Below are 60,948 nucleotides of genomic sequence, written 5' to 3' on the forward strand. Positions count from 1 at the left end.
AACATGTCTTACTTAAGTGTCTTAATCTGGATTGGAATATAACGGCTTTCCCCAGTCAAGATCAATCTGTCCATCTTTCTGTCTGTCTGTCTGACTTTCTGTCCTGTGTCTGAGCCCTGTGTTTCATGGTCTGAGTAGGAATAAACACTTCATTTACAAAGCAGAAGGTGGATGTGAAATTGTTTCCCTTTTATTACATGGGTTGTCATAGCACTCACTCATGATGTGGGAAGATGAGTCAGTGAGCCCTTTTCTGCCTACACAGAAGAGACTGGTTTGATTAGGAGAGAAGAGGGTGTTTTGGGACACAGTGTTTTCAGTGCATATTTGAGCTGCACCACCGCATGGACTAAACTAAATTGTCCTTCCTGCAGCTTGCATGATGACTTTGCCTTCTCAGACATTTAATTTGCCCCTAAGTCAGCTTTCTGCTCCTTTTTTCTCCAGGTTTGGGGTGCATGAGTTGTGTGGCATACAATCCCCTTTATCTGTAGGGCACTGTGATCTTTTTGGTCATGTGGCTTTTTAATATATGGATAAACTGTTGGTGATGTCCATCCTGCCATGAGAGCACATTCAGTCTTGTGAAAAGACCACTTGCATATGCTCCACATGTGCATGGGAGCAATCTGCTCATCTGCATTTTCATATCTGTCCCTTGTGTGACGCAACAAGTATTTTGGTCACAAAGGTGGCAAAGTTCTCATTAAGCACATTAGGCAGGATTAGGACCTGCAGCCCATTCCTCTTCACCAGGCTGAATGGATATCCTAAAGCAAGAGCTTTGTAACACTGGGCTGCTGCAGAAGGTGAATCTTTGCTGGGCTGTGAACTGGAGACCTTGTGATAAGAAATTCCATTGACTGCTGTGGCCTGGGAGAAGTATGAGCAGTAGTAACAGGGAAGTCTTAATCCACCACAACTGTTGTGACTCAGGTAGGTGTTTCTATACCTTTTTGCTTTCTAGAGGAGGTCCCCTTGCCAAACTTTATCCTCTTAGGAGAAGCTGGAGCTTTAGGACAATTGCAATAACGTTTCTGACAAATATGAAGCATACATACTGGAATAGCAATGTATAATAACTTATTCTCTGCCTTTGTCACATATTGGAGGAAGTTTTTTTGCAATGGTGGCTATGCACTTTGAATAGTTATGTCCAGGAATGATTAACAGGTTTGCTTATTACACATAGTAGCTGCTGCAACAATGCATTGAATGAAAACCAGAGAAGGAGGAGTCTGTGCTACCTGCAGGTATTTTTATTCTCTGTTGTTGAATTGAATTATGACAATATGGGAAGAAGGTTAATGAATTGAGAATGAAATGGCAGTTACCTGAGGTACACATGCTGGAGCATGTTGTTGTGTCTTATATAACTGAGAAAATTCAGCTACAAAGTGCAGTGTTGCTGCAACACTTTCTTAAGGGCTGGGGAGCACACCATGTTTTAAAACTGCAACAGGAAATCAGTTAATAAGAGATGTTTTTTGGGAACTACAGAAAGGCACAAAAATATTTTTAAAAGAGGAAAAATTAAAGGGCATAGGGTATAAAACACCCCTCCACTCTTCTCCCTTGGAGATGACTCAGACTTTCCTGATCATGTTAAACCTTCAAATCTGGTCACACAGGGGGTAAATTAGGTATGAACATGAGCCTTGATGGGATGCATCCACTCACCTCCTCAGCGAGTTCACTGATGACACAAAGCTAGGAGGAGTGGCTGATATCCCAGAGTGCTATGCAGCCCTTCAGAAGGACATGTTGGAAAGATGGGCAGAGAGGAACTGTCTGAAATTCAACAAAGGCAAGTACAGGGTCTTGCACCTGGGAAGGAACACCACCAAGCACCTGTACAGGCTGGGGGCTGACCTGCTGGAAAGCAGCTCAGTGGAGAAAGACCTAGTGGATGCTGGTGGACAACAAGCTGTCCCTGAGCCAGCACTGTATCCTTGTGACCAAGAAGGCCAATGGTATCCTGTGATGCATTAGGAAAAGCATTCCTAGCAGGTCAAGGGAGGTGATCCTGCCCCTCTAGTGAGGCCAGATCTGAAGTCCTGTGTCCAGTTTGGGGCTCCTCAGTCTGGGAGAGACATGGAGCTTCTGGAGCTGGTCCAGTGGAGGGTGACAAAGATAATTAAGGGATTGGACCATCTCTCTTACAAGGAAAGGCTGAGGGAGCTGAAACTGTTCAGCCTCTAGAAGAGATGACTGAGAAAGGACCTCATCAATGTCTATAAGTATCTGAAGGGAGGGTGTCAAGAGGATGGATCCAAGCTCTGCTCATGGTGCCAAGCAAAGGGACAAGAGGCAATCGGCAGAAAACTGATGCACAGAAAGTTCCACCTGAATATGAGGAAGAACTTCTTTATCGTGCACTGGAACAGATTGCCCAGAGAGGTCGTGGAGTCTCTCTCACTGGAGATATTCAAAAACCAGCTGGACACAATCCTGTACCATGTGCTCTAGAATGGCTCTGCTTGAGCAGGGAGGTTGGACCAGGTGACCCACTGTTGTCCCTTCCAGTCTGACCCTTTCTGTGATTCTGTGATTCTGTGAACACAGGACTGCAGTGACCACTTGCCACTTTTGAGGCAGTGAGTGATGTGGGAGCTTCTCTTGTTGGGATTCAGGGTTCCCAGGGAGGGTAAAACAAGGTGAGATAGAAAGGGCACTGTCAGGAAGTGCAGGCTTCCAGAAATCTCCTCATGGAAACTGAGTCACTGGTAAATTATGGTACCCTCAGGGTTATCAAATCTGAGGAATTATCCTGAAAAAAATTCCAAATTTGTGATCTTAAATTGTTAAAGAAAAGGCTTTTCCTAGCTTCCATGATGCCCTCAGGATCCAGTCCTTGAATTTTGCCTCTATTTACTGGCACGTGAGTATCTTAGGAAATCTGTCTGTAAGATCTCACTTCAATCAGATGCATGGCCTGCTTGTGATGGCATGGACTCCCTGTCCATGTGAAGCCAGGGGCATGCACTATAAATCCAGTTATGTGGTTGTGTACATTGGGCTACAGATGGCAATCATTTTCTCCACTTTTCACTCCCATACATTGCAGTGAAGTCTTGGTCTGTGATTGTACCTTTAAGAGATAATCAGTACCCAATAAACATGAGCACTTTAAAAGTGCTCAAAAAACACAGTCAAATGCTAATTGCATAGGTGTCATTTTTTCACCTTTTTAAAATTGTATTTTAAAAGCTGTACATGAAGGGGTTTTGTAATAATGTGCTGTTGTATCTAATTTCATACTGGTAACATTTTTGCAGAATGATTTATGATGTAACGTGCCATCTGCTATGAATTTTGATAAAATGATTTTATCCTGGCTAGTTATGGTTAACATTTTCAGTATGAAGTTGGTTTCTGGAGTTTTTTCTTTTAGTAAGAGGCAGGTGGTGCTTCAAATAGGGGATGATTTCAGACAGTTTGGATTTGTCATTTTAGAGGATTTGGGGACCTAGTTGTAAAATACAGCATTAGATCACTATTTTGTGAGCAAATAGTTCTCCAGACACAAATCCTATTCCCTTGTTTATGATTTTCTTTGAAGCATCACAAATTCTTTAGCTTAAAGATATCAAATAGAGTGATTGCAGCTTTATGGGAAAATAGGCAATGTTTGACCTCAGGGCAAGTGTGCAGGATAGAAGGGAGAATTAAATGTTGTATGGACATTATAGCCATACAGGCAGTAGGGAAGCACACGTGTGCAGCAAGCAGAGTGTCTCCAGAAGCAGTGCTGCTGCAGGGGCTCAGCAGAGGCAGCAGAACAACTCCTCGTGGAGTGTGACATGCCCTGAAGCTGGTCCCAAATCATCAGATGACAACAGCAAAGGGGAAATAACGTGCACATTGGGCTGAGAAACCACTGTGCACAGTAGTAGGTTGCTAACAGTGTGTTGAGGTCTTATGTTGGTGGTTGTGTTTTTTTTGTCATTCCTATTAGTTCTTCTCAAAACAACTGTTAGAAGGCATCAGATAAGTTGCTAAAGTAAATGTTTTTTTCTCAATATAAACATTTTTTTCCCTCAAGTTTTATTGAATGTTCTTTTGGCCATATGTCTCTTTCAGCCTGTTAGCAAGACTAAGCTCTGCTTGTTGGGATTTGTCATTAGTGTTGCTCTATAAATAAAAAGCAGAGAGAAACATCCATTTCACAAAACACCCATTACACAAAATGAATGTATAATACAAATTTTGTTTTCTATATGGTTTGCCCTTTCTTTTTTCTTTTTAAACAAATCTTCCTTTTCATATTGCTCTTCAGGTATGCATGCCCAGAAGAAACTCACTTTTGAGAGTAGGATCTGCCTTGATTAAATTATCTGAACCCTCTTTACCAGCAGCTCTCAAATTTGAGAGGGGATGTGAAATTTCTCTGGAGAAGTGAAGAGGTAAAATAAAAAAACCCTAAACATCTTGTTATATAAACCCTCAAATTCTACTACAGTTGGAAATTGCTCTTTAGCAATTTAAGATAAGTAAATAAATAGCTTTAAACCCCCCACTTTTTAAAAGTAATCAAAATTATATAGAATTTTTAACCCCCCCACTTTTTAAAAGTAATCAAAATTATATAGAATTCCTGTCATTACTTTTGCTTGGATAAATGATTGGAGGAAGTTAGAAAAGACAATGTGGAAGTAAAAGGTTGGTTTTCACATCGAAGTCATGAGTGAAGTATAACATATTCTAAGTGACTGGAAAGGAGAAAAAGCTTGTTGATGTAAATAAATCAGGATAGTAAATAGTAAATCCAAACAGTCTGTAAGAACTGCAGAAGGACTCCATGGGATTCAGTGACTGGCTGTTAAAATGGCAGATGAAAATTATGCACACAGGGAACAACACTGCTAACTTCACATATAAAATTGTGGGTTGTGTTGCCCGCTGTCACTCAGGAATGAGATCTGAAAGTTCTAATAAATGGTATTAGGTGTAATAGAGAAAAGGATAATGAGCAATCAGAAAATAACACTATGCTATTATACAAATCTAAGTGTGCACTCAGACTTTAAAGGCTCCTCTAGTACACCCATCTGAAGATTTCTGTAGTAAAATATTAAAAGATTCATGGCAAGGCAACAAATGTGATCAAAGATTCTTAAATGGCTTCTCTAAAGGGAGTGTAGGTTGCACAGTAACTAGGAATTCTGTTTTATTTTTAATTCTTACCATTTATACAGCATCAGAAGACTGATGACTCAAGGAAGATGCATTTCTTTATTAAAATATCTAGAGAAAATATAAAGGCATGATAAAAGCCATGAGTGGCATGAAAAGGCAGAGGTGGAATGATTTTTTTAATGTCTATCCCAGTAAAGCAACCTCGGGGGGCACCAAAATAATTTAAAAGAAAATGTAAAATAATAAGTTCAAAACAAAAATAAATGGTTCTTTGCACCACGTGTGAGTAAACTAAGGAACTCTGCTGCAGGATGAGTAGTTGATGAATACTTCAAAAAGCCCCCAAAAAATTCTTGTAAGAGAAATTCATCAAGGGATACTAAATACAATTACACCTGATTTTTGATTTAAGACCCTTCTGAGGAAGCTCAAGTTCCTGGAAGTGAGTTATGGGGGAGAGCTCATGGCAATGCTTGCCCCACTTTCTGCTCTTCAGAGTTGGGCTACAGGTTTCTCAGTTCTGGTTTCAGCTGGTGTGATCCCTCTGATCTTCAGTGTTCTGTTATCTTGAAACCAACAAAATACACATCACCAGATGGTTTTATGGCCACGTAGCATGCAATTTCCTAGAATTACATCCTAGCAGTTGTTCCTTCAATATCATCTCTATGTCGCAGACATGTACAGACATAGTTCTTTGTCTCAGTTACTGCCTGCTACTTCATAAAGTCAGAGTTTGCTTGGCTTCTGTGCACTAATCTTGGCAGTTACTGTCCTGGTGGTAAATATTTTTGTGCTCATCTAGAGCTAGAATGTTGCGTACTATAGCATCTAAAATTTAGACTTCCTATCTGGTCTATTCATCTAGGTTTCCTCTGTAGTGAATAGAGAAAAAGAGGTATTTCCTATTATCAATATTATGAGATGGAAGAGATATAATTACCCAATATATTTTCTTCAGTGACAAGTAGGGAATAGGATGCTCCTACTGACAAACCAAGAAACCACAGTGCTTTCTATGGGAAAGGTGAGAGAATGGTTTTATGCTGCTTTGCTGGCTGAATGAGAAACCTGTTAAAGCTGGGGTGGGAATAAAGACTGGCAAGGCAGAGGGGAGAAGGGTGGAGGAGGAGAATGAGAAAATTATTCTACTGTCTTCTCTGGAAAAAAAAAATATTGTGTCAGTAACGATTACATAAATGAGGTGAATCATTATTCACCTCTAAAGGAGATAATTATTCCCTCCATAAGCTGCAGAGAGATGTTAGCCGCAATTAATTGCAGCTTCACTGACACCGACCTCTGAAAAAATGTCAGATGTTCTGACTGACTTCTGAGTCACTTCAGCCGCTTCAACAGTTAGTCTTTAAGTCAGAAAAATCTGTCAAATCTTCATCTGATTTGACAGTAGGGACTATTCTCTTTTTTGCTCCTATTTTTTCTCCAGCTTTGAAGATTGTCAGTGTTCGACTCCTGGCTTACAGAGCAAATTTACTTCAAGATTGCATTCATCACCTTAGTAAGTCAGATCAGTATTACACCTAAGTAGCTGAGCTGAATAATTTGATAAAGGCAAGATGACTGCTTCTAAAACATGCTTTGGAGGTGTATTAATTGAAATGCAGACAGCTGCTGAGGGTTCATTAATTCAGCAAAAAATCTGGTTGGAAACTTTTGTATTTCATGAAAATCACTTGCATTTCGATTAGAGTCAATGACTTAATTCTCACATCCTCCTTCCATTCAGATTTAAAATAATCATCCTAGAATTAGCCAAGGACAAAGAGAAGAAACACCAGCCACACCAGCCTCAATGGATGACTTCTTTAGAGATGTCAGGAGATTATTTGAAGCAATCAACATAGATTTTGATAAAATGTGGGTTTTTTTCTTACTTAGCTTTAAAGTATTTGACTTTAAATTTGGTAAACAGTTATGTAGTCGCATCAGACAATTCAGGATGAGCAGAGGTCTCCTCTTACCTACCCTTCTTGGCCCAGGATTGTAACCCTTATCAGAGTAAGTGGATTTCTAACAGAAGTGGAGAATTAGGGCTGTTGTTAAGCACCATACTCAGAAGAGGAAAACTGAATAGGAGATTTGGCCATTAACAGACAGTGAAGGCTGTCAGAGCCTGGGCTTTACCACTGGAGCTTGCTCAAGGTAGGACTGTTTTATCATCCTGGCTGCTTTCCTCTGGCCTCTCTTCCAAACACGGGTGCCAGTTTTCTGAGGCTTCCTTTATTTGTCAAGCTTGTGCTTTTTGGGGGTATTGCCTTCTCACAGGCCCTTCAGAGGGGAAGCTGCCTGAGAATATAAGCTGTGGTGTACAAAATGTAGCCCCTACTTTGTTTTCCCTGATGAAAAAAACAAAAAACCCCTTTAAAATATCTTCATACTTCAGATAAAGATCAAAGCCTTGATTAGAGTTTGCAGAGAAAGAAGAAAAAATTATAGTATCTAGAGAGGGAGAAATAAAATCCCTCTAAAGCTAATCCATAGATATACCTGGATCTAATGATCCAGGGCTGTGTTGGGGTGTCCCTCTGAGGAAGGCAGTGCCAGGCCACGGTACAGACTATTATCTTTGAGAAAATCACAGCTACCAGGGAAACCCAGTTTGATGGCTATCCTTGACAAGTCCCCTCCAAAGGCAGAGCAGCTGCTGCAGTGTGAGATTCGTGACTTGCATCCATTTGTTACTGCACCTGGTTCATATGGCTCCCTTCCACAAGGCATGGAGATGTGTTCATCTTTCCTTCACTTCGCTGTGGATGATACACTTGCCTAATGGTGCCTTGGGTTATTTTTTTCATCAGCACATGTATAATCTTCAGCAGCAGCAACAGCAGGTGCACTGTGATCAGACCCTGGCTGTGTGCAGTCCACTAACCATATGAAGCAATATTTACATTAATCCTAGAATTATTATCCAGGTAAGAATATTGCTTCTATTGCTGTAATCCTATTGCTATTTGCCATTCGTAGCACCACATAACCCCGTGTTATTGCACACGTTAAATGGAGTTCAGTTTTCCAGATTGTCCAGTCACTGTAAAATGTGCGCAGATATGCTAAATGAGTGCTGTGTATATCTCTGTGTGCAGTTTTTTAACGCTAGCAGAAAAGCAGCCTGCAGCAGTGACACCGGAACGAGCCGCTAAAGGTGCCATGAGCATCATTTTACACTAGGCGTCTCCCTTAGCTTATTTATTCAACTGCGAGCTGCACCGTGGCACTGCCCACTGAATGTAGTCAAGTGTAGGTAAGGACACACAGATATATTCATAAAACGGAGCAGTAAACGTGATATAGTGCAACACAGAACAGTGGAGACAAATATTGCTTCAGAAGGTCTAGTCAGCACTTAAACTCAAGTCTGAGTTAATTGATGCTTAAACCCCCTTCAAGTAAGCAGTCAAGTTTATGTTTTCCTTTAGGGGTACTAAGGCAGAAGAGTAAACAGTTTAATTTCTTTCTTGACAGAAAGAAATTGAAACTACAGACAAGATAAGTACAACGCGCACAAAGCCGAGGCTTGAAAGGTGGTGCTGGTGGAAGTTCTGCACCTGAAGCATGAAGTTAGTACAGAAATTAATAGTTCGCTGTGTGTTTGATCCCCAGGAGTTTAAAAAAGGTTCTTGCTTTTTCATTTCTTACTGTTGAAAACTTACTTTGAAACAGAATTTCAAAACAAATGAAACATTGGTTCCTGGATGTCTTTTAATAATACAAACACTTTCAGACTGGGTGGCTGAAGGCTCTGACTCAATGTTAGGATGTTGCCAGAAATTGATTCCACATTTCCACCCCTGAAATTCCAGAGAGACATGGGTCTGCATGCCAGAATGCTGGATTTTCATCACCTGTAAAACTCAGGTGTCTGCGTAGTGACACTGACCTACTCCACATGTGTGAATTCATGGTGTAATGCCTTCAAGCAGGCATTGATGTCCATCGGTTCCAGACAAGGAGCTACTGTTTCAGCAAGAGGAGGGTGTTTGGCCATTCCACAGGTCCATGTCATTGCACAGTGCTTTATCGGGAGAGAGGTGAACATCATCTGCTGAAAAGGAGCTGACTCAGGAAAGAGGAGTCATTACTGGTATATCCTGAAAAAAGTTTTTCAAGATTTATCTACCATTTTTCTACCCCTCAACGTATTTTTTTCCCTGCGTTCCTCAGGGCTAGCAAAACTATTTTGTGTAGGGCAACTAAGACAGTTGGCAATGGTGGCCATGAGAGGGCAGCTACTGGATGGGGAGTGCAAGAGAAGAGCAGAGCACTCCAGCAGGTAGATATGGCAAGGTCTAAATGCCACAGCTGGCTGAGGAGATTGCAAGGGATCAAAATTTTGCATGGAAAGAAAGGTAGGGGAATACTGAAAGTTGGAATAGCTTCAGGCTTAACACAGACTTTTCCTTGAAATAAACATGAATTTGTGTGTTTATAACATGCTCACTTTGAGGAAACACACTGAGAATTGCTAGTGGGGAGAAACTGTAATATGACTAATGAAGAAATTCTGTGTAGGGCTGGGATGTGTTTAGGTATCACCTTTTTGGAGCAGACAGCTTCACACAAGTCTCAGAGAGAGGAAGGAAAGGAAAAGGTATTCCTCTACCCTATCAGCTCTCTATGGTTTTGACAAAAATAAGTGCAGTTGCTGAATCATAAGCTTCGCTTGTGGTTGATGAGTTGGTAAGAGTGAAACTAACTATAAGAAAGGAAATTAAAAGCTGGTCAGAGGTTAAGCCCCTATGGCATTTTTTTCCTCTTTGATTTTGGCTGTTCCAAAACATCTTCTGCTTTTAATCTGTTAATCCCAGATAACTGCAGATTTTAGATTTCAGAACTGGTCAAGTTTTGCTATGACTTGTTACAGCAAATTCCTATGTTGCAAGTTTGATGGCTTTCATTTTTGTGCATCTGTTTGTAACCAAAAATCAAAAGCAGCAGTTCATCTTTTTGGCTATTGTAAAATGTGCCCAATGTTGGGGGTAGCAGTACAGACTTCTGCTGTCTGATGAATCTTGTTACAGTCTTTTCCTGTATGCACTGCAACCAAAGCTTTTTGTTAACAATACCTGTGCTGAGCTCTTACATTTCTTAGAATGTTTCAGAACAGACATCTGTAAAAACTGGAACCTCCTTACAAACCAGAACACATGCAAGGCCTCTTACTCATCTGAGCTATGAATGCAGAGGTTTTACACTAGGGAATTCAAACACTGGGGACTTGATATTTATTTGGAAGCTGTGTATGAGTGTAGCAGTAACCCCTCTTCCACCCCCCAAAAGACATTACTCACTCCAAGCTAGTAGTTTAGGCTGTTTCGTCAGTGGCTCTGCTTATAAACTTTTTTACAGGATGCCTTATCCTATTTAAAGATATATGTCAGAGACAGATTGAATCTCATTCGATGGATCCCTCTAACTCTCTGTTGACTTTGGAAACAATCAGTGTAAGCTCTGCAGCTTTATTTTAGACAGCTGAAGGTAGAGGCACTGCATTCACTTCACAGACAAGCAGGGTGAGCATGGGTCTGCTTGCAAGACTGTTTGAGCACATCCCCAATTCATCCTGACCTTCTCGTGGGCAAGCACAATGGGTATTTCTCATCAGACATGTATTGCAGCAGACAGCACATTTCTTCAAACTGACCCAGAATACTGTCTTGGTTTGAAACTCGTTTCATTTTATTGAATGCTGGATATGGAAATGGTCTCACTAATACTAATGCAAGGACAGTATGACTTCTAGATAATAATCCACTGCTTACACATGGAAGGGTCTCCTTAGCACTTGTAGAACACAATTCTGCATCAGGAGATTGGTTGGTTTTCTTTTGCAGAATTATTCAGACAGAATTCCTACTTTCTGAAACAGGTGCTCATCCTGTAATAAAATACATCTTCTGTGAGCATAATAAATTCTAGTTTATGCTTAAAATCCTGTTTTATTTCAAACACAGGCAAAACCACTCCCTTTCTTGTTTAGGTGGTTTTTTTTTTTTTTTGTTTTTTTTTTGGTTTTTTTTTTTTAATTCTAGGAACTTTTTCTTATTCTAGGAACTTTGCTCATGAGATCTTAATTTCACTTAGAACTCTAAAATCCCTAAAGTTAGTACATGAATAAACAGTTTCTTCTAGTGCAAATGAGGCATATAATTTTGAGCCTTCTGCAAGAGATCCCAAAGGTTCCTAAGTCATCCTGGGAGCTTGGCTGTGATAAATACATACACAAGGTACAACGTATAGGACTATGAGATCTGTAGTATTATTCACCAGGGAACTGCAGGTAGATTTTTACATCATTTCTCTCACTCATGGGCATTCATTGACCTTCCATCTATGATTTGTCACTGTAGAAGGAAAAGATGAAAATACAAGCTGTTGAGCTTTTCACTTATCAAGGACTACAGAACCCTTCAATGCCCTATAAAGTGCCAGTCAGATCAAGTGACACAAACAAAAAAAAACCAGGGCTAGCACAGCAGAGCCATCAACTTCTCAAAGTAAATGCCACCAACCCTGCATTCTCTATTATTATTAGATCTTGCATCTGGATTTCTGGCATAAGGGAACCTGACGCAAGAGTGCGTAAATACCCCTTTGGTTACTGTAATAAAGAGACAGAAAAGGCTTCTTGGATCTCCTACCTCAGTCTGCTGCCAGTGCCGGGAAACATGAAAGAGCCCCAACAGTAAATATGGGTGATATAAGTCACTAAATTCACTGAAAGAATATTAATTCAGTGTAGTGGAACAGCAAATGCCAGTTAAAACACAATCCACAAACATCTGCAGGCCTGAATGTGAATAGTGTTGTCCTCCCTGCATTGAATTGGGTACTAATTCAGTCTGGATGCCTTACTGCATCCAGACTGAAGACATTTAAATCACAAATTAAAATACTGTCTACGAACAAATGCATGTGATAGGCTTAGGGACAGAGATTATTCCATGATTAAATGGCTATGTTTTATTGAGCAGTAAGGGGCATGAAAAGTGATAGAAAGTTATTTTTTCTTATTTCCACTTCAAATTCGTTGACAGTTGGATTTTACTTATATTTTTCTTTTATCTTATTGTTAAATGTTGGCAAAGACTAGAATATTAATTTTAGTGTGTATAAATAATTTATTGAATAATAATATATGAAAATTAATTTGGTATGCTTCTCTAGATGAATGACAGTCTATTATTGAAACTTATTAATCAGCACATTCCACTCAAATTTTTTGAGGAAGAGGAGGGGAAGAGGTGGAGAGGCAGTTTGGAAAAATGCAGTACAGTGGGCTAACTAAGTCTGAATACTTGGTCTCTGAAAATGCAGCTATCAGTGTAATTCAAATCATACTCATGAGATACAGAACAGTTATATGCAGTCATAATAACAATTTATGTATTGTCAATATTAATAGCAATGTCTGTTTGAGAATACAGTTTTAAAATAGGTACGTACAATTTTATTAAGTATAAAAAGACACCGTGCAGAGCACAATACAATATATTTCATCTTCAGTTCTGATACTTCTCAAACTCCACTGTCTTAATTGATATTGTCACTGATGACTAGTAGATAGAATTACTTCTTGGTATAAAATGAGGCTTCTCAAGATGAATCCATGCTGTTTGGTTTTAAAAATACAGTAACTTCCTTTTAATGACTACTTACATTAATCAAACACTGTCAAGACTTTTGGCTAGCCTGCATTTGGTTTCTAACATATGCTATGATACTGCCAATTTCCCGTTTTCCTTTGTCTCTCTCTCCCTTTGAGAATAGATCCTTCAAAATATTGTTTCTGACTTTGTTCCAAGTTCTCAACCAGAATACTGGTTTTAACTATTTCTACATTCCTCTCATTACTGAACTTTCACTGACATCAGCTGGAGTTTTCAACATGCAAATGACTGTAGGGTTCTTCTCTAAGTTCCTTTTCTCCCCCATCTTTTTTAATGAAGCATAGAAGGCATGTGAAAATTATTATTTTAATTTTTCTTAGGATTTGGGGTCCATTTTCTTATTTTCTAAAAGCAGGTGACATCTGTAGCCTTCCAGCTTTGACTATCTTCTTTGGAAAAGCAGACATGTAAACTTAAGAACTTAGTTATAGATTTTCTTTGCACATTCCAATTTGGTTTAATTTAAAAAAAAAGGAACTCTAATTTCAAATTGATTTAAATGATAATGTGTGAGTCTTAAAAGAAACAACTTACACTTCCTCCTCTCTAAAATATATTAACATTAGACAGGAAAATAAATTAAACAATACAGAAATGCAGAGATTATGCAATCACAGTAATATCTGCCTAACAAAGCTTGGTCTTTTGCTAACATTAGCTTACCACATTTGCAATACATGCTAAGCAAAGACCCTACTTCTCTAAAAGGTACATTCAGACAATATATATTTTATGGAATAAATATATAATATATCCAGTTATAGATTTCTGAATAGTAACTATAATAGATACAAGCAATACCTACGTTTAAAAATACAGTTCTAGGCTTCCCTAACTTTACTACTAATAAAATTAAAGCTGACCTAAAACTTTCTCACTCTGTTGATGCATAATAAAATATATGGAAACACCAAGAGTAAAAAGCCAATTGCTTCTACAAATGGAATACTTTATAAATATAGTAAATTGCTATTTCCAGAGGGAAATTTGAAAATTATAAACAGGAATTTAAGTTAAAACAGCTCTACAATATATAGTACAAAGTGGTTATGAAGCGTGATATATAAGTCTGATGTCTGTGGCAAAATTTTGAACTGATGTAGATGTAGTACATTTCTGGAGATAACTGTAGAGAAAGATCCTGTCCTCAAAAGCAGCCAATCTTAACCTCCTTAAATAAAATTTTCAGTGACTAAAAGAAAGCCAACTGGCAAATTTGTCAGAGTAAGGAGTGCAAGATTAGATCAAACACAATTATTTGGAAGCCCTGGACTTCTCTGTTTCATAGGGTTTACCAATCATGCTTTCTCACTAGGAACAGAGTCACAACAGTAGCAGGTATCTGTGACCGCTGTGTTGCTGAAAAGCCTTATCATGAAGGTACCCTCTCTATGGCTCACTTAACTACATTAGTCTTGTATTGTATATTCTCCAGATGAATTCTATTTCATGTAGTTGTTTCGTTTTGCTGGAATACTGAAGTACAGCTCTGGTTGCTTGATTACTGAACTCTTGATTGAGGCTTTTTCTTCCTTGAGAATATCCTAGAATTAAAGAAACACATTAATCAGAGCAAGCACAAAGAATTGAGGAATTAAGCTGCTGCCTGTCTCTGCCTTGCCTTCCTTCCCTTTATAAATATTTAAAAAAAATAAAATCAGTAAAAATACGTTACTTGATGATGAAAAGAGTTAGGTAACTGAACAAAATTAAAAACTTCACGTGTATGTCCATGTCCTGCAATGGCCTTGTTTTACACAGAATCCTGACTGTATATATACTACTGCTTGTATCTCCTGTCTGAGCGGAGGCCCTAAGGTGGGATTCAGAACCCACTCAGAGCATTTGTTTGCATCCACAAATCTGGAATTCTGGTGATCACAGTACAGGGGGTTTACAAGGTGGGTGTTTTCCCCTAACTATCAACAGAGGTCAGTGTTAACATTAATAACGATGAAACCATCATGATAAGCTTCAGTTTTTGACCATTTGGGACTTTCTGAGTTACCTGTGGACTCATATTACTATAAATGTCCTCTTTTGGGAACCAACAGATATGAGATATAGAGGCAGATGCAGAGGGTTGGAATGTAAGTCATTGGGACACGCTTCCTACTAGATTTCATTTAGGCAAACAGAGCAAAGCTATAAATGTATTAATGGCAAAAACTCTCACTGATTTCAGAGAAACTGAATCTCTTAACTTTACATGCCAGATGTTTTGATTACACTGGGAAACTTGCAAGCCTCTTGGAAGCTATTACAATATTGAATGCCAGTCAAGAGCAAACTAAATACTTCCTACCAAAACTGTACCTGAGCAGTAAGCACTTGTAGGTGTCCTGCAGAGTAACCATAGAGTGAAGTTTGGGTTCCCTGTAGCAAGGAAGGGACTAGGAAGACTTTTCTTCACCTAACACCAGCAAATCTAGATGTTCTGTTGCAGAGGGGTAACCAGTTAGTTGAAAATGCATTGAACTGTGTCTAAATCTGGTGGCATATTTTTACTTGTCATAAATGCTCTAGTTTTTAATGCAAAAAAAGTTCCCAGGAACTACAGACTTTTTTGCTTGCAGATAAGCCAGAGCTGCACAGTGGCTATTGATCTCAGGGTTATTAGTTGGAAATTGGCTCCACGATTTGCTAGTGCCTTTAATCTATTTTCAGAATACAATTTTACTGGGACAAACCATGTGGCAATGTACCAAATAATAAGCTCTCCTCATCCTGACTGCAGTAAGTGCTTGCTGGGTCCCCAAGCACTTACCTCCAGCTCCCTGACTGTCCTGCCTTGGAGCTTCTTCCACCCTGTCCACAGCCCAGGACCTTATGTCAGCCCCCAGGGCCATCATCCCCTGCTCCAGCAATGCCCCAGCAGGGCCAGTTTCCAGCTCCCCACAGCCCTACCCTGCCCAGCCACAGGGTCCCACTGAGCTGGGACCACCTGTGGGGTCATGGCCCAGCCTGTCCCCATCCCCATCCCCATCCCCATCCCCATCCCCATCCCCATCCCCATCCCCATCCCCATCCCCATCCCCATCCCCAGGCAGTCTGGGCCTACTGTTGCCCTGCTCCTGTCTGGGCCCTGGCATCAGATGCTGCCCTGACAGACCCCTGGACCCCTGGGAGCAGCTAGCCCAGGCAGGGTGCTGTCAGTGGACTTTAAGGAAGACCAATGAATCCTCTCACCTACGACATATGGTTTTGCTGTGTAGTTTGCTGCTGTTGCTGCTGCTGAATGAGCAATTGCTGCTGTTGCCGGCGCCGGGCTGTTCTCAGTTTTTCGAAGCGAGCCTCCATCTCCTCCAGCACCTTGGGAGTGTAGCGTACCACCAGCTTGACGCTGTCCTTAGCTGCCTTCAGCAGCTCCACCGCCTTCTCGTGGTGTTCTCCTTCCACACTCTGGGAGCAGGGAGATTTAATAATGAAAATGGTGCTTTGACCTAAAACTGTGTCTTCTTCATACAGAAAGGCTGTTAAGTAAACTTATGCATTGCTGCGGATGTATTAATTTTTATATTTAAAATAACTTAAATCTGTTTTAGGTTACAATTACAAATCTAATTTCTGATCTGTGTGAGATTGAGATGAGATATTCAACCAGCTTTTTGCAAACAAAAATAATGTTGAAAAACCCAAACAAATTGTTTGCAAGGTACAAAAATAAAATCCTATTTAAATGTTGGTAAGAAATGAAGAAATTGCAAGTTTGTAACAGCAGTTCCTTTCTTATGCCCTGTCCCTGCTTGATTATACAGGAAAGGACATGCGATGATTAAATAGTCATCATCATCATCATCAAATGGTTTGGGTTGGAAGGGACCTTTAAGATCATTTTGTTCCAACCCCCCGCCATAGGGGATGCCTTCCACTAGACCAGGTTGCTCAGGGCTTCATCCAACCTGGCATTGAGCACTTCCAGGGATGGGGCATCCACAAGTTCTCTGGGCAACCTATTCCAGTGCCTCACCACCCTCACAGTAAAGAATTTCTTCCTAATATTTAATCTAAATCTACCCTCTTTCCATTTGAAGCCATTCCCCCTTGTCCTATCACTACATGCCCTTGTAAAAGTCCCTCTCCAGCTCCTCAGTAGGCCCCTTTAGGTACTGAAAGGCTGCCCAAAAGTCTCTCTGGAGCCTTCTCTTTCCAAGTTGCTAAGCTGTAGGTGGAGGAGGATGCCTGCTGCTCCCCAGGACAATATGTGTCTTAGAAGGTTAATGGTGTTGCTCAGATGTTTAACATTTACATGATATGGGTTTTCTGTTGGAAATAAACTAGTCTTTATCTGGTTAATTGTAAGCAATGAAACTGAAAAACAACTGAAACATTACAAACTCTTGCTGAAGGAATATATATTTTTCCTCCCTTTCTGGAAAATGTTTTATAGTAAAATGATTATCTGCTGTGAAAACAAAAGTATTCCCAAAGGGGCTTATGCTCTGATTTCTATGCTAATGTTGTTTGAAACAGTAAATTTCCAAAACAGGGACATGACTCAGCTGTGAAGAGTATTCAATTTCTACTATTAAGTGGACTAAATGGAGTGCTTTTCAGGCATAAGGATTGTTCCACACATTAAATAAAAAGGGGGAAAAATTTTAATGGTGTATGATTGTCCACATGTGTTGTAGGAGATATTCCAAAAAACAAAAGTATCTCTGCACACAAAAAAATCCCAACAGCCTGCACATCTGAGATCCTCACATGGATTTTAGACCACCTCAAAAAAAGTAATTTTCTTTCCACTTAAAATAAATTAAAGTTTTACCACCTGCTGTGTTTTAAAACTCTTATGTATACCATGCTATTTGAAATGGACCTATACCCAGAGGTTTCTAGACTTCCAAAGAGAAGCAGCAGCATTGAAAATATTTTAAGTTCAAATATTTTTATTTGCAAAAAGAATAACTTAACAGTGTTATAGCAACTGCCAGAAGAAAACTATTTCTATTTTCATCTCTCCTATTTGACTCAGTAGTATTGTGCAAGAACAGTGAATAAGAACCACTTCTGCTGTGGCACAATAAGAGCTAAAATTAATGATTCAAAAGTTTCAAAAAGCAGACTCAAACACTTCTACATAGATAATATAAACAATTTCAGTTTATTGTCTTGCTAGTTATCTTCCCTCTCCTGTTAAATATCTTTCACTATATTAATACAAATAATTATTTTATGTCTGAGTCAACTGACTGGATTTGAGTTTCTACAGAAATTTTAAGATGCTTTGAAAACATCAATGCAACTCAGAGAAATAACGAATGTCATTTCAGGCGTTGAAACAATTACCAGAAACAGAGAAAACCTTCAAAAAAACCCTTCAAAATACAATTTTTGAACTGTATGTTCATTAAATTCCTCCAGTAGGTCCAAAGATCTTAAAGAAAATTCATGATCTGTGATGATCAGATTTCTTAGAAATTGGGATAAATCTGCTGGACAAGCACTGCTACTGAAAAACTAATTTGGAGAAGGAAATTGTTTCCTTACAAATATTTGGGAAAAAAAGGAAACTGTTGTTGTATAAGAAACAGTGAATGTGTCTAGTGCTTTAAAGAGAGCTAAAATAAAAAGATATAGAAGAACACAGTGTTTTGTGAAATTGCTGTAATGAACAAGCCACAGATGCAAATGAAAACTTCTTCCCCACATCCCCTAGCCCAGGTCATGCTCCCTGGTTGCACACCAATACCAGCCAGTCATAGTCAGCTTTCATGCTCTGATATTGTAACATCCTTTTCTTCCTTTTACCTCCAGAGACCGCAGAATAACCACCTACAGGTCTGGGCTGGGACAAGCCTCTGCCTTGACCCTGATACATGCTTTGCTTCCAGAGGCAGTACCTAAGCTGCTCCATTTCTTCATGGCCTGCTGCCTCCTCTCCCTTCACATTTAAAGGACCCCTGTGAGAAGCCCCATCCACCCTCCCCCAGCCCTGCTGCTACAGCTGCAGGCAGAGCTCCCCATTTTCCCCACGGGGAAGGACACAAGCCCTGACATCACCCCCTTTCTGCCCTCTGCCATCTATTGCTTTGGTTCCCCCCCTTCCCACAGCGATCCTTCTGCAGCTCAGGGCACAGGTTATTGATGCTACTGCAGGATCCTGTGGAACGGCAGCTCCCAGGCAGCAGCGCTGCAATGCCATGGACATGTACCATACGAGGACAGAGCAGAACTGGAAAATAACTGTTCGATGTTAGTTAGAAGAGGTGATCATAACTAACACATGTTGTAACCAGCTCTCTTTTATATTAAGCACATTCTTTGTGACTGGCTTTGATACTGGCTTTTGTAAATACAGGTCTTGCCTTAAGAGAAACTGCACAAAATTTGGCTTTGTTCTATATTTCATTTTTGCTTGTAAATCATGGTCAGTATGGCACAGCATGGACATTCAGCAGAAACAACAGTGTATTCAGTGGTGTTGTGATTGGTTTTGCTGTGCAACAGTAGGAACTTAGAACAGGCTATGAACAAACATTGTAAGCTCCCAAGCTACACGACGGTTCTGACATCAATAAGTAATTGTGATTGTTCTGTAGGGGAATAACAATGTATTTTAATATTTTTAATATTTTGTTCAAGCTAGTAAACTGCATTTAATTAATGATTGTCTGTTTTCTCTCCTGTTTGCCTCCGGCCTTGTTCTTCCAGTTTACAGACAGTATTTTCTAATTGAAAATGAAGGGTTTGACTTTGTTGCCATCCAGGTCAATGGAAAACTCCCATTGACTTGGATAGTAATGATACAGAATTAAGCCTAATGCCCTGAACCATAAGCAAAGAGGGTAAAATAACAAAGATAGTGCTGCTAAAACAAATACTACTCTCCGAACGCACCTCGCTCAGGTCTTGACAGCCACAGCTTTCAGTTACTATTTCTGTGATTGCTATACTTACTCTTAATGTCTTCACTGATGCTTGCACTCCTATTTTGAAGGCATTAAAAATGCTTCACCTGCGTAACAGCAGCTGCACAAGTGACATAGCAGAGCCCCTTGGAGTGTGGGAAAGGAAAGGGCAAAGGAAGTTGTTCTGCTGTTTGAGTTCTTCCACCTCTGTAAACCTCTGAGATTGTGCTGGCAAAGGACTCATACTGGTATTGGTCATTCCTGTATAAGGTACTTTGCTGACTACATTATGCTGGTTGGGGGACATTGCAAGGATTTGACACTTATGTTACTTTAGAACTGCCCACCAAACATGGGATTGAATAAAATTGTTTTGGAACGCACATATTTACTTAAAATGTAATTTTTTATTGTATATATTTACTTCTTTATTCTCAGTATTGCATTGGCAGACTGCATCAGAGGGAGGAATGCAAAATACTGGAGAGACGAGAACAGCTGAGAGAACTGTAGATATGGTGCAGGCAAACACCAACAATTACTGTATCCTGGTTCACAGATTCGTTATAAATCTAGAAAAAGTCCCACTTTATTGCAGTCAAAAAAAAAAATCTGTTAGCCCACAAGCTGAGAAACTAAGAAGAATATTTCTATTAGGTATCTATACTTGGGTGACAAATTAGCCATTATAAATCTATTTTGCATCCTTCCTCTGACTCACACACAGTATCTTTGCCAGATATGAAGAGGTATCAGCAAGTGCTGAGCCATCTGCAAGGCTTACTGCTTTTAATTTCCTTTACTTTTAAGGGGTGTGGGACAAAAGTATGTAACAAAATCCCCAGCATAATGAGAAAACACTATTTTTTAACATACATTGAAACAGCTCAAGGAACAGTCATCCCAGTCATGTTAGGATAACAAATCTGGATTCTGAACACACAGTTCTAATTTTATGTTGATAATTACGAAGTTGGATAACCATCAATGCCTCAGCACAAACAAGTTACAGATATTCATGTTCCACTGCAGAGCCGTCTGCTCTATTGTACCTACTGTATATTATTTGCTTTTCTCCAGCTAAATTAAGAGAAGCATAGAGTGAATCAGTCCCAGAGAACAATGCTAATTTAGATCTTTTCTGTCCTGTCTCAAGCTGTCTGCAAACAAATAATCACTTCTATAATTTCTGCCTTTTTAGGAATTATATTGTATGGGTTTAATTCAGCCCAAAATTGGTTTATGAAAAGTTGCTTATTACTGTGAGGATGGTGAGGCAATGGAATAACTTTCCCAGAGAAGTTGTAGATGTCCTATCCCTGGAAGTGCTCAAAGCCAGGCTGAATAGGGCTCTGAGCAATTGGGTCTAGTGAAAGGTGTCCCTGCCCATGGCAGGGATGTCAGAACTAGACAATCTTTAAGGTCCATTCCACCCTAAACCATTCTATGATTCTTTGATTCTATGATTATTTCAAATATGCAACTGCAATTCAAACTTCAAATTCTGTTGTTCAGACTCTGAACACAAAAACATTTCTCTTGTGTCTCTAAATCAACTTTCTCACACGTGTACATACAATTGGGAACTTTGAATTGTGGTTTTTTTGCTGCATACCTTAATATATATTCTAGAGCACATGTATGAAATTTTTGAACAAAGAATCATAAAATAGAGGTGACAAGAGGGTCATATTCAATATATCTTAACATCTGAAGGTTCACCACTTTTCTTTCTGTTATTTGCCTAGATGCTTTGACAGTAAAAGGATTTTTCAAGAACCATCCATCAATTAGTGAATTAAAACTCTTTTTGTCTGCCTTTTTATTCACCTGTTGGAAGAAATGCTGAACAACAACAACAAAATTCTTTGATCTACTTCCAATCAGTGAAGTTCAGGCAATTTACTTCATGAAATATTCAGTTTATTTATTTTACTCTGAGACTAAATAATCTTTTCAGTGGCTTTTTTTTGGTATCTTTTCTTTCTCACTGTTTATTGGTGCAGGAAAGTTTCCAGAAGTAGTATTTCTCTTTTGAGAACATAATAGTTGATTTAAGAAATGGTAAAAAGTCTGTCTGAAGTGTTGCACACATACTTTTTCAAGAGAAAGAGGGTATTTTTGAGAGAAACAGACGAAAACACAAAAGCATTTAGAAGAAGGCATTTTTTTAATTGTTTATGGGCTTGCAACAAAGAAGAAATTCAAGTTGTAAAGTTTTATATTTATGACTGGATTCAGAAATTGCTCCTACATGCCTTTGGTGCACTTAACTGTGAGGTTTAGATGGTGGTTTGCATGAAAAGGATTACATTTTCTTCAAGGGAAGTGTAGGGTTATATGAACAAGTACATTTACCTTTTCGCTACTTTACATTCCCTTGTAAAAGGAACAAAAGCAATGAAATGCAGACTTTGACCATATCGTGGAATCAGAACCTTGCCCTGTCAATTCCAACAACCCTTTTATTTTTTCCTCCGCATTGACATTCACAATGAAACTACTGCAAAATACTCCACTTTGTCTTACACAAAAAATGAATAAGTAAAAAATGTACCTGTTTACTGAGAATACATGCTCCCTGTATACGTACATTTGTAGAGCTGATTTCTCTAACAAAGATATCATCAGGTAGCTCGATGAATTCCACTGAAAGAAATCTAGAATGAACCTTCCATTGCAAATCAGCCCCAAATGCGCTTACTAAATGTCTTTTGATTTTATGTGTTCAAAGTCTCTGAAGGTCACAAGACTGCACAAGTGCCACTGTGCTTGGAAAGGGCTGTGTGCCTCAGAGACTATGAAATGAAAGAAAAACAGTCTGTTATTAGGCTTTTACTGCAAAAGGGATTTACAGAATTATCAATTTAGGACATAGCTTCTTTGTAAATTAGGCAGGTGGTATGGATCTGAAATGAAGCTCTTCAAGCACTCTCCTGCGCCAGGAATTGTAGTGACACAAAGTTCTCAATGGAGCTTTGCCTCACTGCACCGAAAATGCACACTTAAGGTCTCTCACAAAGCCAATTCTTTTTGTTTCGTGTGGCTGCATTTTAAATCATGGTATTAGAAATATGTGAAAAGTGAAAATCCAGATGAAAATGAAAGCGTTATCAAATTTCCACATACCACTCCATTAACTGAAAGCAGCTGGTCCCCACGTTTGAGCCCACCATGCCTTTCTGCCACTCCTCCGGGAATGATGCGAGAAATATAAATAGGTGAATTTTGTTCTTTTCCTCCCATGACATTAAAGCCCAGGCCTTCCTCAGTCTTTGGCAGCTCCACCACTCGCGGGTGTGAATGGCCCTCACTTGCAGCAAATGCAGCAACTGTTGCCTGGAAGAAAAATAATGAGTGACTTGGCTATTTAGGGAGAACAATGATAGACACTGTTGCTCATTTGCAGGAAGAATTCCTTCCTGTGAAAACATTTCAATATCTTACTCTGACATTTTCTGATTATCTGAAAGCATTTTAAAAACATTAAGTCCTATGACAATATTTTTGAAATAAAGGAATAAACAGAGGAACACAGAGTTCAGGTGACTTGTCAAAGATAACACAGAAAGTTAGCAGCAGAGCCAGAAGGCACCGGGAAGCCTTACTCTGTGGTGGTGAACGCTTATGATCACTATTCCATTACTTCTTTGCCTTTCCACAGGAAGAAAATCTATTCCTGTGGGATAAGATAATGTGATCTCTAATTGAAATAAAGTGGATGAACTGAATTGTTGACTTTCTGCTTTGCTTTCAGAATTATGGAAATTATTTTAAATCCTAAAATTATATACTTCTATTAAAAAGTTTAATTCATAATCTTTTTGAAATCTCACAAACTAAGTAACTCCTGAACAGGAATTGGAGGTTTTATTACATAACTGGATCAAAATTTTTATTGAAAAAGTAAATCTTAAGACAACAGATGTATAAATCAATTAGAAAAATCCTAGATTGCTAATATTATTCTAGGAAAAAAAGAAGTAATATACTGTAAAGCTTGCATCCAGAAAAATGTTACATTTTTACTTCATTTTTCATTACAAGCATTTTCTTACTTGTAGATCTTAGTAAATCAGTAAAGAAACATTAAGAAAATCTTTTATACTTTTCAACATGCGCTTGTAGATCAAATTGCTTGAACAATTCTACATTACACCAATATTTTTGAGCGTCCTAAAATGTTTATGCTTAATAGAAGCTATTGGATGACATGACATGACATAATGGAACATTCTCAATTACATGTTTTTGCACATGCAGAACTTGTCATCATGCATACATTTTATGTCAGACATGAATGCACTAGGAGAATGAAATGCAGACAGCCCAGAAATAACCAGGAAATATTGTGATATTGAAATATTGCTCTGTAACCTGCTGTTCTATATGAATAAGAAATGAGAATGGGAAACACTAATTGGACTTCTCCCCATTTACTAAATAACATAGCAATAATTTCTATGTTTATCTGCAGTGTAAACAAATCAGGATTTCATATAAACATTTCTTTATATAGAACCACAGAACTTACCAAATTTACATTGACCATTAACTTTCACTTAGAAGGTTAAAATCAGAAGAACATCCTACGGAAAAGAATGTCCTATTTAATAAGGAAAATACACTGTAATTTAAGGTATATTAGGTTATTTCCTGACTATTATAGAGCTTGCATCTCTGAAGTACTCTAAAATAATTTTGTAACATGCTCCCAACCTTCATCTTCTGATACAGCTTTAAATTAAAATCTCTGAACATAAATACATAATGGTAAGATCTCAGTTCCATTAGGATTTCAGGGAGTTTATCTTCACAGGAATGGACCATAAACAAGTACCTCTAAATAAAGTTTTATCAGTTTTGCAAGTTTACTTATTTTGCATAGAATCTGCTATGTCACAAAGAAGATAGTGTTTCATACAAAATGATAATGGGAAAAAGAAATCCATTTGGATCCCCTTGTTTGGAAGCATCTATCTTTGGGCATCTTATGACAATACAGAGCATATTTCATACTGGCACATAGAATGGGTTCTTTCATGGTTGTGTGAATTCCCCTAGAAATTATCATCTCAGTAATAGCAGTAATGTAGCTGTCATAGTCTAAGGATAAGAAAGTTGGGTCCACATGGACAAAGAGACAATGTATTTTATCAAAACAGGCAATGTGTCAGAAAAATACAGGCTTGCATTTGGCTATAGAGTCAACAAAACGTTGACTAGGCCATTTCTCTCACTGCTCAACCTTACCACTTGCTCAGTACCTACATTTTCCATTACTTAAAAGGGGAATTTTGACTCTCTAGTTTCTATCTCCCAAATAATTGTGTCCTCTCTGGATGAGATGTATGGGAAAAAAGTCCCTTAAAATATTAGTTGTTGCAGGCAGAATTCTACAAAATGAACCAGTTTTGCTTTTGCAAAGCAACTTTTCAGAAAGCACTATATTCCATAAAATCATTCTCTTTTCTTAAGCTACAGAAGCAGCATAAAGGTTGAAATTTTCCATTATGATTGTTACCTGGGAAGTAGCACTGGTTCTAGACTCTGGGCTGCCACTGATGTCTAAATTTTCTTACAGTGTACACACGAATACCTGAAACACACACGCGCACAGTCAATTACTAGATCACTTTGGTAACACATATTTCAACAGTTGCACGTATCCTACCTTTGCAGTGGCCCTGGCTCGGAATTCGGGACAGCCATTAACAGTTATGGTTTCATGCATGTATTGATACACCTAAAACATTTATGGAAATAAAACAAAATTAATTATAGAAGCAAAACAAGGATTTTACATTAACCCAGACAGGAGAGTCCCTTTCCCTTGTAAGACTTTCATTAATGCTATATTCATGCAATCACACAGTCAAGTGTCTGCTAAACTTGAGCATGCTTAGGTTTATAAAGAACATCAATCTGTGTTTCTCGTGACACTTTGCAAACTTAACTGTACATCTTCCAACGCAATTCCCTTCCCATTTCTAGTGAGCAGTTTCCCAAAACCAGAACAGTTAAGTTCTGTAATATCAAAAACTGGTGTCTCCAGGCAACTGACTTGAATGCAAATGATCTGAACTGATCTGAGTGGTACCTCAGCCTCCAACAATGGCTTCTTTGTTCTCTGAACTTTACAGTGAACTAAAGACTTGGGAGACTGATGTTAGAAAAATATTAAGTTTCTCAGCATTCAGAAGAAGAATGCTACTCAGCTGAAGACTGCAAGTGAAAATAAAGTTTTGGAGAAAGGTCACAGTACTAGCTTCCATCAACTATAACTAGGAATAGTGAAAAGGGCTGGATGTCTGATAGGTCAGACATGATCAGTGGGTAAGATTATCCTTTAGAAAATAATTGTACATTCCCATAAATTACATTAAAACAACACTGCCAACATATATAACTTTCTGTCGCTTTTTTCTGAGATACACTCTTGGCCCACTTCCCCCAGTCCTTTACTCTCCCTTTTAAACATCTCCAGTAAGGAGAAGCAAAAAGGCTCTATCTTACATGCCTTTGTTTCCTAGATTTGTCATACTCTTAGATTAGAAATAACAACCAATGCCTTGATACTAGCTAGTTATTTTGATAGCAAACTTAAAAAAATAAAAATATTTATATATAACATAAAGTTTTTTGAAAGCCAAAGGTGAATGCAAACAAACCAAACATTTACATTTAACTTTCTTATAAAATCAACAAGCACAAAAAAATGTTCCTATATGCCATTGATTTGTGGTGGGCATTTTCTTGACCTACTTTATGAGAAATTTTGTCTTTTCATGTGCTTTATGTCTCAGGCTGCATTCCTCAGAGAGAACTTTTGCTGGTAAAGTATGTTAGCTCTTACAACAATCTCCTTAGGTACCTCGAGGAGTGCAGATTCAATTGTACTTTCAAAAATATATTTACCTTTCACCCATTTGCTGATACTTTAGCAGGAGTGCCATAACTTTCCTCTTTGGTAATGTAAATGTTACTTTGGTAGAGAAGGTGTCAAATCCTGCACTTAACTGACCTACAAACAATGGCTTCTCCCACTGATAGGTAAAACCTCCTCATCCCCCTGTACTGAGGAATTATTTTGCTTGTTATAAAACTGAACACACTGACACGCATATGCTACAAACATCTAAACAGAATTAAGATTTGTGAAAAAAAATGAGACAAGGGGAGCATGCTGAAAAGTTTCCTGCTTTCTCCATTGGAAATGAAATCTTGCTACCATTGGTAATAATGACCCCAATATAAGCCAGGATTTTGCCCTTGATTTAAAAAACATGGGAAAAGAAAGCTCTTTCATAGCCTCTAAAGGATCTCTGGTTTGGTTTGTTTTTTGTACTGGATGATGCCATAAAAATGAACCCATAAAAGAACCCATGAACCCATAAAAATGGGTTCAAGCCTATTTACTCATCAATATACTGCACAGCAAGTTCAAAGTTTATTGTATTATATTGTAGGGTGTATTATTATATAAGAACAGCGACTACATTATATAAGAATACTGTGTAATTGCAGTAATGAATCATTAAATACTTGTTTCTTTAAAACCCATACTATACTGAAACAGTGATAATGCTGTATTTTCTTCAGGTTCCCCTTTATCTTAAAGCATGAGAGCAGATTGTACCTATTGTTTTTGTTTGCACAGTTATAAATGCTGTGGGTTTTTATAATGTCTAAAAGCATGTATTTGAATATGGAACTGTTATTACATTAAATTTCTTTGAAAACAGGTCACAGTATTTCATATAGAGGAACAGGGACTAAAAAATTCTTTAAACCATTCATGATTAAGGTGAAATATCACAAAGCTGTTTACTTTCATGTGATTACTTGCTAGGTTTGATGTTATATAACTTTCTATTGACTGCATCCTACCATCCTACCAGTATCTAGCTGGTAGACTTTGTAATACCCAGCATCCTGGTAACTAACTTGCATACTGGTGAAAGAACAGACTCACCAGTGTGATTGAACTAGTATGTTAGAAAAGAATCCAGCTACTCAAACACTTGTGAAAAAATGTGATCAATGATGTCATACAATCCTTGGGTTAATTTGTAAATTCTCCACGCTAACAGATTTAAAATGCTGTCCTGCAAAGAGTTATCCATGAACATGTATCTACAGTACAGCTCTCTGGAAAAAGTCTTGCACGTCAAATCTCACTCTCTGTAAGCAGCAGATGCAACCAGTCTTGAATATTTGCTTTACGTATTTGTAAATCTAATTATCCTATTTGACTGTTCATAATGCTTAATGTAATTTGAGTTTAAGAATCATAAAGTATATACCCACAAAACTATCTTATTACTAAATCAGTTTAACAACCAAATACAGATTAATCATACCTGTTCCACCAAGCCCCTTGAACTCTTTGTAGAGTTCAGATCTAATCACTGCTCATTCTCACAAGGTACAAAAAGTACACCAAAGTCCATAAACAAATATTGTTTTCCTGTAGCCACACTACTTCCTTTATCTCTGCTGTTTTCAGCACCACCTTAGCCATGATTTGTGCACAATGAATCCATTCTGCTGCCTCTCTTATGTATACAGAACACATAAACTGAAAATCTCTTTGTTCTCAAACTGAATAAGGTGGCATTTAAATCCTCCTATTGTGGAATTAGCTTCATATTAAATCCACTGTACATGGCAAGTAATTGAAATGGTCTTATAAAATCTTTTCTTTTGATGTTATTATTACGTTATGCATTATCTATTACATATATATACACACAGAGATAATTATCTATTATCTGTACAACTGATTATATTTTTAAGATTTAGCAGTTCTCCTGAATATAACAATGTCATCCTCAAGATGCCTGTATAAGACCTCCTCTAGGTTTCATTACTCGGACAAAATATCACTCAGTAAGGAGAAAACAAAGGTGCAGAATTTAATTATAAGTATTTGAAAATCTCCCCTTTTACAACAGGGACCTTTGTTGACCATGACAGATGAACCATTTTGAAAGACATCATTGTGTAATATGATTGAGTTGAAGAAAGAAAATTAATGTATCACAGAATCACAGACTGTCTGAGGTTGGAAGGGACCTCTGCCGGTCATCTTGTCCAACCCCCTTGCTCAAGAAGGGCCACATAGAGTCAGTTGCCCATGACAGTATCTAGATGGTTACTATGGTAGTAACTTGAAAAAGAGCTGCACATCTATTTTTGTATGTACAGTTATGTCTTTTTTGAGTATCTATAAGACTACATGGGTGTTTAGTAACATTATTTGCTGACAGACTCCATGCACAGTCTGATGGTCTAGTGCCTAGGGAAAAGAGTTTCCATGATTCATTAATAATAGAGATTAAATTACAGGTGAAATGTCAGTGTTTCAAGACGCAAAGCTGCAGCTGTAAGGTAAATGGTAATGTTTCAGATCATTTTCCCCCCAGCGATTTCAAGACTGCCAGTATCTGTGTGCTGAATGTTCATCGGGTAAAGGCATATTGCAGACAAGGGTTTGTTCACACAGATCTCATTTGTGCTGTGGAGCAAGACCTACTTTGTTTGCACTTTCCTGTGGTGCAGAGAATACAACACTCCCACCAAGAAATACTCCTGAAAGCATGAATACAGATCTCAGACTTTTTTCAGCTTCTGCAGGTAGTCTCCTCAAACACCATAAACTAAAGTTATTCTCCCACAGTACACAAAGGTTACGAAAAGAACAAGGGAGGTAAACTACAACTAAAAAATCTGAACTTGGCAGTGAATCCTCCTTGCACTGTGGCAGCTCTCAGACGCACAGAGAAATGCACTTCTCCCAGCAGGAGCTGGAGTGAGTCAGAGGCAGCAGGTATTACTGTAATGATGATGGTCCTCATCCCCACACATTCAGCTGGGAGGCAAAGCAGCTGGTTTAGGATTACTGAAGCTCAGGAAGGGGGACTGCCTTACAGATACTTTAGGAGCTAGTTTCTTACCAAAAATTACTCCTTACAGACTCATAACAAAGTAGCACATTATTTAGGGCTGGGCTATTTAAGTCCATGCAAAGCCTTAGGAGAAGGTCCAGGAATAACAGTGCACTTAGCAGCCTGTTTTATAAAGGTGGCTAGAAGTGGCATTCTGTTTACAGCCTGAATGATGCAGCATCTTTTCTGACGAATTCTCAAAGTTAGAATTTAATTAAACAATTTTATTCCATTAACTTCTCTAAGAGGCATTCAGTGCTTCATTCCCTGATGAAATATGTAATTCTAAGTACAACTGTACCTACAATAATGATGCTCAACTTAAGGACAACTTGGTCTGAACACCAGAAGGGAAGAGGCATGAGGCAGAAATCATTTTACAGCAATGAACTAGAGCTCAAAACGCTCCACAAACACAACCCAAGACAGAGTATATTGCAATTCAGACCTGTGAAGTAGCAGGTCCAGATAAAGTTTTCTGAAATTTTTAGGTGGGGAAGTAACCTTTTTGAAAATGTTAGGGGTTTCTTAGCATATGAGATAACATATGTAAGTAGTAGCAATGTGTTTCCACAGTGCATGCAGTATAATAATAATAAAAAGACATTAAAACACTTCCTGCAAGAAGTCACAACGTAAGTGACTTAGGTAAATCAGAGGTAAGCAGGTAAAAAGGTGAAATGAAGAAGAAACTTGCAAAAAGACTGATAAATTATGTTTAGCATATATATTAGCATGATCTAGCATCATATTAGTTCATCTGCCATATTTTTGTTGCTTCAGTGTAGAAAAAAATTGTGTATCTAATTTTGGAAGAAACTTTGAAGGAAGGGAAGACGAGTCTGACAGACAGTAGAGAGGGGAGAGTTACCATGAGAATAACCAATGCAAGGAAGACATAATTGGTTTCATTGTGCTTCTGCAGTCATGTCAGTGGAACAGTATACACGTGTCATCCTTGCAGAACTCAGGCTAAGCTATAAAAGAGAGATGGTTATTTACTTACACATAAATACAATGCTTCTGCCATCAACTAGCTGAATCCTTGTCTTCCTAACTGCCTTCGTATGTTGAAAATGATGAAGAAAATATTTCTCCTTTCTAAGATGTCAAGTGAAAAGGAGTATCTCAATCAGCCTCTAGCTAAGATACGGTACTAAACACTGTCATACACCATATCCAGAAGATAGTAGTTCCAGTTCCACAGGGTAGTTGAAAGCAGGCTGATTTTCTATCAGTCAAGGTGACTCGAAAGATATTAACATTGTTTTTAAATTGTGTTAATAGCTACTTTTATCTTTGGTAGTTAATTAAAAAAATTGTGGAAGAGACTATTCTGCATAACTGAAAAGCAAGAGAATTTGAGAAGACTTTCTAAATAGCAGTCCTTGTGAGGGACAGAACCCCAGAAAACCACTGGTTGTGGAAGAACACCATGGATGCCATGTACACCCACCACAGCTTCATGGTTGCAACAGACTTAGATTCTTCTTAAACAAGGTTGCTTGAGCAAATGAATCACAAAGGCCCATTTTGTTACAGGACTATGACAGGTGTTTGAGCAATCCCGACAGAAGCAGAATTAGGCAATCTCACACCCATGTTCACAGGGTATATAGAGCACATAATCTTCAGCCTGGCCCTGAGTGCAAGCTGACAAAAGTTCTTCTTTTGTCAATGTCAAAAGGAGAAGTCGAGAGACACCTGTGAGTACAGGGAGGTTGAAATGGTTGAGAAGTACCTTTTAGAGGAAGGCATTGTTCTTACTGGAAGCACCAACAAGTCTGTATTACATAAGTTGTTGCCTGCAGCTACTGAATTTGGACAACTGAATTTGAAAAAGCTGCTTTGTGACAACTAGTCTGTATTAATGAGCTATTTATATCTGACAGAATGTGGTCATTCAAGGTTGCTGGCATTCTGAATATTTTTACATGATAAGCTCTCATTAGCCTTTGAGCACTTACATGTTTGCACTGGGAAACTCATTGGTGTTTATTTTCAAAACCAAACTTCTGCATCATTTTCACAATTGTTGCAACAGTCCCCTTTCATGAAGTACCACTGCATGAATATTGCCACATGATGCAGAAGGGATGCTAACACATTAAGAAGCTCAAACTTGTAAATGAAATTCAGTCTCATTTAACAATCTGAGGAGATGAGACAGTTTTAAATTCAGACCATGTGGAAGAAATATTATGAATGTTGGCTTTAACATTTTCACTGAAGATATTTTATTTAACAGTTTCCTTCTTTGGGAGTGGGGATTATGGAGGAAACTAGGTCAGTTTTACCAAAGTGAAAAAAATTATCCGAATCTTGATGCATTATTAAGCTGTCCTTAGGCAGTAGGAGAAAAACCACAAGGGCCTGAAACACTGTTAAAAATAAATTAAGCATAATCACTTCAAGGGTATAATATTTTAATTTAGGGTGTTATACTTTATGAAAGCTCAAGTTAAAATGGCATTTTTCATTTTTTTTGTGTGGAAAAGGGTGGAACGTACTCTGCTCTGACAGTGTCTGTGGTGTATCTGAAAGCTCACACAGGTTTTGGTCCCTGAGTTCTTGCCATATGAACCTAGGTCTGTCCAAGAAACAACCCAACAGGGGTTACGAGCTGGGGCCAGAACCTCTTTCCTCCCTTATGCGCAAGCAGAAGAACATAGCAGATGTACCAGAAAATGCATGCTGTCACATCCTCTGCACATATTGGGTTAGTCAATTGAAACACTCCTGGTGTTGCTGTTAGGATACACAAGACCTCTGTGTACCTCCTCTTCTTCCCTCCAACATCAATTCCATCTGGAATTATCACTGACACTGTAAAGGGAATAGGAAGTTGCTTTGCACGCTTTTAAGTATAAGGAAAATAGACTTTTATTTGTAAATAAAAACTACTCATATAAGGAATAAGAAAAATCTAATTGGCTCATTCAGTTTATTTCATATTCCTTACACACTGTTCTATATGCTGCTCTGGAGCCCCTGGTGGTCTAGTGGTAAAGGCGCCGCGCTATCACCGCGGAGACCCGGGTTCGATTCCCGGTCAGGGCCACTCCCGGGCAGGTGGGGCTCGTTAGCCCTTAAAGGCAACCCACCTACGTCCTAAGGACCTCACTGCCACCGTCCAAGCTCGCTTGGCCCCGGCAGATGAACCTTAGGATTAAAGGGTGGGCTCAGTTCCGCGCACACTGTGTCTCACCTAAAAAATCCAATGCGCAGGCTGGAAGGTGGAAAGACCTTCCCCGGATCTTCGCTCGCGAAGACTGGCCATTATTATATGCTGCTCTAAGTCAATGGCAACTGTGATACAGTGTCTTTGAAGACAGTGCTACAGTTGTTTCAGAAATTGTATGCTTTGCAATCACTAAACCTTTGCAAAATACTGTCCTAAAAGTTTCTTTTACTGCTTCTACTGCAATATACTGGGATAAAAAGAAATACCAACATGTGTGATTAGATAATTCCCATAAGACCGCTTGGAATTCATAGCTTGTAATTTAAAATTCCCTCTCACACCTCACTGCCAGTTACTTTTGAGTTCAAAAATATGCCAAGCATTAATAAGCACTCGTTTCCTCCACTTTATCAGTAAGACTATGTAAGCTGTTGGGGCTGACAACAGCCATATTCCAAACTTTAACAGATTTTTCAAAACCTTGCCAAAATGAGCACCTGGATGAAACATGACATCATCATGCAAGCTCATCTCAAGTCTTGCTATCAAGCTGAGAAGGCAGGGAAAAAAAGGAAATCACTGATGTTTCTTGTTTTAAATGCCAAAAAAATTTAGCTGAAGTGGAGGTTAAAAACAGTTTTACATTTTCTTTTTTTTTCTGAGGGTACAATTAAAAAATGGAGATTGAGCAGCATTTCTCAGGAGTCCCCTCAGTGACATCAGTTAAGTGGCAGCAGAGGGATACCGAGGCTCCATCAAAGCAGAAAAAATGGTGCAGTGGCTTCCAACAACCTGTCAGCATAAATATTACTTGGTAGTTCACTTTGCTGCTGATTTCTCTCAAGAGGAAGAAGGAGGCTTGAGATGAACTGCAGCAAAGGTTATTCTGTTTGTTCCTAAGAGTTTTACATAATCAAATAGAATACTGCAACAATAAACTAAAATGATAATGCGAGGAAACAATGCTGACATGCTGAGATGCATCACACATGTTCCACTGAAGTCACCTTCTGTAGCACAAACAACTGCAGCTGTATGCCGAAATAAGATCACCTGAGCACCACTCATCAGAGTTTTATTAAGTACAACACAACTACCCATATGAACAAGACATGTCATTGTTTTGATTCTATACATTGTAGGACTCCTGCAACACTAAAATATTTATTTATCTGTTGTGAAAGCCACAATTACACAAGCAGAGCACAAATATGATTAGATATATAGCCATCAGCCAACTCTGAAAATTGATCTTTAATCAAACCCAATGGGAGAAAGCACAGATAAAGACCAATGATATGGTCTGGACCCAGATTCTGGGGTGCTATATCTGTGAAATCGATGTATTTAGCTCTAGGCAGCTAAAAAAAAAAAAAATGGCAGCAGCAGCTGCTTTAAATCTCCTGCAGTGAAGTTATGAAAGTGGTAGGGACTTTGTAATTGCACAGAGACTAAATAATGCCTTTTCTCAGATAATACTTGGGCAGCTTGGTAAATTCATCTAATTGCCATTAATGAAGGCCATCTGCTGAGTGACAAGGTTATAATTTCCAAAAGTTCTCATTTATGCCATCCAGGGCTTGCGAGCAACAGAGCAATACTTTAATCGCTTATTGCAAAGTGGCAAATGAAACTTCACTGTTTTTCAAAATTTGAGTAATTCCTGATTACATTCACCCTATAAAAAAATAGCATATATCTTAACACAGTAATTAAAAAAAAAATAAAAATCTGTGTTCACTGTTAACTTAAGCTTTTCTGTTGAACTTTCTCAATGCCTAGTCCAGCATGGCGGCAGGACAAAGAGCAGCCAGCTCATCTTTAGAAATCTGATGGGGTTTTATGATCTCATTTACGTACATTAAAAATCCTTCTCTCAACTCATCATTACAGATACACTACTCGCAACCAGAAGGCAGAAAGCAAAACCCTGTAAAACAAGAAAATATTACTACTCTGCTGTACCATTGTATTGTAATGAAGCTAAGTAACACCCTTTCCAAAAAGCGATGGAGGTACTCATTTAGTGGAAACTTATATCATTATTTTATGTGGCTTTTCATTGCTGGGACAATGGCAATGAACAAAGGATGGAAAGGTACAGTAAAAGATTCTTGCTAATGCTATACAGTCCCAGAACTAAACTGGTTCGTCCGACATTATAATCCACTCCAATATCTAAAAAAAGGATAAAATGCTGAAACTTTACAATTAGCATCCGGGAATGCAAATTTTTATGAAAAGTTACAAATCAATCAATGCATAAGCACGCAAAAATCTGAATGAAACTGGTCAATTTGAAAAATTCCTTATTTGCTACTGCATGAGTGCTACTACTAAATTAATGGTGCAGTAATTCTGAACAAGCTATCTGGAATACCAGAGGAAGTTATAACAAGGTATCAGTTTAGCTTTGCTTCCCAGCCAGTCTAATGAGGCTTCATGCCAATACAGGCATACTGCTTTTTTTACAAATCCTGAGCTGATAGATCTCCCTCACTTTACTCCTGTGCATTGTCCTATTGCCCTTTTGTTTACTAATTGCCTTATTAGTAAGTCCAACATATCACTTCTGCTCAGTTGGGACCAACACTTTGGTTTGCATGGGTAAATGTGACAGTAGGGGACTTCAGATGTCAGGCTTCCGACTGAGCCTTAATCACAGTTCTGTGCTGTGAATTATAGCAGAAAGTCTTCTCAATACATTTTTTTCCCAAGCTTGGCATCTTATAATTTAAAAACTTCAAAAACTGGGCTTGCCCTGTGGAGATGAGATTGACTGGAACTGCATTTCTCCTCCTGTAACAAATATTCAGCTCCCAGTGAAAATAAAGTGTAACACAGGGTAAGATTTGGGCTCGGGAGCTTACCTTGGTGGCAACTGAGTGAGTTTGGCCTGGTGAACCTCTATTTTTACAAGGATTCATGAGGGAGAAAACAATGAAATTCTGCTTTCAGAGGCTAGGTCTGGGAGGCGGAAGAACAGGACAATATTCCAAAATGAATAACCAAATTTTGAGATTCTTGAAACACAATGAAAGCAGGTCTTTAAATTACTCCTACATTAAAATCCTAAATTAATAATTTAAGAAAAGAATTAATGAGAATTTTTGCCTGAGTCCAGCTAATACCCAGATTCTTATATTTAGTACAGACTTTTAAAAATGGAGTACAACACAATACTGGGATATCTGAAGTGAATGAACATCTAAGGGTTCCAGCCAGCCTTCTGCTATCACTCAGTACCTTACAGTAAAATAATGAGTACAGTACCATCAGACTCAGTCTTCACCACCCAGAAGCCTTCTTCTGGTCCCTTATTATTTGCAAAGACTTATATCAGGGTTAATAATAAAAAGCACAAGTGGGTGGCTTAAGGAAATGACCAGATAATAACACACTGCATATCAGCAGCACTGGGATTCCAGGCATTCAGACTGCTAAGGCATTGAAATGAAAATTATTAATCAAAGGAAATCATTCCAATATACCAACTAGGCTTATTAGAATATTCTACCTAAGTTATAGTGAAATTATGATTTTAATACTATACAACATACTGAAATCTCTAAAGTAGCTGAGGAGGATCTAGACCTCATAAAAAATGGGTCAGTGTTCTCCCATTACCATTTTTATCCCTGTAAGTCAACAGTAGTCTTTAAATGTCCAGAATACTCTGTCTATAAGCTAATTTTATAGCAAGCTTAAAAGTTTTAAACTACTGAGGTAGGAACTGAACTATTTTCAAAGACAACATGCTTTTCCACTGATTAATTTCACAAAATATGCAACATTAAGAGTACTTTGTGTTGACTGCTCCTCCTTTTTTAGTCACTCAGTCCTACAAAAGTGCTCTCTGTGATGACCTGATATTTTGTGGGAGTCATAAGACAACAAAATAAAACAGTGGTTCCTTTTGTGTGTCTGGATGCCACACCACATTTTTATAGAAACATTTTGATCTGATTAATTTTGTTATTGATAAATGTTTCAGCATAGATATTTAATAATCCAATTTTCTTCCAAATAATATCCACATGGAAAATATATTAGATTTAATCTTGAAATGGAAAACTGAGTACCAAAGGCAGGCTGGAAGGAAAGTGAGTTACACCTGACTATTACATATTTAACACACAGAAAGAGAAACTGGGGCATCAACATGAAAGAACATTGTAGTCTACAACTTCTTCATGAGAGGAAGAGGAGGGGCAGGCACTGACCTGTTCTCTGTGGTGACCAGTGACAGGGAGTGGCCTGAAGTTGTGTCAGGGGAGATTTAGGTTGGATACTAGAAAGAGGTTCTTCACTGAGAGGGTGGCTGGGCACTGGAACAGGCTCCCCAGGGCAGTGGTCACAGCACCAAGCCTGACAGAGTTCAAGAAGCATTTGGATGATACTCTCAGGTACATGGTGTGACTCTTGGGGATGGTCCTATGCAGGACAAGTTGGACTTGATGACCCTTGTTGGTCCCTTCCAACTCAGCATATTCTGTGATTCTGGGAAAACTTTGGTCATCAGGAGATGCATGTGTTTATCAAGCTGTATTGTTACTCTTCTGGTGCTTGAGCACCAATTATCAGATGTTAGCAGTAAATGAAAATCCCATAAGCTGCTAAGGCATGTCACCTTCTCTTGTTGGTTCCACTGTGTTCTGCCAAATTGTTTATTCTATCTTCTTTGTCTTTAAAGTTTCTTGCCAGACCAAGATATCCACCTTATCTTAGAATTCTTATAACTTCTTTTTACTGACTTACAACAATTAAATTAACTTTATCAATTCAGGTTGTCTAGTTTTATGTTGCATGTGAATATAACTTCTCAACAGCTCAGTTGTGCATTCAGTTTCACAGCCTAGTCCTTCATTTATTCCAATAACCCCCTGGAAATCACACGACTATAACATAGCAGCAGCTTTGAATACACAGCAAGAACACTTGGACGGGTAAAGGACTTACTGGTATAATTTCCATGTTTTGCCATGTGACAAGGCTATAGAAGGCTAATTATCTTCATGTAGCTAGGGAGCCTTTGAAATAAGTAATTTTAAACCACAATTAAATTTTTTTTTCCAAATTGACTTTTAGTGTGACCAGACTTTGGTTAACTTGTTGTCTGGTCTTGGGATCTTCACGTGAAAAGGAAATACCGAGGTCATTACATAATTTAGTTATTTCCCTTATTTTCAGACCTAATACATATTCCTACCTAGTGCCAGACAGAGTATTTCAGTTGGTGGTACTTATATTTAGCTAAGTGAGAAGCATTAATCACCATTTCCTGACATAGCACCCTTGAAAAACGCTAAAGTACTTCTATTTAAATTTCATTCACTCAATCACTTTAAAAAAAATTTATTTCTATGGAATATTAGTGTGGAGATTTGAACTGGTGGTTTGCTTTACTAAATAGGTTTCCATAAATACAATTAATTACAGCCATCAGATAGATTCCTACACATTAGATTGGAATGTATGTCATCTAGTAACATACCTCATACTTTTAAAGGCTAATCGGTCATTAAAGTGACCTCCTGCTTCCATAATTCCATAGCCAAAGAATTCCTACTTGTAGAAGGGACAAGTCACATTCAATCAATACAATGCAGATTATGTTTCATCTTTGACCTTTTCACCTACACTCAGCCCAATATTGAGTTTCTCTGGGACATATTTTTGACAATCAAACTCACTGGACAGTTAAGTTTCCATAATTTCATAGACTGGAAAAGAAAATTTTTATTTTCCAAAGCTCCTCCATTATGGAATTAAAAGGACTACAGGAGTCAGCCTTAATCTCTTTTATGAGGTTTTCTGATGAAAGGAAGTTCGGCTCAGATCTTGCATTATAGAATTGAGCACACCACACTGAAAATCTGAATCTCTGCATACATATAATAAGCAGTCTCTTCCAGAATTTGCATACTAACACAAAGCCTGCCTCCTCATCCCATTTTGATTACACCTACCTACAGCTCACACCCGGTCTGCTTCACACCCACTTTTCTCATTACTTCCAACTGACTGCCGTGCATTCTCTTGTAATGTCAACAACTTCTCTCCTCTAGTCTATGTAGGTGCTAATAAAGAAAATTGAAATCCAGTCACCACACTCTCACATCTTGCATTCAGGATAAAAGAAGATAAACAATGTGAGGGAGCCCTAGCAGAGAAATTTCTGTCTAGCCTCAGCTATCTCAAGCTCAAATACACTCAGAAAAAAATGTGCTGTTCAATAAAGCAGGCTTTCATAAACTCCAGTGTATATGAAGGACATACAAGAAGGGCATCCCTGATTAATGGCACCACAGAGCTCAGATATCCAACAAGCCCTTGCTGCAATGCTTGGAGATGTCTAATAATCTAATATGACCAAAACATCCCATGCTTTTCTAATCTTTTTTTTTTTTAACATAGAAGTAATTATTTTTGGAATTTTCCAACAGCTTTTTAACTAGTGGAAAAAAGAGTTATAGTCTAAGTATTTGCCAAGGGCTTAATGTAACTGACTAAAAAGAGAAGCCACATTGTTGAACAACCATAAGTACTCGCAATGTAAATATATCAATCTTCCCACTCTTCCTAAATGAAAAGATTTGTTTCTGGGCCTTTTATATTTGAAGATTTTTTTCTAAGAAAAGGTTTACATGCATAGTGGTGAATGGTATTATTTTTGGGGGGGGGCGTAGAAATTTGGTTCTCTGATAGTGATATATTAGACAGGTTACTATTATATATATATATAATATTTAAAAAGAAATAAATGTTTTTGTTTTATTAAGTTGGTAGAACTGCTCATTCATCATCACTCAATTCTTTTGTAACAACTAGTTCCAGGCTCCTTAAAGTGTCTATTTTTTGGCTGTAGGAATCTAACACTAATTGGACAGTCTGTCATGTGCAGGTTGTCTTTACACAACACTCTGTAAAGACCTTTTTTGCCACTGAGATGACTTTGTCAAAATCTACTTTCAGTTCACTGAACTGAGAGTGTATTTTTCTAAGCTGCTTTCCTAATTCTTAGGCTCTGTACTCGTTTCAAGAAGCTTTGGGTTTGTCTCTGCTAAGACTGTTTTCCAGAGATTAATATAAATTTGTTAGGATTTCACTGATGACACTGCAAAGATTCAAAGTTGCCTGTAACAATTGGAGTACCAGGCTTTGCTATCTGAAAAAAACCCAAAACTAACAACCCCACAACTTTTCAATGCTCTGTGGTTACTCAAAGAAGCATTTAATTGGTTAAATGAAAGGACCAGTCAGAATATAGCTTTTGAGGCTACACAGTGGCATTATTTACTGTCAGGGAACACTATTCCCTTTAAAAAGCCTTGAAAACTGCAATTTAATTAAGTGGAAGCCTCTCTCTGATTCTCACATTGTAGAATATATTCTATAAAACAAAGACTGTGTTCCATTTTGCTTACTAAACTAACGTCTGCTCATCTCTCTTCCTTCCAACCACTCAGCAGTCCACTCAATCAATTTGTTGCTGTTGCCTAGTTATCAGGAGATCAATTCTGCTACCATTGAGAGAACATTAGATTCCCCATTGATTTCAGTAAGGGAGGATTAGTTCCAGACTGTCTACTAACAAGATGTTACCTTCATTACGGCATTTGGAGGTGCTTCTGTTTGGCAGGCTAACAGGAGTTGGTTTAGTAGGTAAGATGGCAACACGCTGTTGTATCAAATCCACAGTTTCTTGTCTAAGGAAGTTCTAACAGAAGTGTTCATAATTTAACTGTTATGCTTGTATGCATGTAGGAAGTTGGTTGCACCTTCTCTAGCTTGACTAGAAGAAAACAATTATCATTTATCTACTGTTGGGCAGAGCTTACAAAGGCCCTGACCACAGCTGGTAGGGTAATGATCACAGTTCTTAGCAATCTGACAAGAATTTCTGACATGTGGAGCAAAGCTCACTGGGATCTGACTGCTGACTTCAAAGGCAAGATTCCTGTCAGCTTCAGTTAACTTCAGCATCTGCAACTTTTGGCTCTCACTGCGTTCTGATTTTATCAGCACATCCCTAGCACACACCTGAGCTCAAGGGAGAGGCATTAAGCTTGCACTGACCTGACTTGGCATGTCCCCATGTCCCAGCACAGTGCTGTACAGGTTACCACCGACCCTGAAACAGCGCGAGCAGAATACTAAAGTAGTAATTAATCAACCCTTCCCCTTAACAAGGCTAATTGCCTCAGAGTTGATGCCTTGCTGACGCAACTGTTCTGTGTCTGCTTTTCAGTAACTTCAGCATTCTCCAGAGTAGCAGGCAGCCACAGACACATTCATCATCCTTTATACAAAGTACTCATGATTCTCTAGCACTCCATCATCATGGCTAGGCTTCGCGAACAAAGATATGAGAAGGGCTCTACCCATGAAAGGCAAATACACTTTTCAGGAAAGGGATGCTAGTCTGAGAAATAACTAAAAATCTCAAATTCATACCTCTCTGATAGCTGTACAAAACTCACTCTGCAGCACCTTCTTTAGAGACTGTAGCTTGTGTACTGGTACTTCTCCAGATTCTTGCAGTTTCTCCAGTAACTCAATTGCTCTTGCAACATCTGAGTTGGGAAAACAAAACACAGATCAGTATAAACAGTGACTTATAAGTGACTAAAAAGGGCACACTGGTGGTCATTTTAGATTTAAAATCAGCTTTACCAACACATACTGTACTACTCTTCTGTTATACCAGAGTCTGCTAGGAAACAACACTGCTGTTGAGAGATCCAAATCCCTAAGTATGGACAAACCATGTACACGTACAGCAAACACAGAGAGGTTCAGTCTTAGCAGCAGACACTGTTTGCAACAATGCTATCAGTTCAAACTGGCTAATCCATATTAGGACCAAATATTTCTTACTTTCTGCATAAGAGAAATAGCACAGGAAAAGAATGGGGTTTACTTTCAGAAAGTCTGAAAAAATGAAGCTGAGTCTTTATGTAAGCACTGCCACAGTGATAACACCCAAGAAAAGTATTTGATTTTTTTCTTCCCATAAATCTAAATCTAAATATCAACTAATAAAGTTTTCCAGAGACAGGTAAAGTCTGCTCTGGAAGACCAGGAAGTCTGCTAGAGAAGAGTAAATGTAAGGTTCTTGTCTAGGTCTCCAAAGACCTCATCTACCACACAAAACCTATATGACCCATAGAAATACATGGAATAGTGGTTTTGGTGGCCTGAATTCTCCTTAAGCACCTGTGTATTGTCAAGGGAAAGATCTAAGTGTTTCTGAAGAAAAGTCCAGAAGGCTTAAGTGAGCAGCCCTACTGATTGGTCAGCAGGAATCTGATCCAGTTGAACAGTGCCCATACCCTCACTCATATTTTTTCTCTTTAACACTGGTTCCTAATTTACATACCCATTACTAAAATAAATTAAAAAAAAAAATCAACCCAACCCATGAGATGACCAACAACCCTTATGGCTGAGGACACAGGGGCACAAGAAATAGTGGCTGGAGTCATGGAGGCTAGCCTAGTCAAGTAAGGGACCCGCTGACCTGCATGTAGGAGTGAACTGAGCAAAACATTCTGGTCAGCCTTCAGGACGATACGAACTTAAACAGAGGGATTTTTCCTCCTCTGCCACCTAAGCCTTGCAGCTTTTCCCCTCAGTTTACTTGTATAGTTGAACCTGATAATGCTGTTATCTCGATTGTGTGGTCATTCTCAAGTCTTCTAATGTCTTTTGCATAGCAACCAGAGCCACTACTGGCCAGTTTCACCACTCTACTAAATATAGGTCTGTATTCCAGTGATGAAATGAATGCATAGTACTAAATGATAAAACAGTATTTGGGACATTTTAATTCTGCACTTGAAGTGCAAAAGAAAAAAAAGAAATAAATATTCCTATCCACAACTCCAGAATTACTACAAGGTCTAGAAGCAACCTTATATAATTCTCCTTTCCGATGAAAAAGATTACACTGTTTGTGACTGGGAAATTATGCTAATTGAAACAGTTCTTACAATCCTTGGCTTGTAGCTGAGCTATACTGACCAGATGTCTGATACAACAAAGACATGAGAAGTTTTCTGAAAATAGAAAAGACATGACAGTAGATGATGCAATAGGAATTAAATCATAATCTTATATTTTCACTTAGAAGAAAATAATTATTATCCAGCTGCATCGGTGTTAGGAAAAGAGAAGATGACATCTTAAAAAATTTGCAATTTAATTAAAAGAGGCAGGCAACTAGTCAGCATAGTCAATTCTGCCTTAGTAGATTAACAGCCAAATAATTTTTTAGAGGCATTTGCCAAATGCAGTTCAAAGCATAAGAGGAAGCATGGCAGAAAGTACACAGTGTTTCTTTCAGGAGGATGTTTCCACTTACAGTCTTGGAGTTCATGAACTTTCACATGAAACTAACCCTAACCTTGTGTTAAAAGACTGCATCTGAGCTTCTGCTCCAAACAGTGCTTCAACTGCTATTGGGCATCCAGTCCTTGTTACTACATCACAGGTATATCAACAACAACTCCTCTAAAGCTCTTACTGAGATGATGATGAGAAAGCTAAAAGGATATCTAGGAAATAATAAGGCCATGGAAATCAAGAAAAAATTAGATTCTAGAGAGAAGAATACAACTGATGGGAGATAACAAATCAAAGAGGATAGTTTTAAGATTTAAGAAGAGATAAGCACACTTTTCAGCAAGAACCATTTCAGTGGATTGCAAAAGAACAGTAAAACAGTAAATGAAATATAGAATCACAGAATTGTTTAGGTTGGAAACTCGGTATGAAAACCTAACACGATTTTTTATGTTCTCAGTAATAATACGGTTAAGGGATTTTTTAACAAAGCTATTGAATCATTTGCCTTGGAATTTTTCTTTTTAAGTCCGTATCTGTCACACAAGACTTTCATTTAGTTAAATACTAAACTCACACTCCCTAGTTATTAGTACCAGTTGGTGCAAATTGGTATGTCAGACAGCACAAAGCAATTGGGTTATTTATTCCAAAAGAGCTTCAACAGCCTTCCATAATAGATCAGAAAAGGTCTCTGTAATTCATGTGATACATGATGATAAATCTGGGGTCTTATCCAGTGCCAGTTGAGGTAAATTTTGAACTGCTTTTGCCTCTCACCAGCTATCCTTATCAAAAATAGTGCCAGAAATGTCAGATTGGTTCTTATTTTGCAGTTGTTTTGAAGTTTCATCACCACATCTGAAAATTCTGTGAATCACCCCAAATTTGCTATGTTCCTGAACTAAACTGTATTAAATGAAAAATCTGTACTGATTAGAGTGAAACATAAAAAGCTTTATCTTCATTAATCAATCTAGAATAGTTAACTACAGGTCTAAGTATTTCACTAGGACGTGGGCCAGACTCTAGATGATAATTAATCACTTCTAACGTGATGATTGTTACAATACAGATGATAAATCCATATTCTGGTTGAAAAGTCTAGCATGGGTGCTTAGTATGTAGTCTCATAGGCAAAATTGGGCACTAAGTTGTCATTAGCCAATACCAGATTACTTAACTTTCTGACTAAGAAGTGATTGGAGATTAAAAAAAAGCAGAATATCCCAAGAGCACTCTGATTTCACACTTCTGGATTCATCCACCATGCTAAAATACATGAATGCTGATGACCAACACTCTGCTTTTTATTCACCTATCATATCTGTTTACAGTAAGCAGTCATCTTTCTCTTGTCACCATTAGGCCCAGGGCTTGCTCAGTTTGGCAATGACCTGTGGGATATTGCTCAGAGTAGAAAGACTGTGGAATAATATATAAATTACAGAAAGAAAATGAGGCATGTGTTCAGGGCCAAAGATGTTTGTTATCAGCTGATACTCTGTCAGAAACAAAATACAACAGTTGGCATGAAACAGAAGACTTTGAGCAGGCCAAAAATGCATAAACATGAGTGTATAAAATAGGGCCTCATGAAATAGGCTGTATGTCCTTCCATTAATAACTCTGAAGGGGAGACTTAAATGAACAATTGCTTTTGGACAGGTTAAAAAGTGAAATTTATCAGTGCACAAGAACTTAAGTGATGCATAGGCTTTTTGCTTATGGTTCTCTCAAGTTGAGCTCCAGCTAAAACTAAAGTCTTTGCTTGAAGAAGTGATATGACTGGCAACGAGGAAGACTTCCAAGTTACATTATTCCCAAGCACATAGCAGGGAATCCACCCCTGTTGAAGTCAATTAGAATTATCATATGTTCGATATATACTGCTAGGATAATTCTTGTCTCCAATCGTCCTCTGATTATAAATCTAACCAACTTTGATTGTAAGGAGTTTTGCTTAGATATGATTTTCTTACATACTTGTGGAATGGGCAAATTGCTGAAAAGAGGGTGTGTGCATTTATATAGATATATGTTAAAAAAATTCCTGGAATGATGTTAAAATTAGTTAAGTTCTACACAAAGGAAATCCCCCCTTGCTTTTTATTTCTGTGTATTTCTTTTGTCCTTTCTTTAAGCAAAGATATTGAACTGAACTTTTGAAAAGGATTGTTTTGCCTACTCTCAAACATTTTCCAAAATATGAACTCCATTATACTAAAATGAAACTCGTGCTAATGCCATTGAAATTTATCTTCATTTCCTCCATTCATATCCCACAAATTGATAGGAACTGAGCTGATGTGGGTAGAACTATTTCTCTGTATTCTATGATGCATACATTTTAAAAGGAATATATACTTATTTCCCCCCTTATTACAGCCAACTCTCACTTCACCTTTTTTCTTTAATTATCTCCTTTTTTTCTGATTTCTTCATAGATATGCACAATTCCTCTCTCTCCCATTCTGTTTACCATTCATTTCTCTTTTCTCATCATCATGCTTGCCTACAGCCTTTCACGAAATAATACTGTTTCAGTGTGGTGGGTCACATTATCAGCGGAACACAGAGAAGGCTGGAGGCTGCAGGTGGGTGGAACATATTTTATCAAGTGCACTCATCAGAAGAAAAGCATGACTCTCAGAAAAAAAAATCTTCATTTCAAGTGTTCTTTCTGTATTTTCACTTGAATGATGCTTCATTTGCACTGCTAGCAGGACACAAGCAGAAGGTTACTAAACAAACCCTGAGAAGAACCACTAGAACACAGTAGTAGCAGGATAACATACTGCAGTACAAGTGGAACACTGTATACGTGTATGTATACATAGATATATAGTGTAGGGCAGTTGAAAAAAAAAAAAGGTCAATTGGCTTAGTTATCAGTTCATTCTTTTATATATTGTTTTCACTTGCTGGCTCTTGTTCAAATAGCTAGCAATGAACACTGCAGACTGATCTGTTTTATTTGCTAGATCTTTTAAAAAGCAAATGCTTTTTCCAATACAGCTTTTACAACTTGACAGCAAATTATGAATTCACAGAATGAATCTGGGCTGGTCTGAATTTGGTGCTCCTTCATATTACCATTAAAATTGGCTAGATCAGGCTCCAGAATTCTCTGAAAAATTTTTCAGCCTGAGGTTTCACTCTGGTAGATTTTGTACAGGTTTTATGTTTGTCTCAGTTTAGTCAAGTTGAAAGTTATTAGGAAAAATGTAACAAATTATTTTAGCATGCTAAATGTGTCCCATTTAATATCAGAGTGACTACTGAAAAAGAATGCACATGCATGATTTATACTGCAAAATATGAAAACTATTCTATGTATACCATGATAAGTGTTTAACCATCCCTTTTTGTGCTAGTCTGTGAGTGAAATGGTCTGCAGTCCTTAAAATAAATATATTATTCTCTGACTTAAAGAGACTACTAAATAGTTAAATAGTAAGCTACAATGCCGTGCAATATCAGTTTGGGTTCAAACAGTAACACAATGTTTCTTTACTCTGGTAAGTACTCTAGAATTAAGTTGTTGAGTTGTTCGCAAAGCCAAAATATGGTGACCACTTGTTTACTATACAGATATCAGAGAAGAGGTTTCTTATCTTCTGAAGGTCCTTCTATGCTTCATTCCTGTTAATTCTGGAGAGTTTCTCTGCATTAGTACGTGGGTTACTAAGAAAAGTAAATGTGATGCATAAACACCACCCTTTGATACCTCAAAGAGGTAAAACACCACTACAGATTGACAGCAAGGACACTCAGTAAGTCTCTAAAATATTCTCTAGCTTCACCATGGCATTACAGAATAATAATCCTGGAAATTTTCAAGCTCTGTTCTGTTGCACTTGAAGATATTTAATCAGACTGAGAGTGAAGAATCTGTATGACATAAAAGGTTCTTATAATTGTCAGTAGTTTTTCATTCCTCCAATACCTGCAACTCAGGTTTAGTTATTCCTTTAAACTCCTGAGAATACATTCCAGAATTCTTAATGTTATTCTGTCAACTTTTTATCATAATTCCACAAGCCTACACAGGATGCTTTATTATATTTAGCAATCGTCTCCAAACACTATCAAATGACAGCAGGTAATCAATGGTTGACAAATCAAAATTCTTTGGTGATTAGCAAAACTCATTCATAATTCATAGCCAGCATCCCCACTGTATTGTATCAAACTATTTATATGGTTTCATGGTTAAAGTACCAGCTTTGGAAAAATTTTAGTGTATATCTCTGGAAAATGTTCTGTATTAGTAGAGCTCTGCTGTCAGCCATTGCTTTGTACAACGTGGGAAGTTTTACTCTGGGGTCAACTACCAGATTGTCCAATATGCTTCCATTCATCTCTTTGGTTCCTTACTATCAGCATAGTGTTCTCTCAAAATTCAGAAGTCCTTCCATTAATTTAATATATTTATTTAATCTAATCTGAAGAGTTAGAAATGTTGAGGGAAAGAGCAGCCTTTTTTTCCCATTTAAATTGATATGATTATCTTGCCCAAAATTTCATGCTAATCAGTAAGCATAAAGGTGTGCTTCACCATGGTAAATCACACTTGATGTGCAGGGAGCAATGAGCTAAGCTGTTAAAAACCAGCAATTTTATTCAACACTTTATAGTATGCATCTGTGAGGTTCAAATTATTTATAGCAAAAATAATACTACGGTGCTTTCATACTCTAGTTTAGTTGATATGGGTAGAATTTACAGATTTATTGCACGGTCACTTTATACTCCTGTGGTTAAATATTACTACAAATACACAAACAGGTATAACAAAGAACAACCATACAGAGCTCTGATGATTCATCTTGTGGTGAGGGTTTCAAGCTGCCACACTTCTGACGTAGACATCAACAGCTTAGCGACTCACCCTACACTGCTGTTACAGACACTTTGAGGCTTTGATTCATCTGACCTATTTTAGATGAAATGAATCATACTCTGGGAGCGCCTGGTCCCTTTGTTGACCATAAAGGGAGACTAGATAATTACTCAGATATAAATGCCTGCATCCTACATATCAGACATCTACAGTATGATGAAGCCCACTCTTACTGCCCAGATATACAATGAATGAGTCATGCAAATTTATCTCCATGTGGTCCAGGAGACATCATACCTCAGAAGAGTTACATTTGACAAGAACAGTGTCATTACAAGGGAGGTCAATGCAAGTTTGAGTTAAAGCTTTTTAAAATGCCTTAACTAATGATTTTATGGATTTGTTTTTCTTCTTGATGTATGAGAAAAATCAAGAAATCATGAGATAACTGAGGGTATGTCTGTCTGTCTCATTTTGTCTGATGTGAGATGACTGCTCCCAATGCCATTAATAGCACATCCCCATGGGTTTCGGCATATATTCCCCAATGCCTGGGACAGGCTCATTTTCTTTGGCTATTCATCAGACCTTGTTTTGGTCTACATGTCTTGACATGTTTGAGCTGAACTTAGATTCTGTTTGGCTCTAACTTCTCAAGCACATCACAGGCATTCAAGTTCTCTGCTTCATTCCACTTCTCAGACATAGAGCCTATGATCCAACTGTTGCACTCCAAGGCAGTGCTATATACCGTGAGTCTTCCCAGCAGCTTTGGCAGGCACACCTGAACATGACAGCAATGCTCTGAGACATTTTGCAAAATAGCCTATAGAAAGTACACAGTTTATTTGCAAAGAAAGCAGTGCTATCTGTGATGCAAATATAGACAGCAAACTGTGCTGAGACCCCTCCATCCAGCATCCTCAACACCACCAACTCTCCTCAGTGCTCTCTTCAAACACTGAAATACTGACATTTCAGGCATACTGCTCCCGAATACTCTGCTTATCTCATTCTCACATTCATAAGGTTCCTTTAAATGAACAATATGCTCCTGTGTTCTCTGAACCTCGCAATGTCTATAATGTCTTAAGTAATCTCAACCACCTTTTTACTCTACTAAGTTTTAACAAGTGATTTCTGTTCTTACCCTCAGCTATGGATGTTCATAGCCTCAACCTACCATGAAGGCCAACTGGGAGAACTATATTTGCTTTGTTTGGGTCAATCTTCTTAGCATATTTATTACTGTGCATAGATAAAGCTAGTCCAATTCTTTCCTTGAAGCCTTCACATGACTGATGTAAATCACAGGAGCATCTTTGTCAGCAATTTCAGATTTTGTTTGCTTGTGCATGTGTGAGATCGATCTACAGAGTACCTAAAACTATTAAGAGTTCAACAGATACTTAGAGAAAGTGGTTTGGTACCTACACATATTCAGTGCTGATTTTTAAAGACGTAACAATAAATCACAAAACAGTAAAGATTGAATTAATGGGTAATTCAGGATTGATTCAATAAGATGAGTTTCACTGGCTTAATTCAAGCCATAATGGAAGAGCAATAATGCAAGTAGAATTTTCAAAAGATAAGCATTTAAAATTAACCTTAAAACCTAATAATTTTTAAACACTGGTATGATTTTTGTTCTTCCAAGTTATTAGTTTCATTGCAATTTCTAAAGCAATCAGGATGAGAAGGTACATAAATATGAGTTTGAAATTTTCACTAGAAGATTTTGCCACCTGTGAGAAAGATGAAACTACAGCTACACCAGCCCTTTACATTTGACAGTACCCACTGCTTTGTACAGAAGGCATTGAACATAGCATCAGTGTGAAAACAAGATACAAAATGATCCTTAAAGTGAAAAAATCAAAACACAGAGCTGAAAATGGAAATAGAAGAGCATTGAAAACTGTGGCATTTTCTCACACAGTGCTTAAAAAGGAATGCCATGATTTTTTGCCTGGATTACCTCTAGAGAAAAGGGAAGGTAAAATTCTTTTTTTTTCCCTTTCTTTTCTATGTAGTTTTGACTTTATATTGCTTAATCATACCTGCCCTTTGTGATCATAACTATGATATATAGTTAGCTATTAACCGCTGAATAGAACAGATGAGACATGATTTTCATCCTTTCTTTTTGTAGGTACAGGTGGCTATAAATATGTTACCAAAAGACCACAGGTTTTTTAAAGTTTATTTTGTATTCAAATATGAGGTTTATATAAGGAATATATAAGCATATATTAATTAACCCTTGCTTCCTGAAGGAAGTAGGGTATTTTGTAGTTTCAGACTTTGTGTTATTTAAATTCTCAGTCATTCTGAAAGCATTTTTTCAAAAAGGAGAGATTGCATGTGTTTAAAGCAGTTATCTGCCTACACAGGACATGTAAAACGGTGTTCTGTCTGACTTCTTGAAACTATGAAAAAACAAGAAGAAAATCCTTTGAAGCTAAGCTGTAATTCGCTGAGAAATTCAGTATGATGAAAACACCTGGCTTCCTCAGCTGACACCTTTCACCATGCTGGGTGAAGGTCCTTTAAACTCTAGACAAAAGCACTCTGGACACTTGGCTGGAACTGCAAATGTAAATACTTTAGAGGTTCTGATCCCAGATTAAAAGAAAAAGAAAGAGCTGATACACTAACATAACCCAAAGACTCTACTTGGACAGAATACTTACTTTGGTGTTTTAAACCACAAGTATATATAGAAAAAAATCAAAATCAGTGAAGGAATTAAAAATCTGACTAAGCTAGAAGCAGAAAACAGAAAAAATTACAAGGAATAATGTTGCCTGAACAAAGAAAAACAAAATGAAAAACACACTTTTCTCTTAGCTAAAATCCATTCTCTTGCCTAAGTAAAAGCAAGTATTTATACACCCTATGTAAGCATACAAAACTATTGGCCATATGGGCAACCTCATGCCTTTCCACACTGCTCATTCCAGTGTGTTTTTAGTCTGCATCACAGAGATTTTTCTTGGCAGGGAAGAAGACAGGAAGAGGGGAAAAAAGGCCCCAACAGGTGTCTCGCAAAGGGAGGTAGGGTTAACTTAGGGATGCTAATTCTCCTTCACAACAGGCACTCTGTTCAAGCCAAAGCAGTAACTCTCACTTTTTTCTCTGTTCGCATGTCATTACTACAATCTCCTGCTGCTTCCCCTCAGTTATTATCTCTCCAGCTAATCTTAGTCTTAAATCTTTTTATGTTATTACCAGAAAGATGAGAAAGATGGCTATGGGCAACTGGCAAGTGTACACAGTGACAATACAAACTGTCATTTGAAGTCTAGGATCACAATTTTATCTTCTGTTTTTCTAGGTAGTTTCAGAGTCTGATGAGACAACAGCGAAAAGATGTCATTTGTGCAAAACAATGGATGCAACATAGTCATTACATACACATAGTTAACAACTTTACCTGCAGGTTCAGGTAATGAGAAGAGAGTTAATATTCTCTCTTAAATTTTAGTGGATTTAAGGATATTGCTTTTTGCAGACTGAATCCCTCTGGTAGCTGGCTACATACTAGTCATTTCTCAGGAAAGGAAAAAACTTGTTCTTTGGAAGTGTGTAGCTGAAAAGCTACAACAACAAAAAGAAGGCAATATAAATAAAATCCTTTGTTAATAAATGCCCACAAAACAAGGCAGTACAGATATGATGTTGGCAGATTTCAACAACTGACCACTGTTAGCTCTCAAATTTGAAACAAGTATGATCTTTGAAGAAAACTGTGACTATTGAACTGCCTGCAGCAAGTAACAAACAAAACCTTGAAACAGAAAACCCCTGTGAGAAACAGAGAGCTCACTGTCACCTTTTCAGTTCTGTTGCTTGGTGTCCTCCTACATGTTGAATGATCCCAAGAATTGGTACAGGAGTACTGGAACTCTTCTCAGCTTGCAGCTTGATTTTTCAAGATGTCTACCTAAGATACCAGTGGCACACACTTCGTACCATTAGGATGCACATGGTAAATTAGTAGTGACTCATAGCTATCACTATCAGATTACAAGACTATCAGGCTACAGAGGGGATCAGACGCACAACCACCTCCTTTTCCAAAGACTCCTTCATAGATTTTAAAACCATCATGCCCTCTTCAAGTTTCTCTGGCCTGTCTCTGTATAACAAAGAACAGTTATATCATTCTTTTGCTCCTCTGCTGATTCAGTTAAGTACTGGTTCACAAAAACACTGCTGCCAAATCTATTAAAATGTGGAGAAGATGATATATAAATTTCTGAGGGCTTAGATTGCTGCTGATGGCCATAATTATCCACCTAATCTGTTTCAAGTACATTCTTCCCCAATGCTTAACTGATGGTAGAGGAATTGATACCTTAAGGTGTAGGACATTTACTTTTTCCGAAAACATGTCTGAAATAGAAAATGAAAGAGGATGTGAAGGATTAGTGACTATACATAGGCTTTTATCGAAAAGAACTAGTAAAAATATAACTTTTGTTCAGGAGAAAGAAATTAAGAGCCTCTTTGGCAATACTCTTCCTTGTACAATTATCCTTGTTTGTAAAGAAACAAAATCAATGCTTTGATGCTCTGTGTATTCATGGATACTTCATTGTTCCATCTTTTAAACAACAAAAATCAATCATCCTCCAATCTCTTCTTGAGATACAGTTTTCTAATCAAGATTTTTTCATCTCTTTTTTCTTACAATTATTAGTAAAGTAGCAGTAGGGTAACAACACATGAGAAGCTGTGTGCATTTCTAGGCAGCTTAGCTGAGTTGCATTTGAGAAATTCGACATTTATTTAACCTCTCTGTTTTGGACCCTGGTAAAACAAGTTCTCAAATATGTACATACATCTCCCTCTGTATTTAACATATCTAAGATCCAAGCTTGTGGTTTATACACTTAGGAAAACATTGTTATTATGTGTAAATGTGTATTTATTAATCAAATCTCATCAGAATAGAGAATTAACAAGTGAATGTCTCTCATTCAGAGGCTGACTCTCCAGCAAATGTCTCAAAATAAGATGAAGCTCTCTGAGATTAATTTCAAAAATGCCTAGATTTATACATACATATACAGTTACTAAATTACTAATTACATGCACATTGCTAAATAGTACTTTTACAAAAATGCATCATGTGAAACAAATTAACTGCATGTGATAGAAGGCAGACTCACAAAGTTACATGCTTCTCAAAACATTATCTGCCTTAACCTGGTTTCCCCTAAATTCTTAACTTCTCATTATTTGTACTTCTAATGAGAAATTGAAATTAATAGTTTTACCTAATTTATACATTAAATTCTATTGCACTACCTACAAGAACAGTATTCTGTATTTGAATAACACAGGTCAGACAAAACCTTGTACTTATATTTTTTGCACCTGCAAAAGGGTCATCTGTGTTAAGGAGAGATGGGCACATACACATCCTGAAACAGCGAACTCAAAGGATAAATTATCCTCTGCATAAAGCTGCTGATGACTTAGCTTGTCAAAATTTTTAAAAAGCTTTCTTTCTGGTAACATCAGAGAAGTCCAATTCAAACAATAGGATAGAATTAAGAAAATTGTTTATTTACAGTTACATCTAGAGATGAATTTTTTTTTCCCTATAGTTACACAAATGTCTCTCAGACATCGGTGTGAAACTGAAGTTTGTAGGATCTAGCACAGGGATGTTACTTAGAAAACAAATTCTTCTTTTTCAATATTATATGCAAATAGAGATTATACATTTACAAGGTACAAAAATATCACCCCTTGTGCTTTTTAATCACTAACTTGTTGCAAATGGTGAATCCTGCACCTGTGCAGGGTCTTGTCATAGCCTCTATCCCCTTCACTCAGCTGAAGCAGCAGGTTCCCTTAGAGGCATCAGGAGTAGGACACAGACAGGCAAGTTCAGATTACCATTTTTCTCTATGCAGGATAAATTCAGATAGACCAAAATGACTAATTCATTGCTATCATGTCTAAAGAATATTTTCATCCTGACAGAGCAGGAGGAACTCAAGGTCCCTGCATAGCCACTGGTTGGCCACAATCCTTGTTACTCTTTCAAAGGTGTCTCACAAACCTGTCCTGACCACGCATCCCGCTTCTCCAATTCTGTCTTCTTATCAGTTACACATTTCAGAAGGAAAGTTGACTGGAAATTTAAGGTATTCCACCTCAACACTCCACAAAGGTGACAAGGTTAAAAGCTGCCATGAGTTTTGTAGAAGATGCTTCCATGTGTCTGCATACAGGTGCAGCTCTCTGTCAATCTCATTGTCACTGTGCATCACCCTGGGCTGAAGGACAAGGCCTTACCTATGCGGGGGATCCCAACAAAAGGGATATGCTCCTGTGGGTGCCCAGTCGCCTCAGGCATATCCCACCTGGCACAGAGCTCCCATGCTGCAATGTACCCCAGCCTCTCTTCAGGTGAGGACTGTACTGCCAGAGACATTTAAGCTGAACATGTGCATTTAGCTTTCAAAACCACGTATTTTTACCCCACTCATGAACATCAGAGATGACATGTAGACAGGTACCTGCTCCTATTCCAGCTCCAGAGTTCCAGGTGGCACAGCTGAACTACACTTAACTAACCAAAACTTCAACCACACAGTTCCTCAGAAAGAGTCCCAGTCATCACCCATCAAACCACTGTCTCCATCTGCTTAACTTAATCTATCCTTTAATAAAAATGCATTTAAAAATCAAATAAACGTTGATACACTGATGTAAAAAACCCAAGCATTTCAGTCTGTGACTAGAATTGTCATTTTTGTCCTGTCCCTACAAACAATAGTCCTTTTTCTCTCTTTTTACTTGGAAGAATTAATTTGGTTATTTTATATATCCTCAGCTGGCATATCAAATGGAGATATGTTAGACTTAAAGCGTGCCGCACTTGCAGCAGTATTTTTCAATTTTAACACGCTAGGCTGAAGAGCAAGAGAAGACACCCCTATGACAGACAGGCAGCCAGGCAGGGAGCAGCACATCACTTAGCACTGCTCCACAGGGCTTCACCCTGGGTGACAGAGATCTGCTCCCCTGTCAAGGACTGTATTTCACACTTTATGAATCTGATTTTCTCTTCCTCATGAGTACGTTGGGGTTTTTTTCCAAGATATTACACATTACAATAATGTATGTACAGTCTACCACAACTTATGTTCAATACAATTTTCATTGTATATATATATATATGTGGGCAAAGATGGGTAAAAAAAATCCCCATTTATGTAGGCTATGATGATGTAGTGAGAAGGAAAATGACAAGAAGAGAGGAGGAGGAGGAAGGAAGGAGGAATACTCTTGCAAGTACCTATGTATACTAGTGGTCAGGCACCATCTGATAACACATCTGACAGAGTCTAACATCTCTAAAAGCTGATGGCAATTCCAAGCCCATTCATATTCTTATTTATTGTCAGTGAACACAGTGCTTTATATAGTATTTTCAGGAAGTTTTGGGATACCCACTCCACTGGAAAAATATTTGCTTGATTTCATAAAAACCAACAGAACTCAGTTATGCATTACAGCCAAACAGCAAGAAATCTTTCCAGTTTTCAAGGATGTATTTGAAAGCAAGAGAAATTTGAGTGTCAATAGCCAATAGCTATGACCTTGTTAGGAAACTTCACAGGGATTAAAAAATCAGCACTGTATATTCAGTCTATTCAAGTTTCTTCTTTCATCCTCAGTCAAATGAAGTGAAACCATCAGTGACATGAATAGTAACTATATAGGGAAAAATACAGTAAGACATGGATTATTAACAAAAGGTAGTTGAAAGTCCTGCTTCATATGAAAAGATATTCCCTTGTTCTTAATCATGAGATGGTCTCTGCACAGGCTAATTGTATATCTTCAAAACCAAGACCAACTTTTGAAAAGTGCTCTTTTAAAGTGAACACTTTCACAATCCTATGCAGAAGAACTGGGACTGAAGTTTTGCAGCAATCTGAGAAAACACATGGTCAGTTTCTTTCAAAGCAGATTTTCATCTTGAAAGGAAGAATCCAAAGTAAGATAAGGTTTATGAAAAATTTGCCAGATGTTTGACCAAATAAAGAAGTTCAGATAGGAAAATCTACAATGCAAAGCTAGAAAGATGTCTCCTTCAATTTGCAGGCCTCATATGACCACTCCTAAAATGTATGCCAAGGACAGGAGAGAAATCTACTCCCTCCTAACATTATTTCTGGGAGTGTAATGGTACTTGTGGACAATGCTTCCATCAAACTGTGCTAGCACACTCTTTGAGTGACCCCACCCACAAGCTTCCTTTAATTTCTCATTGCTTATAACGCGTACCTGCAGCACACAGGAATACACAGTCGGTCCTCAGATAACCATGAGGAGACTAAGCTGGCTGGGATAGATGACACTGCACTTGGAGAAAAGCAGAACACTGTCGCTGGATGCGTATGCAGCATCTGAGACAACATCAGGCTGGTGAGGTGCCGACTCTCACAGGACAGCAGAATAGAGGATTAGAGGAGGAAATTGGGTTGCTGAACAGTGAAAATGGATAAAGATTATGGGCAACGCATAGAGCAATGGAGTTAACTGCACAGGGCTTTGAGAAGAGCAAGGCAACAGAAGGCAGCATCCAAGAGAGACCTGGAGCTCTGGATAATAAAGGGAAAGGCAGCAACTGCTGGTCATGGGGGTGAGACAACATCTCTGTGGAAGACAAAGGACATTATAAGGAGAGGGAAAGGCAGCAAGGTGTGATAAGCAGTATGCCAGTACTAATAAATACTGTTGGAAAAAGGCCAACCAGCTGAACCAGGGCTGTCTGTAAACAGTGTCAACAAAGTTCTTACTAAAGACATACTTGTGGAAGAAGTGAAAAACAACTGTATAGGTGCTTTTAAATATTTCTTTTTTGTATTGGAGTAAACACTTCGGGTTTTTTAATGGACATAAATTAAATTGGGAATGTACTTAAAAATCCATAACCTTGAGCATAAAATAAAATAAAAAAAAAGAAAAAAGAAAAAAAATCCCAACCTTGCCTTTTTTCCTTATCATTTTATAAAAGACATGTGACTGTCTCAACCTAGAACAAGATATAGCTCCCAGCAACTTCAGGGTTTAAGTGTTGAATTGGCCTAAAATATTCCGCCAGTTAGCTCTGATGAACACTGGAGATTACTGATGGGGTGGTATCGATTCAGGATGTAAGACATTTGCAATAAAGGTAGGAAGGGTGCACTTTCTCATGGAGAAGACTTATTTGGCTGTTGGAAGACTTATTTTGCTGCTGTACTCAGCTGGCAGGCAGGCACTTTCCCCTCCCAAAGCTGCCCAACGCTTGGGGCCACCCTCCCCTAAGTGGTACCACTGGTAGCTTGCACTGCTTTATGTTTCCTGCCCAAAAGAGTTGCTGATTTCTTCCCCTCCTCCCAGCAGAGCATCACACAAAGATCAGGCAAAAGCCTTTGAGATTAAATTGTAAGTGATTAAAATTTTCATTATTTTGTGAACTTGTTCTACATATTAAAAAGCCCTAATGGAACTTGCACACATTTGTGCAGGTAGAAAGGCACATGATGATAGGAATTAAGGAAATTAATTCCTGTGCTGTGGACAGAAGTAATCTTCCAGAATGTAATTGGCTTTCAATCATTCATACACAGCATGCCCTTCACCTTTAAATGGTAATTCATTTTACCATAGAGGTTTTGAATGCCATTTATATCAGGCTTTAAGAAAGCTCCCATCTATGTACCAGAACACAATGAATATGTTTTGTCCAGGAGGAGACCACAGGAGAAGGTAACTCAGATTTCTAATGTATGTATCGCTAGGAGGTTTTACCGTTTCTGTGGCCCTTAACAAGGGGGAATGCAGAACGCGTCCTGGATAGACCTGAAGCAGCAATTCCTCCAGCACCACAAGGTTAACAACACCACCTCTCCTGAAACAACACCACCTCTCTCGCTATTTTCTTGCGATGCTGAGCTCTGTGTGGGACAAGGTAAAATGGATATGAGCATACAAGACTTTTCAGGGCTGTGCCTAGATCACGGCAGAGCTGTGCACAGTGACGGTAAACATAGCTTGTCTGCTTTAACAAAAGTAACAGGAATCTGGAAAATCTCACCATCTATAACTTTCCTTCTCCCATGGATGTGAGAGAAAGACTACAGCGGAAATATCTGGAAGCACTGGGCTTAGTCTAGTTGCTTCTGGAGTTGCTTCAGCCCACCCTCTACAGTTGACGTAACTGTAACATGTTACAGGTGATGAAGTGTATCCTTCTGACAAAAAGGCCTTCTGCAAGCCAGGTTCGGTATTTAAATCTATTTTCTCTTGCCCGTATTTTCATTTTGCACATCACATCCTATCATTCTGTGATGTTTTATCTCACTCAAACTAATATCAGCCCTGGCTGACAACCAAGGAGACTGTAATGCTGGCATCCCTGCCAAATGGTTAGGCATGTCCTGGACACAGACAACAGATGCTTATATTTAAATTAGGACTAATTTGCATTTTTGTGTATTGTGGAATTTTTAAAGCATAGGTTTAGTAATGAAAAGGAATATATAATTCTGAAATAGCAATAATTTCCTTTGAAAAGCCAGGTTTGCTAATGGATTGCCATCTGTTCAACCCTTTGCCAGAAAATAGATTTGTCCTGCTTACTGAAAACAGTATTAGGGTGAAACTGTAGATTACACAGTGGATTTCCGAGCAGTTTAATTTAAAGCACAGGCTAGCACTTTGCTATTTCAGTAAAAATAACTTCAGATTCTCCCTTTCTACTCATGCCGGAATTTAAGCCAGAAAACTGTATTTAGAGTACTTTGTGGGCTGTTTTGTTCTCAGTTGGGTTCTAGAAAAGGTGCCTACCTCTCTTTTATCATTTTGAAACTGAGTTTGTGTTTCCTTTGCATAGGATTTACAGCAAAAAACCTCTCTTACTTCCAAAACCCATCTTATTCCTCTAAAAAAAACCCACAAACATTTAAAACGCCAAGGCACTGACCTCAATTATGCTTTCAAGAGTATAAAATTTTTAGGGGCTGGGTGCTTCTTGGAGCCTCTGGATGCAACTGAGGAGAAAGGATAACGCTGCAATTCAGGATGCTGCACTGGGAGCTGTTGGACCTCTCTACCCAATGGAACGGTAGGAGCAAAACAAATCAGAATGGTAAGTTACTTTTCCCTGTAACCCACAGAAATCTAATGACGTTTCTGCTAAGCCTTGTTACGGGAACAAATCCACTGCAGGGGAAAGGTCCAATTTTTACAGCCTGGAGGTAAAAGCTGAATTGTAACATAACTTCGAGATTTCAGCATCCTCTTACACTATCTGTATAAGGTTACTGACACAGACTCAAGGCTACCCAAGCACCACCCGTGCTCCCTACCCAGTCCGAGTAACTATCTCCGGAGATCGTCAGAGCCGCTCTTTTGTAGGGTAACATAATTACCGTCGCCAAACAGAGGAGTCACGATCTCTTCCTCGCACACCCTACACTCCCGCGCAACCCCCAAAAAGCCACATTTTGCCGGCAAACGACGCTCTCGTCCAGAGGTTCGGACTTCTGACTCGCCGGCGAACGGCGCTGCCCCACCACCGAGCATCCCCCGCCCAGTCACCTGCGGGGGTGGCGACGCGGGGCCCCGGGCGCCGAGCCACGGCGGGGGCGCCGACGGGGGAGCCCCGCAGGGCGGGGACAGCGGAGCGGCACCGAGGAGCGTCTCCGGAGCGGAGCGCTGGCCGCGTCCCGCGCTGCCGCCGCGCTGCCGGCGGCGGGATGCCAGCCCTACCCCGGCCTCTGCCCGCACAAAGTTTTATTGCCTCCGTGTTAGCTCTTCTCCCGCCGCGCACCTGAGCCCCGCGGGGAGGCGCCTGCCCGCTGCCCGCCGCCACAGCCGACCCCCGGCATAGCGGGGCCGGAGCGCTGCCGCGGCAGCGCCCGCCGCGCTGGGGCTGCGGGGGCAAAGCCGGCGCCGTGCCGCGGTGCCCCCCGGGCAGGGCGGCCGGGCAGGCGCGGCCGGGCAGGGCGGCCGGGGAGCGGCGGCAGCCGCGCTTACCTCTGTCCAGCGTGAGCGGCTGGACCACTGTCAGTGTCGCCATGTCTGCGGCGGGGCTGGAGCCCGAGTGACGCGCGGCTCCGGCACCGGCGTGGAGTGCGGGGAAGGGCGGGGAGGAGGCTGGCAGAGAGAGTGGGCGGAGGAGGAGGGTGGCTCCGTGGGAGGAGGAGGCGAGCGGGGCGGAGAAGGTGCCCAGGGGAGGGCGGCTCATCGCGCACGGGCCGCCGCGATGCTGCGGAAGCAGGGCGGCCCGGCGGGGCCCGGCGCGGGCTGCCGGCATCGCTGCACCACCGGGGCCGAGCCCTGCGGGCAGTCCCCGCCTCGCCGCGCTCGCCTCGGGGCCGAGACCGGGGACCACGGCGGCCCGGGCCGTGCGCGGGGCCGGGCTGTCGCCGGAGCCGCCGCCCCGGGATGCCGCAGCAGTCGGCGGAGGGAGAGAGAGGGGCGAGGCGGGAGCTCCGCAGCGCCGCAGGGCGGGGAGGACCGGCGGGGGCCGGATCTGGCGGCCCGGCCTCGCCTGGGCCGGGGGCGGCGGGGCGGGACGTGCCGTGCTGGGCTGTGCCCTTGTGCTGTGCTCCGTGCGGGCCCGTCCCGGGGCTGGGCGCTGGGCAGCGGCACGGGGGGCCGTGTGCGTGGGCGAGTCCCTCCTCCGAGGGCTGCAGGGGGAGGGAAACCCGCGTGCGGAGCCGGGAGAGGCGGTACCTGGCGCTGTGCATGGCCTCGGATTAAGGGACATACCATGTAGCGACCGTTTTCGATGGATCAAGACGTCGGCCTCATGACCAGTCCTGCCATCACCTCTTTTCTAAGTGCTGCGTGCGGCCGGCCGGCCGGCCATCCTCGGTAAACACAGCACTCCCAGCACTCTGCACGGCCA

General features: G+C 39.1%; 1 protein-coding gene across 1 annotated transcript; it reads right to left on the reverse strand.

The window, feature by feature from the left end:
• Positions 1-12,519: 12,519 nt before the first annotated feature.
• LIN7A (lin-7 homolog A, crumbs cell polarity complex component) lies at positions 12,520-60,627 on the reverse strand. Its single transcript, XM_050324746.1, has 6 exons — positions 60,072-60,627; positions 41,276-41,394; positions 25,359-25,430; positions 22,814-23,023; positions 16,024-16,232; positions 12,520-14,374 (listed from the first exon to the last, which is right to left on the reverse strand). Exons 1-6 carry the CDS (start codon positions 60,349-60,351, stop codon positions 14,332-14,334), a joined length of 933 nt encoding a protein of 310 aa, XP_050180703.1. The 5' UTR covers positions 60,352-60,627; the 3' UTR covers positions 12,520-14,331.
• Positions 60,628-60,948: the final 321 nt, after the last annotated feature.

The sequence above is a fragment of the Myiozetetes cayanensis genome, unplaced genomic scaffold (genome assembly GCF_022539395.1).
Source record: "Myiozetetes cayanensis isolate MyiCay16 unplaced genomic scaffold, myiCay2020 scf3, whole genome shotgun sequence".
NCBI classification, from domain to species: domain Eukaryota; kingdom Metazoa; phylum Chordata; class Aves; order Passeriformes; family Tyrannidae; genus Myiozetetes; species Myiozetetes cayanensis.

Bases quoted from the DNA above. Each gene is read 5' to 3' on its own strand.
- LIN7A (XM_050324746.1), bottom strand. From the start codon at position 60,351: ATGCCGGCAGCCCGCGCCGGGCCCCGCCGGGCCGCCCTGCTTCCGCAG. The intron at 41,395-60,071 runs GTAAGCGCGGCT...TTCCCAACTCAG, and splicing joins GCCGCTCACGCTGGACAGAG to ATGTTGCAAGAGCAATTGAG. The intron at 16,233-22,813 runs GTATGTGGAAAT...CCCTGCTCCCAG, and splicing joins TGCTTTCAGTTAATGGAGTG to AGTGTGGAAGGAGAACACCA.